Consider the following 72089-nt stretch of genomic DNA (forward strand, 5'->3'; position numbering starts at 1 on the left):
GGGGTCACTTTTTCTATAGAATAATGACCGGGGGTCATTATTCTATGGGGGTCGAAATACTTCATTACACCGGCATTAAGGTAGTGCATCTGTAATGACTATTGTTATTTTCCGTTCGATTAGATATTCCCTTCAGCGGTTGCAGTTAAAACCCTACTTTATGTTATTGGGTGAGGATGCTGATTCAGCATATTAAGAGTACGTTATCGCATTGAAATTTTACTCTTGCCTGAAATATATAATGGGACTGTCTACTTATTTTTAAGAAACTCTGTACATTTGGCGAGCACGATAACAGACCACCCTTGTGCTAAACTATAAAAACGCATTTCTATGATGGAACGAATCCATTTCAATAAAACTCCGTAGTTACTGTTGTGTCTGTTTTTAATCAGCAAAATACCGTTCAACTCGTTCAAAGTTTTTTGTTTGTTTTTTTTTTTTTTCGTTCAAAATGTTATCTACATTTGTTTGGCCATTACTGTCTTCATTGCACAATTTTATTATTCAGTTAATTTAATATATTGAAGAAATTAAGACAAAAGCAGTGTCCAAGTTAAAGACAATTACAACGCTATTAATTGGTCTTGAGAGAAAACTTATCTCTTAAAACTTTCAATAACACTGAATCCGAGACTGGTTCTTATACGAATAAGGTATTACTTTTTCTATAACTGTAGACTGCTTTTAATGGTAACCTGCAAAAATAATGAAATATTTATTAGGTAGGAGCACTTTTTAACATTACAGTGATTACTTTCAAATAGCACATGCCTTTTATTGTAAGAAACAGTACGCGATGAAACGGTGCATCAGGAGTTCAGATACTACTTATATTCTGTATGAAAAAGCTACTTTGTATAAGTGGATTGAAACAATACTAGTATGCATCTTTCCCGTGGAAAAATTGCAAATAGGGAAAACCGAACTAATTTTTAGCAAACTTGTGCATTTCGTCAAAAGTTTAAATATAAATTACAATTCATTGCAGTGTTTTGGATAGATTTGTTCTGCGAGAGAAACACTCAAAATATATCAATGAAAATAGATTTGTATCTACTGTATGTCTTCACCTTCCTGACAGCTGAAATGATATTTCACCTTTTGGGTAAATTGTATAATTTGTTTTACATGTTGTGCCTTTGGTGAAAATTGCTGATGCGGATAATGTTAATTTACAATGTACTTTGAAACATATTTTGGGGATAAAAGAGTGAGTATATGCGCGCAATTACCTAGTTAAGCCCCAACTTGTATTTCTACCACCGACCGTTCCAAATCGTCCTTAATGTGTTTGTTATCTCGTTTTCTGTTCGTTTACTGCGTGCGTGCGTGCGTGCGTGCGTGCGTGTATGAAATTCCGTAGTATGTGCATGCATTCATACGCAGCACGTGACCTTTCCTTTTCGATCTTTGGTCGTGTTTTGTATAATTCTGCCCGCCTGAAAATAGTTTATATGAACTTACTGAATTCGGACCGAAAGCAGAATCAATTTCTTGCTTGCTTCTTCTTCTTCATTTCTCTTACACTACAAATACACTATATAAAAGAGGGTCAAAGAAGTTAGACATATTGCTTTTTTGGCCAGAATATGATTTCTTGAGAATGTTCAGTCATTGGTTTGACATGTTATTATTTGTCTAGATAGAAAATTAAGCATGCCATTCAAAGGTGACTTCATATAACTCTTGTAGCTTGTCTCGATGTATAATATTTGCCAAAATAACATAGACGACTCCTGCCAACTGTAATTTGTGCTAAACTAAATGAAATCCAACAAAAATAATACATAGTCTTACAGTGTTTAGTGACGGGTAATATTATTAAATAACAGAACCCGTCCGCTTAGCTCAATAGGGAGAGCGCATATCTACGGATCACGGGGCCGCGAGTTCGATCCTCGGACGGGCCGTATGTTCTTCGTGACGATTTGATAAAAAGCATTTTGTCTGAAATCATTCGTCTTCCACCTCTGATTCATGCGGGGAAGTTGGCACCTCTGATTCATGTGGGGAAAGTTGGCAGTTACTTGCGGAGAACAGGTTTTTACTGGTACAGAATGCAGGAACACTGGTTAGGTTAACTGCCCGCCGTTATATAACTGAAATACTGTTGAAAAACGGCGTTAAACCCAAAATAAACAAAGATACGTTGTTGTCACTTTATCACTATTCCTGTAACACGTTCGCTGTGTCATTTATTTTCTGCCATTATTTCTCTAGAAGCCACAAGGTCATATGGAATTGTTCTTATGCTATACAAATTGAAAGGGTGTATATGCAAGACCCAAGCTGCTTGAACTGTCAAAGAGCAAACGCCTTTATTCTGAGGGGTAATTTATTTAGAAATGCTTAAGCTTCCAAGTATTCCAATTTTATTCCCCCCTTTATAACTGATAAGTCAAACTTCCATATGTATACATTCGGTCCAGTTTGCAGGTTTTAATGGACATTAGCATTCACAGATGATAGTCAGACATGCCCCAAAGTTCGATTTCAAAACTCGTGTCTCAAAATAGCAGATTCTCCTGTATTTATCATTACAAGCATTGCTGTAAGGAACGAATCCATGGAAACAAAACATATCTTAATTAGAACGAGTCTCCTATTAAACAGCGAGGCGTTGATTTGTATCCTGTCATTATCTCTGTAAAAACTATCTAATACGCAAGAAACAGATACAACTAAAACGGATTTATTTTTTCAAGGCGAAAAAAAGACAATAGTTTAAGTGATGTAGGCCAAATCATGGTTTCTATAGGATCACACCACCACTTATATTTATTATTCTATGACTATTCTCCTTCAATCCGCGGTTTACATTTTTACAACGTGATCATCCATTATATTTCAGTATTTGGATGCAGTAAATTCCTGCTCCTTGACTTTTACACCTGGAACACTAATGAACTTGGAATTTGAGCGTGTTTTGTATATTATACAGTTCTCCACCACGCAACAATGTTCCAGTACATATACTAATTGCCAGGACGAATTTCAGTGACAATAATGTACAGTGACAATAATGAACAAGTAAGTTTTTGTGATGGTGAAAAAAGTAAAAACGGTCATACTGAAGGATGAATAATATCAAAATATCAAAATATGATTTTATACACCCGTTTCGAAACGGGATGTATTGTGTGATCACCTAAGATGGGCGGCGTCCACTAACGTTGACCGCTCCCGAACTTGAGCAGTTCTTATCCAACGTTCAACAAACTTTGTTACAATGGTTCTTGTTATCATATATCGGCAAAATTTGGTAGTCAGCTGTATTGTCCCAGTGGCTCTGAAGTTACGGCCTATGAATTACTAAAACTTGCAAAAACTGAGTGTCAACTGTTACTTAGGTACTTCTTATCCAGTGTACACCAACCTTGTCACAATGTTTATGAGTATCTCAGACAAGTTCTATAACCAGGTAGCTGATTCAAGTTACTCTTGAGTTAGGGCCCTTTAATAACAAAATCGCAAAATTGGCAGTGTCCATCGTTAAAAACTGAAGCAAACCATATCCAATGTTCACCAAACTTAGGCATAATGTTTATGGGCATGTTATATTGGCCAAGTCCAATAACCACCAGCGGTATAGTCCTTGTCGCTCTAGAGTTACGGCCCAATAAGAATAGTATTTTAAAGTGTTGTGACGGGCGTGTATTGCGACAGTGTGGCTCTCACGCTTTACCAGTAATGAGAAAATAAAATTGATTAACCAGGATTGTTTGACAGTTTAAGTTTAATGAAAAAATGTACATAGTAATTTTTTCTACTTTATATCACATTTAAGTTCTAGCGCTATAAGTTTTTTTTATATCTGATATACGAGCGGCGTCACTGTAAACATGCTTTTTCTAACAAGAAAGCATTTTCCCTAACTTTCGAAAAAATGAAATAAAAAGAGGCGTGTAACTTTAACCAGCATTTCTGGCTTCTGTATCGGTTCTTACTGTTCTCAGCTGAATTAGAATAGCCTGAATGCATTTTCTAACTTTCGAAAAAATGAAATAAAGCTAGAGGCATGTAACTTTAATCAATGTTTCTGGGTTTTGTATAGAGGAATCACTTTGACAAAACACGTTTTCATCATAAGACAAGTTCATGAACCAGGTCCCATTTACTCTAATTATTCCTCCACTTGTTTCCATCTGATTGAAATAAAACTTACATCATCAGAATGAAGTGAGCATGTGCATATCATAAATACCTCCATGTCCAGTTATTTGTTCTGGAGTAATGGCCCTTTTAGGGACTTTGCAATATTGGCATGACTTTCATGTATATTCTTACATCCAGCAGTATGTCTATCAATATGAAGGAGACTGAATCATCTTATCCGTTTAGTTGTCTTTTTTTTTTTTTCAGTATGAAAACATGTTGGTTTTGTCAAACTTGATGTTGCCCATTTTACGTTAAAGGTTTATGTTTTCAGTTTGTGTTTTATATGATAAATATATATCTGTCTATCTATATTTAAAACTGTTTAACTTAACTCCCTTTTTGGATGCTTTCTTCTTCAAAGCAGACGGCCACAGAATTGGAGGCTACCCAAATAAAAAGATGTTGAGGAATACAAGAAACAACACACAAAACAACTAAGAAGAAAGAAGTAAAACAATGAAATTATCATATTTAATCTTCATAATAAAGAGACATAATAAAAAAATTATAAAAGACAATGAAACACACATTTCTGTCGCGATCTAACTCCAAGTGATGGATCTTTTTATCTCGGACAATGTATATGATACGCGATAAAGGTCCTGTAATGATGCTTAAATGAGCATGCATATCGTTTTCCATATATTTATATGTTCTATCCATTTTTAACGAGAATTTAAATCTGTTTCTTTTTATTTGTTTACTATCTGTTTGTGTTGACAGAGTGACACTTATGAAAATAAAGATGACTGCAACTTCCTGGTATTTCTTTCCATCTTTTGTTACATGCTAAAATCTAGAATCAGGCAGTACTAAGTAACCGAAAACAAACTTTGCATCTTTTTCTTTACCTCATGAATAAATGAATTACAAGAAAAAGACAATTTTGAACTCCAAATTTCTTTGATCTTAAATGTGTACTTAAATTTTCCAGATACAAAAGTTGGAAACATCATCAAGTGAATGAAGCTTTGTGCAATAATGCATTCCCGATGTCTTTTATGTTATTTTAGTATTGACACACAGACTTGCAAATGTGTTGTTTGTCGCTTCCAAAACTAGTCCGCCGAGGTACGCAGCTACAGTTAGTTGACATTCTGTCAATTTTTATTACCTCCAACGTCAGGCAATGCTAACCATAAGAACGATAACTCTTAAATAGTTTTAGAAGTTTCATATTTTTGTTGTTTTGTCCGGACGATTATGATTTACAACAAATGAGGAAGTACTGAACACGGAAACCAGAACTCTTCTTGAATACATGTTTTGTAATGTCTGAATTGTCTCCAATTTTGTACTTATTTTACGTTTAATAATTGCTACATCTGAAGGGAATTTCAGGAAAGTAAGTGAGGAAGTACATAGCGTAAGGACTAATCTCTAATAAGTTTTGAATTATCTCCCTGATTGTACTTGAGTTTGGACTTTCTAGTCATTTTTCAATTACTGAAGGAAATGTGAAATATTTTGTTGTAATGAAATTCAGAGCACCCTGCGCTGAAACCATAAGTAACACTCTTGAACTAGAGCTGCTTTTGAGAAAAGCGCATGTCTCCCGCAGTCTTTATATACTGTTTACTCACTACAAATGTATCTTTGAAGAGGAAAACGGCTGATTTTGGGTAATTCAAGGGCCATAATTCTGCAGTGCCTGGGCCGATTCGGCTAGTAATCGAACTTGACCAAGGACTTATTGGCAAACACATTTTGTTTAAATTTGGTGAAGATCGGACGAGAAATGTTTCACTTAGAGCGCTGACAAGAGTAAAAAGGCCGATTTTCGGTAATTCAAGTGCCATAATTCCGAAGTGCCTGGGCCGATTTGGCTAGTTATCGAACTTGGCCGAGGACTTATAATCAAACACATTTTGTTCAAGTTTGGTGAAGATCGGATGAGAAATGTTCCACTTAGAGGGCGGACAAGAGTAAAAAGGCCGATTTTCGGTATTTCAAGGGCAAAAATTTTGAAGTGCCTAAGCCGATTTGGCTAGTAATCATACTTGGCCGAGGACTTATGGTCAAACACATTTTGTTCAAGTTTGGTGAAAATCGGATGAGAAATGTTCGACATGCGGACAAGATTTGTGAAAGACGGACACACAGACGGGCGGACTGACAGACAGACAGGTGTAAATCAATATGTCTCCCAGCACACAGAGGTGTGGGAGACAAAATTACACAACGACTCTGCACTTTTTCATAATTTTGCATCTATTGAATAAATAATAACAAGACTCCTTGCACAATAATGAATAGTAAAAAGAAGAATTACAGAGTTCAAGAACTGCAACCCTAGCTTGAATAGTTTTCAAATTATTACTTACCACCTCCTAACACCCACCCGCCTCCCGTGAAATCACTTAAACTTTATTTTGATGCCATATGGCAACTTTTTTTTAGCGATGGGAAAATATCGCACTGCAGGTGCTCCGCCAGGCAATATCTCTGGCACGGGCGGTCGCTTACCATCCGTAAGTAATCTGCATGGCTACCTCATATGACGATCCGAGCGGGTCTATAGCCACATATTCCCTCTCTTAATTCCAGTTTGTTTGGTTCTGTCCATTGTTTTCTCGTTTAGGGCATACCCATTATTTTATCTGGGGTCCATACGCCGCTTTTCATGGAATTGCAGGAATTGACCCGGAGCTAGAGGGAGTGGATCGGTAGCTTGCATTTCCACTACCGTCCATGAACAGGCTCAATCAAACCGAGCCTGCAACATTTTCGTTTATGTCGTGTTGGGCGACCTGTGGCTTTCTTTGTTTTTTCTTCTTCTTTTTTTGTTGAACTCACAGCAGCAAGATGCAAGTAATTCGGAGACACAAGCATTCCCATTATACGAGTAATTTTCAGTCCGCTAAATTCCATATATAGCCCATTAATCATCTAGACCAATTAATTTTGAAAATCAGCAAATCGAAGCAACACACTATACTTGTACAATTTAATGATGGTTTCCCTTTTTAATATTAATCATATACACACTAAGTTAATGGTTACGTATACCTTATAAAGTGATCTAATAACAAAAGCTTTGCTGTTTTTAGGTGCGATAAAAACTCACAAACCTGTTTCATCATTATGTTTATTTTCCGTACAATTGAATGAAACAAATACAAACTTGTTCGTCAAGTCCACGAAAATCATATTTTAAAACTGAAAAAAAAATGTATTGCAGACAGCTGGGTTTGAACTCGCGATTAAAAGATTTTGAAACGAACGTTCCTTCCACTGTTCCACTGTAATGAGTTATTTATTGATGCTGCAATACAGATATATAATATAACTAACAATTTAAAGGGAGGCGTTCAATGGACAGCAAATAATAGCTTTTAGTGATGAACGGTATATCATAAGTGTTATGCAATAAAATAACTTGTATCAAATGAATAGATCTAACCAATTCAAAAACATGGTTTCATTCTGTAAAAGACAACATTATTCTTCCCTTTTTGTTTTGCATACTGACATGCTATATGAACTGGAACCTAATACAAGAGTATACTTAAACTGTAATGGCCTATTTTATACTCTTATATACAATTAACCATATAAATCATTCTGAAAAATTGGTTTTAAAAATAATAGTCAAAATGTAGGAACTGTACGGCAAAGGTTCATTACAAGGCATATGCGTGTGGAAGGGGATAACCGTCAGTACATGCGCCTATGGCAAGCCAATTGTCCAATAATTATGTGAACCCCGGTCCACGGTTGAAATACTAGGATTAACGATCGATAAACAAGGTTTTTCGAACGTAAAACTAGGTTTATCAAATACTAACCTATATTTTCGAGCGAAAACATAAGATACCGGGAGTAAACCATAGTTTACCCTCGTGAACCAGGATTACGTTCGATAAACTAGGTTTCTCGGTTGAACTATGAATTTCGGTTGTTATCCTAAGTTTATGAGCGTGAACCTATATTTACGAGCGTAAACTTGGGTTTATGATCGTGAACATGGGTTTACGACCGTAAATATAGGTTCACGCTCGTGAACATAGGATAACGACCGAAATTCATATTTCAATCGAAAAACCTAGTTTATCGAACATAAACCTGGGTTCACGTTCGTAAACTATGGTTCACGCTCGTAAACCCAAGTTCACGGTCGTAAACATAGGTTCTCGCTCGTAAACATAGGTTCACGTCCGTAAACTATGGTTCACAGCAAGCCAATTATCCAATAATTACGTTCTTGGTCGAAAAACTAGGACTATCAAATATTAACCTATATTTACGAGCGAAAACACAGGATAACGGTCCTAAACCATAGTTTACGTTCTTGAACCCATATTTACGTCCGATTAACTAGGTTTCTCGATTGAACAATGAATTTCGATCGTTCACGAGCGTGAATCTAGGTTTACGGGCGTGAACATGGGTTCATGAGCGTGAACCATAGTTTACGAACGTGAACCTAGGTTTACGACCAAAAATCATAGTTTTGTTCAAAAATCTAGTTTCACGCTCATAAACATAGGTTCACGCCCGTAAACCTAGTTCACGCACGTAAATATAGGTTCATGTCCGTAAACTATGGTTTACGGTCACGGCCATAAACCTCGGTTCACGCTCGTAAACCTATGTTCACGCTCGTATTATTGCGTATTCTTGCTCAAACTCGTTTAATGGTGATTTTCTGTCTTTATAAATATAAGTTTTTTTTACAATTGACTAACTTACTTTTTTACTTCTTTTAAATTTGACCCATCTAACAGAAAAGGTATAGACGTATTCAAAAATGTTTTTATACGATAAGTATGCGGGAATGCTGGTCACGATATGCTAGTTGCCAGTTGCTATTTGCCAGTCCAATAAGGAAAAAGTGCTTATAAAATATTTATTCAGGTAAATAACTGCAAATAAAATATTTTATACTTTAAATTTTATGATTTGACTTTGCCTGTCGCTTTAGATCAAGTTCCGCGCATATGGAATCGGGCGAAATCAACACCCCTATGTACGACAGGAATAAAAATCGCTATTTTAAGTGAAATAAGTAAATTTACAACATTATTTATGCATGTTCTTACATATACTTGATGCCTCTTACATACTTCCGTAATCCTGGTCTATCCTCATAGGATTGTCTAGGAATCATGTGACGAAACTTCCGTAATCCTAGAATCAGAGGCTAGGATTACGGTACCGTAATCGTAGCCACTGCCTTTTTTTCATCTCCGGATGGCGAAATGTTTAGGTAACGTAAACACTGGAATTTGGGCAGAGAGTTAGAAGAAAGTATTGAAAATATGTGGCAGACGCTTTGTGATGAGGAAAGCTCTTGTTTTCCTGTCTTCGACGCTTTTATCTTTAATATCAAACTCCGTCAAGTAATAAAAATAAATAAAAATGCTAGGCCTACCTGAATCGATACTTTAAAATGTTATCTTGATAAAGCGAAGTTTTCTGAAAAGATTAATTCAAGCAGTGCAAAGTTTCCTGGAAATATAACCTAACCTAATTAACCTCAATATCTCGACAAGGTAGCAGGATACTTACCTTGCGTTAATAGTTAATTCATGTATTAATTACCTCCCCTTTTTACGTCTCCGCCATTTGCACACATTTTGTGACAAAAAAGTCAACTTCTTTTAGTTTATTTTTGACAGTAGGTATATCATGCAATTTTACGATTTTATTAAGGAGTTTCTAAGGAATGTTGGCGCCGGAATGTTTAAAAAACTGGTATATTTTAATGTTTTTGTATGCATTTTTCTTTTTTGAAGCCGAAAATTAGTCTCAGTAGGTAGACGCTCATGAAACTAGCCTGAGGACGCTCTATGAGTACAGGCAATAGTATATACTAATAAAGGAAATTGTTCTTTGTTTCATATGAAATTCAAGATCAATTTTGATACAGTTTATACATTTTCACGCCGTCATAGACCAGTTTTCCACAAGATATCCATACATTTGCTTTAAGAAAACGAAAATAAAAAAGGGGTGCTGAATAGTACATGTATGCAGCGAAATGCAGGTCAACTGAAGCAAAGAACTAAAAATACACAGAGTGGCAACTGGGGATAATCCCGTGTCATCTCGTGTTAGAGCGTTATCTTATTTAAAGCGTTTGCCGACTTGATCAATCGTGATCAAATCAACAGACGCTTACTGAAGTATAAAATTGGCGGTACGCCCGGCGCGTAATAAACCGAATCGAGTCCTTTTTTCAAATGAAAACTGTTGATTTCTTAGACTTCCAATCATAAATTCATTCCTTCCCCATGTAGAAAATACTAATAACATTAAAAAAGCACCATTATCATTATAAACAATCGATCCGAAAGTAACCTTATTTAAAAGCGTTTGCCGACTTGATCAATCGTGATCAACAGACGCTTACAAAGAGATCTCATTCAGTTGTCACGGGATGTTGACAAGATCTGCTCTAAATGCCTTTCAAGTTGCCGATCTATTTATTTTTATAGCTCTTTGACTGAAGTTAGGAACCGTCATAAAGTGGTCCATAGAATAAACACCCTACTTTAGTTTTCAAGTAAACATGCAAATATGAGGGCATGAAAACTGTCTTATTTTATGTAAAATTCATTCCACCAGTGAAATGAATACTGTTAGGCCCATGCAGTTTGTGCATAAATGCGCTAGAGTAACTTCGAGTATATTCGACACCTTAAGCATAAAAAGGGTGAAGCAATTTACGATTCAGAATGACGAGTGCGAACATTTCATGAAAACGAAAGTAGACCTTTTCTGCCTCTTCAGTATAAAACGCAGCCCAGTGTTTTGCATCTACATTGTCAATATGATGGATTTTATTCTGATTGTTGACATCGTGTAAGTTCGACATTTTTCGGGCCAATTCAGCCCCCTGATGGAATTTTAAAAATATTCAAGTTGAACATTTATCATTTTTTGTATAACTACATTAAAAACAGCTAATGTCGCAACAGGCATAACATATGGTTTTATGATGACGAGTAGGATTCAGCAGATTATACAAACGCCATCTCATTGTTTGGCTAATTGTTTCGAGAAACAATATAATATAGTCTCATTAATGATGTTTATTTATTTATTCACTGCTGCCTTTTTTGACATGGTACCATTTTCTACCATCTGAACAGCGGGGGCAAGTTTTGACGGAGAGTAGCTGCAACACTTCACATGAATTTGTCTTGACATTTTAACCTGAAAGAAGGCGTTTTTGTTACAGAAACATGTGGAGTACTCGGCTATGATATGTTCTTATTGTATGCTATTCAATATATTTTACTTTGCATGAAATTTTATCATCTATTGATAATGAATTGTCATACATTCATATTGGTCCCAGGTGTAAATATGTGCACGCTAATTAAATGCACATGTGCTTTTTAATGCACAAATCAGTGATGTAATTAGCGACGTCAGCTCAGGTTAACATACTTTAAGTTTAAGAATCTTTGTGGACAAAATTAGGAAAGCTTGGATATGGTAAAAAAACGCTTAAACCACTTGTATGCCATAAATATCCTTTAAAGAAGATATAATTGAATAATTCTGAACAGTATGTCGAATTTGCATGACAATGTTATATCTTGTCTTGCAAATTTCACCCCTAGCCAAGGTCAGGCTTGGAAATGGGGGAATATTATTTGTTTCTAAATATCAACATCAAGTATAGTTCTGTTTTTATTTCAATTAAATAAAGTCAAAATGCAATTGTAAGAATAGTTTTACATACCTTAGCTTTGCTGACCATTGTTATAGAAAACTGTAACTGCAGTTTTCGTTCAAAATGAATTTGACTGTCGAAGTTACCTGATGAGCGTATCGGAAAAGGAAAGAGTGCCTGTGTGATCAAGATGTTCTCATGATGTCATATATAAATAAGACTTCATATAAATTACTTAAGAAAAAATATTCAAGGACATTATGGGTTTCTCCATGCGGATATTAATTCAAGATGTCGAATATACACAACTATCGAATTTACCCGAAGTTACTCTAATATTGGAAAAATAAGGATCTGTTTATTAAGGATTTTTTTCAACTACACCATTCAGGGCTCTCGTTTGGCAGAATTTCGAGTATCGGCCCCATTCACCCTCCAAATATTGTGTTTTTTTCCCCCTATTTCAAAAAATCACGCCCCCCGCAAAAAAAAAGAGGGATATCATCAACTGTTATGGCACTTTATACTTACCGCAGTCCGATCCAGACAGAGTTTAGCGCAAGTTGTTCCTTAAAAATATCAGGTAGGTTTACGCTGTCGATCAGCTACAGCCATTTTGCTACAAAAAATAAATATTGCTCCGAAAATTTCTAGTTGGCAAGACCGGCCTGAAGAAGTTTAAAAGAATGTTTGTATTTGTTTGCATTTCTTTTTGCGTTTGAAATTCCCCCTCCAAAGAATTTTTTTTTAAATCATGAGAAATTCCCCCCTTGCATGGACCCTGTCCCCAGTCCCAAAAAGCAAACGAGAGCCCTGCCATTAAAGCATATTTTTGACCGAATAACTGCTATATGACCTTAACAGAGTTGTGCCCTATTTCGATTTTGTGATTTTTGTTTAAGTTTTTTGTATATAAGCTGGTATGTCAGTAGTTGAATAGTTTAGTGTTGCTGTCCTCTGACAGCTCATTTACACAAATGTTCACTTAAACATTAATTTCAAAAACAAGCTATGGTTTTAAATTTCTGTTCAAGTATGAACTACATCAGTAACCAGTCAGACTTATTATTCATATCATATATTTAGTTTTGGCTTTAAACTATGGACTTCATAAATGAAGAGATGCATGTCTTTATGGTACATAGTATGTGAGGAAACCATAGTGGATTTTTGGGTAGAAAACATTTATTAAGTAAACAGATCATTTATATCTAGAATCGTACTACTAATCAAGCTGCATACAAGTTACAGATTTTACAATCAAAGGGAGGTAACTCAATTAAAAAAAAAAAGACCAACCAAATGCATTAATGATAATTGGTAATAAGTATTAGTAAATGTAAAGTTTTCTTATGGAAAAGTTCTTTTAAACATCTAATTTCTGATTCAAATCACAGTTCTATAGCCTTTTGAATACTTTTTTAGCATGACTATCAGGCCCGTGTGCAGGATTTGTTTGCTGGGGGGGCCCAACCTGGGGTGGGTTCGGGAGGGGTATTGCGAATTTTTTTTAATATGGCACATGAATAGATGCATTTTCCTGCTACCTGAAACACCTTTAAGGATGCATGAATGTATCATATATTTAAGGAAAAGTCTACTTTTTAATCATTTCATCAAGCCTTTTTCAATATATGTATGATTGTACAGTCACAGTGTATGGACTTATTTTTCTGTATGATACCCAGTTGAAAAAAATGTTGAAGTTTTAAGATGATTATTAAGAAGACTAGCTCCTAGACTATGATAATTTTTTTTCCACATTTCTATGATTTCATGTAGTGAACTGAGCCAGTCTATATACTATGTCCAACATCAGTCCTCTTAGAAAATCTCTAGAATAGACTGGCTTTTGTCTCTATGATTATTTAAGATGATTATTAAGAAGACTAGCTCCTAGACTATGATAATTTTTTTTCCACATTTTTATGATTTCATGTAGTGAACTGAGCCAGTCTATATACTATGTCCAACATCAGTCCTCTTAGAAAATCTCTAGAATAGACTGGCTTTTGTCTCTATGAACATAAAAAAGAGAAAGAAATCATAGAAACTAGTGGCTAGTCTAATTATTAAGGGTATCCTATTTGCAAAATGGCCAAATGTTTTTAGATTTCCAACAAAACAAACGAAGTATTATGACAATTACTATTTACATCATAGATTTCAAATGACAATGAACTCTTAACTGTACCAAAGATCTATAAAAATAAATAGATGTGTATTTTATACTTCTTTGACTGTACAAACTATAACATCACAGCACATATTAAATGATATTTTTATGTATAAACCCCCTCATAAGTAACGAGTTTTAGATGCGTTTTGTAAGATTTACTGAGAAACTACTTTTAAAACTATGAGAGTTTTTAAGTAAGGTTATTAGACCCAAAAGAGTAAAATTGATACAGTAGTTTCAAATTCATAATTGTTGTAAAATAAAAAGATAGGATAAATATCTATCAATTTAATAAATTTGGGGAATGTGCCTTAATGTAGAAACAAAATTCAACCATCATAATGTTTCAATTTTCAGATTCATTTTAAGATTTACTTAACAAAACCAACAATGTTCTGATCATTTTATAACACTTCCAAAAGAGTAAAAAACATAATAGTTTCTCCACTACCCAATCAAGTACATGTACCGATCAAGCAATCAATGAAGCATGCACAGATAAACTTTTACCTGTGACATGCCTGGGGCTAATTTCCACTACCGGACATGGTTTTATGGCTCTTTAGCCTGTGTATTGCTGTCAAATCAAGCCAGTTGCGCTGGTGTATAAATTTGTTAATTGAGGGGCCCATAGTAATAAAAATCGTAACTAGGCAGCCAGCTGGGGGGGCCCCGGGCCCCCTGGCCCCCCACCTGGACACGTGCCTGACTATAAAGAATTTGGAGAGCTGTCCTACACTCACTGGCTTCTTTCGTTTTGTTAATTGTCATTTTTTATATATTTAACAATTTGTTCTAGAACAGCTATAACTGTTATTAGTGTTGTTTGTGATTAGCACATAATAATTTTTTCTAAGTTGTAGTGCTGTTTTACATTCCTGGCTGTTTTGAATTCAAGAGCTAACCAACTTAAGATTAAATGCATACCTGACTGGTGTTTTGTGCTGGAATAATTCCATCTTACACTGGTGTCACACCTTAGTTTTCGCACACTAACTTGAGTTAGGAATGACTGAATATGATGAAATTTAGCATAAATATAGCTTGAGTACAGACAAAGTTTGTGATCACAATGTCGAGGCAAGAAATTATTTAGCAAGTGAAATTTAATAGAACACAACTTTTGTCACTTCTATTACTGTAACAGATGTTGTAATCTCTGTTTTAGCTGTTTGACTGCAGCTGTCTAGGAAACTGGCTAATTTGCAATATTGTTTTTTTGTTTGTTTAGAAATGGTTAAAACAGAACCAGCATCAAGTACTCCTAAGCGGAAAGTAGACACTGGCAATGGTCCATACGTCTGCAAGTTCACATTTCATGAACAGATTGAGGTATTTGCTCCTGCACTGTTTGACAGTGTTTGAAACTTTAAGAAAAAACACGGAACTCTTCTTATATATATTCAGTATTTATTTGTGTTTTCAAAACATTTTGAAAAATGTCTATTTTTGTAGTGTGAAGTAAAGTAAAACAGAATGTCTTCAGGCCATACTACAGACCATAAAGTGCTGCAAGACTGGGGAAAACAGTGTTTTTTTACCATTAATCATGTTGCAGTTACAGCTAAAGCAAACTAAACATAAGGTTTTTATTTTTTGTCCTTTTTTTTTTTTTAAGTCAATATGTATAAACAGATATAACATTTGAACATTTGAAGGGAGATAACTCACTTTTAAAAAAGAACTCTAAAATCCCCCTGCTTTCAAACGTTATTAAAATTTTAATTTCTGAATCAAGTCTGAGTTCTAAAGTTTCTGTTTGAGTATAAACTACATCGACTTATTTATAATTGGTGGAGGTTGCACACCCCATTTTTCATCACCCGCCGAAGGCGGAGGGATATAGTTTTGGCATTGTCCATCCTTCTGTTTGTCCATTCATCCAGAGTCATATCTAGGAAGTGGTTTGGCCCTAAGTAGTTTCTCGTGTTAAGTATAATAGGGTACTAGAAATATAACAATTTCTGCTTCATAACTTGTGACATATTTGACCTAGAACTATGAAACGTAACATGATTTCAGATCACCATAATGTGGTAGTGCACACAGAGTTTTGTCAGGATCTCTTTAGTAACTTAGTAACTTAAAGAGTTGTTCAAAAATCCACATATCTCTACATACCAAACTAACCAATTGGTAGAATTTCATTAAACTTTTTTTATTTTTACCCCCATGAACATATATTATCCCACACCCAGTCACCCCCACACCTACCTGGTCACACCCCCTTCTCTTCCCCCACCCCCCATTTTGAAGAAAATGTTTTTACACCTTAAACTGTCCATGAATATCTATCAACATGCAAAGTTGTACCCTTCCCCCACCTTGCTCCTCCACCAAGTCACCCCACCACCCTAATCATGCACCCCTACCCACCCAACAAATTTTTTTTTTTTTTTTTTCATTTTCAACAAGTGATGTTTTATAAGTATTACATTTGTTAAACTTTATATAGAGTATTAGTGTGTCTTCATTTTGCAATAAAAATGATTTACCAGTCACCATTAGTAATCATACAATGATAAAGATCAATCTATGTTATATCTGATCATTAGTTTGTTTAAATTTTTATGTTTTCTGAGAAAGTGCTGACAAGGATAAAATTGCCAAGGCATGTTTTTCGCCTTCACTGAATCTGTTTCAAAATTCCTTTCACTGAAAAATATTCCCCTTCAGTTTCACCAGTGGTGTATATATAATGCAAACTATCTCAGACTATAGACTTGGTGTATTCTCAAGATCCAGTTAACTTTCAGAGAGACAAAATATAGCTTCTCTGGTCCCAGTCATTAAAAACAACTAAAATGTCACTTCTTATTTGTGAGACATGAAAAACAGAGATTTGAGTATATATATTCAGATGTTGAACCAGTAAGAATGTGTAGTACAATTCAGGTGTGTATATAAAGCATCGAAAATAATTTTATTGGGTTAGTGGACTTGCTGTGAAATATGCACGTTCGTATGTACTGCTGGGTGCTTTGTTGTAATTGGTCTGGTATATTGTGGTGATGTTAAAGTCTCTCTCTCTATATATATATACCATGATCCCCTTCATGAAAATGGCAAGGCTATAATAATCATCTTCATAAAATCAACACAGCTATCAAAATCCCAATTATTGAAATCTACTGCATTGAAAACAAGATAGGATTTTTCAAAATTATGAACAGGGCTGACTTTGAAATTCATACTTGAAGATTTGTATGCTTCCTTATTTCATCATCTGACAATCAGTTGACTCACTTTTAAATTAAATATTAGTAAGAAGTGTTTATAATAAAGATGGTAGTTAAAACATGTAAGAAGACAAAACAGAAGGAAATCTGGAAAAAAAATTAGTCATGTTATAAATGAATTATATGAAAACATTTCTGTTTTAAGGAATTTTCTTCTGTAAATTTTCTAGGAGTGTTAAGTCCAGAAGTGGTCCATCATTTTACCAGATTCTGTTGTGTTTAGAAATTAGCTCACCAAAATTGCAGAACTTGATCAGGAAGACATTATAAAATTCCAGGTAAGTTGTTACTTGAAACATGATAAAAGCTAGTATTAATTGCTGTATTTGTTATTCTAAGTCTTGGCAGCAAAAATTCTGTATGCAGACACAAGGAACATAATTAAGTATGCCAAATATCTTCTAGGTTTTTTTTTTCTGTGTATTTTTAGCTCACCTGAACCAAAGGTTTAAGGTGAGCTATTAATAAGTAAACCAGGGTAAACAATTTTACATGAAGATCTTCTCCTAAAAATACCAGTTTGAATTGCACTAAACTTTGTCTGTAGCATCATGGCATTAGATCTCTGCCAGATTTGTTCATACAATTCCACATGACCCCTTTATGAGGTCACTAAACAAGGGTAAAGATAATCAGTACAATTTGGAAACTAAAGAGCATGGTGAATCAAAAGACCATAATGATCACTAAAAACACAGTTCACGGTATTGTTTAAAATGGAATCACATATTCGGAGAAGGACGGATTTTCTGACATTTTTGATGACTTCTTTGTAAATGTTGCTGCAAAAATAAAAGACCCAATTTCTTCTTCCAGTTTTGACTACGTGCAACGAAGTTAATCAGAAAGTCCCTTTGGATACAAATACCAGACATCACTGTTCAGTCTGTTTAAAATTACTTAACACTTATCATGCTGGACATGATTGGTTTTGCCTTTGCGACCAGTCTGTACAGTATGATCATGATCTGCTTTGTTCTCCATTCAGTCATTATCTTTTTGGTATTTAGTGCCCCTTTTAACAGTTAATGGTACTGTCAAAATTGAAAGATGAACAAGTTCATAATAGAATTTTAGCAGGGTAAGGTAAAAAAATATATATGTCACAAAAGCAACAGGACTTGAGAGGTGTTGCACATTTCATTACCTCTCATGAACAGATTCAATCAAAGCGAGTCTGCTGTTATTCATCTTGTTTGCATTCTCTGCTTCCTAAGGATCTTTTTACAAGGTAAAGCATAGAAATTTGGGCCATATGTATAACTTTGATACAGATTTAAATACTCAGCTTTGATGTATCTTTACCATGACCTACTCACCTAGTCCTTTTGTTTTTGAAGCTTTAACAAAGAATTTTGTTCTAGCATGCAACTAAATTCTGATGAGTGATATAGGGCCATCTTGGCCCCTTTCTTTTGAAAATCTAGTTTTAAATGAAGGGGAAAAATGAGACATATTTCAAAGCTGGCCTATCACCTTTATGTGGTATTTTTATTATGTAAGTAATATGAAAATGACACACTTAATTTCCTCCATTAACAAATTCTATCAAATTATGTGAACTATTGAAATCATGTTCTCCCTTTTGCACAGTTTTTAAAGTCAGACTCCTGAAATTCAGTCTGTATACTTCGGAGTTAGAATTTCCATTGAATTTAATGTACATTCCATAAACAAATGAACTGGACTTTCTTTGCCACCTAAATGGTTAGTGTACAGCAGGATTATGATGAAGTGAGTGACCACCTTGTTTGTATCACTTTTGAGTCCAGTTTTGGTGTCATATGCAGATTCTGTGGTTACCTGAGCTGGGCTCAGTCAGGCTACATCAGAGACAAGCAACATCATAGTTAAAGTCCATTAAACATTATGAAAATCATGTTAAATTTGGTTTATATGAATGCAACCCAACAGACATGCTTTCATTCATTTAGATTAGTAACAAATTACTGAAGCTTATTTGTATGTTAAAACAAAACAAAAAACAGTCTGTATCTATAAGGAGTAAATGGTTTTGAACTTGCTGACCTAGTAGATGCATTAAACAAATTTAATAGAATGTTATGCCTCCACAAAATCTATTTGACAGATAGCAATGTCTGTTAAAATATCAGTAAAAGAATTTTCTACATTTGTAATTTGTGGAATCTCAACTTCTGTGAAATCATTAAATATCGTGGATATAAAATTTTGTGGTTTCGTCCAAAAAGAGACTGTGGCAAGATTTTGATTTCAAATTATAAAAAACAGTATTTTAGATATTTGTTGGCTTACGAAATGACACAGCCATGAAATCTTCAAAAATTAGTCCCCTACAGATGATAATGATTTCATAGAATTTTACAGTTGGCTCGTCATTACAGAGACCAGTATATAGATTCATTGTCGTAATCAGAGGCAAATGCTATACTCATGATTATAATAATGGAAGGAATGTAAGTCATAATGAACAGTGTGCAAAATGAAATTTTGTCAATCGCCTCGCTTACATCTTGCCATGTTAAACTGTCACTGTCATCTGCTTCAGTGTCAGTAAAAGCTTGCTTTATTTCACTATTTGGATCCTGGTTATTCTGAACTGAATGTGGTGGTTGGTCATTTACACTGTGTGAGTCTTTGCTGTCGTAAGGATTTTCATCTATCTTGTTTCTACGGCAACGGGAAAACTTTACAAGGAATTTGAACATTGGAGATCTAGGAACATCCTTCTTTCTGTTGTAAATTTTCAAGTTAAGGATGACCATTACTGCTGCCAACATGCTGACCACTACTGCAAAGAGTACATAAACACACATTATTGGAACTGGATCAGATCTCTTTGGTAGTTCATCTGTGACTACAGTTAGATACACTGCTAATGATAACATGATTGTTACGGAGTAACCAATGCGACTGTCACGTGGTAACAGAAAAACAAAACAGTTTAAAGCTCCGATTCCATTGAGTGGAAGAATGATTGTCAGAAGGTAAAACGTAGGCTGTCTTTCAAATATTAATCTATAAGTGATTGAGGGAACAAGTGTAGTCCCGATTCTGTATTCAATAGAATCTGTATTCAGATACCATTCACCATTTTGGACATAATATTGAGTGTTAATTTGGATATTACTGGCAACAATCTGTAATCTGTCTGCTGTATAATCAAAAGAATAGAAAGTTATGTAACAAGCATGTTTGTCAAAAGGCCAGTATTTCATGTTGAATGTACAAAAAGTCTCATATACATCGCCAGGGGTAAACAGTGCCGATCCATTGGAGTTGTATTTTATACGAATCCATGAGCCCTGTAGTGGTTGAAATGTCATTGACTGAGCAATAGAGATTGTTGGTGTCCAAACATCACTGCTTTTAATGAGTATATTTTCAATTCCGGAATGCTGCGATGGTGTCCATGTAATAAGTTCATCAGTCCATTCAGCATTCAGAACCAGTGCAGTGGAGATGGAGCCTCGTACAGGATCCACATCTGGTTGACTGTATAAAGTGAATGATACAGTAACATTGAATATATCACTCTGATTGTTGAGCGGTAGTACATCAGTACTGTAGGATGAGAGCAAGGAAGATACCAGATCTGTAGCATTCTGATATGACTGGCTGTCCACACCCCTTCCTCCAATAACAATACACACCATCAAAGAGATTACTGGCTGGTTGATATTCCACATTTTTGCAATATTTATTCCTTCTTTTTTTTTTATAAAGATCCTTTTGATATTAATTGACAGAATTCTCCTGACTGCAGTTCAGATACCTGACATACATATGCAGCCAGTTAATGAAAATTGTCCATGTCCTGTTGTTTTTTCTCTCCAAGTTTCTTTGACTTCTTGTTGGCCTCTTCATAAACAGGTAACTTAGACATTCAGGCCTGTTCACACATTGTCAAGTATATATTTTCAATATGTCTGATCTAAAGGTGGTCAGTCACATTTGAGCAACATTTTATAACATTTTTCAGTTTTCATATATTCTGTAAGAGATGTATTTAAGCAACCAAAAGACCCATTACATAGAGTTATATCCCAATTGGAAATATATATTTTATTACTTTTTATAAAATTTTCTAATTACTTCCCTTTTATATAAAAGTATTTAAAAAGTTATTTCAGTTTAATTTCTAGTTTTACATTAATTATTTTGTATTTGTTAATTAAGGATATTTCAAAAACCTGAAACCAAAGGTAAGTTTTAAAACAGTGCGAAGCTTTGGAATTCATCCAATTTCAATCTATCTTGGCTGCTCAACCGAGATAGACAAAGGGAGGTAATAATTATTTGATAAACTTACAATTCTAATTTATTTTGGCAAAATATGTACTGTTCAATGCAAATATTAAACAGGTCTAATACAATTGTGCTTCTATTCAAATTATTCCTTAGGTAAGATATGTTTATTTAATTTTTACTTATGCTAAATTAAGCTATCTTGGTTTGGCAACCAGGATAGGAACATCGAATTTTAAAAATAATTCTTGTGAACATGTGATGCATATTAAGAACTTTGTGAATATAAATAAGTGTAAATGATCACCTGATTAAGTCTTGAACAAATCTATTAGTTGACCAAAATCTGGCTAACCACCTTTAATAGAAAATTAAATATTTTATAATAAAATGAACTCAAAAAATGTATTCTCAAAAGGGCCATCAGCTAAACTTGTAAAACAATATTTTGTTAAAAGCTTCTAGACTGAACTCAATTCTTTCTGTTGTAGAAATGTTACCTGTATGCTTAAGTGGTCAATAGGATTACATGTACTTTAATTTTAGTTGTAATAATCTTTTAGGAAATGTCCAATGGGTCATCTTTCTAATTGTTAATAGTGTATTCTGTTGAAGGCTACTAGATTCAACTCTATGTTTATCATACATTCCCAGTGGATTACAAAGGCTTATATCTTAGTTGTTTTCTTTTAAACTTATTTTGACAAAAGATAAAGATTAGTTATTAATGTAGGTGGATGATTAAGCAGCCAGTTCATCCACTCAGAGCTTTTTAGTAAAACTAAACCAAAGGTTCAGAGCAAGCTATTAGTATAATAGCCCCCCCCCCCCACCCACACACACACCACCACAAAAAAAGAAGAAAAAATTCACTGATATTTGCACAGCTCTTATTTGCCTGGACTTCAGGAAACTTTCTTGTCCATCTTTCATACTAAGCACAATTTTGTTTATACAGTGTGTTATGACATATATTCAAGCATCAAATGGTCATAGTCAGATGAGTGACTAAGGGCCATCATAGCCCTCTTGTTAAGATTTTGCGGTCTCCATAACATATGCTGCAAAGCGTGGAGGAACGTCCCAAAGCTGCACTGACAAAAAGCAAATAACTTTGTTCAGAGCTTATTTTTCACAAGTAATTAAAAAATAGAAATCTTTTAGTCATTTAATCTCCTCATTATGACATGTACAAAATAATATTAGAGTGGGTTCGGGTATTTGTGAACTGTTGGTAATAAGTGAACACAACAGGTCTCATCTAAATGCTAATGTTTAAAGGGAATTCCTATAGTTTTTTTATGCGCATCTTTCTGCGCAGCCTGCACTATCTATGGGAAATTGAAGTGAAGTCAGCATTTGTTGAAACATGTGACAGACAATCTTAAATATGAGGAATCTTGAATAAAATAACATTTTAATAAGTTTTATCAGTAATCAAATGTTGATACTGGTTAATGTTGTATTGACATGAATCATGCCTGACATGTATCTTGCCATTTTTGTGGCTGTGTTTTGACAGCGCATTTTAGTACAAGTACAGTGTTGTTCATATAATCATAATGTTAGACAATTAACTTTGTATTGATAAAACAAGATCTCCTTTCAGATTATTTAGTATTCAGTTATAGAAAGAATAAAGAATTTTTTAACTTTTTTTAACTTCTAGCAGATTACATCTAATCAATTTGGTCAGGTTCGCGCCATTTTTCGTCCGAACAGGTGTTGTATTCAAGCGGTCTTAACATAAAATTTAGCCAGATGACCCACACATTTTTAGCCATTTTTAGCTCGACTATTCGAAGAATAGTCTAGCTATTCTACTCACCCTGGCATCGGCATCGGCGTCACACCTTGGTTAAGTTTTTGCATGCAAGTACATACAGCCATCAATTAAAGGCATATAGCTTTGAAACTTATTTTTTCTTTTTCTAGGTCAATTACCAACCTCTCTGGGTCAAGTCCCATAACTCTGGACTTAGAAAATTTTGGTTAAGTTTTACATGCAAGTTACTATCTCCAAAACTAATGCAGATATTGATTTGAAACTTCACATGTGTCTTCGGGGTTATAAAACTAGTTGATAGCAGCAAGTCCCATAACTCTGACCTTCATTTTGGCCAAATTATGCCCCCTTTTGGACTTAGAAAATTCTGGTTAAAGTTTTGCGTGCAAGTACATACAGCTATTTCTAAAAGGCATATAGATTTGAAACTTATTTTTTCTTTTTCTAGATCAATTACCAACCTCACTGGGTCAAGTCCCATAACTCTGACATGTATTTTGAGCAAATTATGCCCCCTTTTAGACTTAGGAAATTTTGGTTAAAGATTTACATGCAAGTTACTATCTCCAAAACTAATGCAGATATTGATTTGAAACTTCACATGTGTCTTCGGGGTTATAAAACTAGTTGATTGCATCAAGTCCCATAACTCTGACTTTCATTTTTGCCAAATTATGCCCCCTTTTGGACATAGCAAATTCTGGTTAAAGTTTTGCGTGCAAGTACATATAGCTATTACTAAAAGGCATATAGATTTAAAACTTATTTTTTCTTTTTCTAGATCAATTACTAACCTCACTGGATCAAGTCCCATAACTCTTACATGTATTTTGAGCAAATTATTCCCCTTTTTGGACTTAGAAAATCCTGGTTAAAGTTTTGCGTGCAAGTACATACAGCAATTACTAAAAGGCATATGGATTTGAAACTTATTTTTTCTTTTTCTAGATCAATTACCAACCTCACTGGGTCAAGTCCCATAACTCTGGCATGTATTTTGGGCAAATTATGCCCCCTTTTGGACTTTGAAAATTCTGGTTGAAGTTTTACATGCGAGTTTCTATCTCCAAAACTAATGCAGATATTGAACTGAAGCTTCACATGTGCCTTCGGGGTTATAAAACTAGTTGATAGCAGCAAGTCCCATAACTGATATGCATTTTGGTCAAATTTTGTCCCCTTTTGAACTTAAAACTCTTTTGATATTTTACCTTTTTGGGTAATATTTTCCTGCTTCTGGGACAATATTTCGAATAGTCGAGCTTGGCTGTCTTACGGACAGCTCTTGTTATGTTCACAATAAAATTAATTATACACAAGAAAAACAGGCAAAAAGTCTATGAAACAGTTTTTTTCAAAATTTAAAAATTCTTCACTATATATATGGGTATTTTTCATTGAAAAGGTTCACAAAAGTGAATATGAAACAAGACTTTTTTTTTCATTTGTACCCATTATTGTAATGATATAGTATTACAAATATGACTATAATATCAAATACGTATATAATAAAACGTGTAAAAAGAATAAACCATATTGTGCTGTCTTAATGCATATTTTGGTCGGTATTTATAAAAAAGCAGAAAATTATGGAAATGTTGAAAAATCGCTGGCAGTTTCAGCAAACGTGGGTGTGTTCAAAACAATTTTTCACCAAAACAAGCCTGGTGACCCATTGTTTTTATTTGTTCATTGTTTTCAGCATAAATTTTCCAGTCATATAATTATGTGAATTTGAAAAAATCTATGAAAGGAAAAAAATTATAGGAATTCTCTTTAATTCCAACTTTTTCCTGCACTAAAAAATAGTCAAACAGCCTTTTCACATTTAACAGTCAAAATAGAACATCTGCTGTGAACAAGTTTAGTGTAGAATTTTTACAAAAAAAAATTTTTTTTAAATTAAGGTTTAGCAGTATATCACAAAACAACAGATTTTTTTAACGAATGAACAGCATCTTGACACACAACTTATCTGTCCAATACATGTTTTACTGTTCTGTCCCACAGAGTTGGATACTTAAAATATTCTTAATGAGTTGTCCCCCTTTAAATAAGAATGCCATTTGTAAAGAAAAAAAGGTAAACAATTGTCAAAAACGATGTTTTACCGGCTAGTTATGTAAAGTTTAAACACTCGCACGATGTTGCAAATGCATCAAAACGAAGACGTGAAACAGCTTTTAAAAAATGGTGAGTTTTTAAAGGCGCTGAACTGTCCAGAAGTGTGGCCCCTTCATGCAGTCCCTTTCCGGAATTCAATACATATATCAGTAAATTGACAATGGTTTTGTAGAATAATATAAATGTTTTATAAGCTGTTAAATTTTCAAGTAAAACAATGCTTTCTGTCTATGATTTGATGACGTTTGAACTTTTTTCTCTGAAACATGGACCTATACCTTAAAATAAGTGCTACAGCTAAGAAATCATGAGCGGTGGTGTAAAATTTGTCATTGTCAATATTCTCCTAAAATCGAGGATTACCACAAAAGTTAGACACAAATATCCGTTTGTTTTTAACAACTTTACGAGGAAGTTGTAGCTGTGTTAGATTTTTAACTGTAAATGGTTCAGTAATACCTGACAACATTTTTGATGTGTCGGGGTATTATTGACCATACTGCCCTAATTATAACAAGAAAAGAAATGCTTTTAAGGGGAAAAATATACATTTGAACATGGAGCATGCATGTGTAATCTATTCATACTTTAGTATTTTTATGAACCATGATTTACAGAAACTGATTAAAATGAAATATATTAAACCAATTGTACAGCTTTAAATAGAAAACTTGTTCTCTGAGGCTGTGGAAATTCACTCAGAAGTATTCACTTAGAACTCGGAAGTATTTTTAGTTTAAAACTGTTCATTGCTTTATATGTAACTAGAGCTACTTCTTTTAAAACCATCAGCATGTAAACACTACATTGCAACTTGCTATTGATATAGTGGTTCCATGTCTCTGTGGCAGGCATCATTGTTGTTTCAAATACCAAAAAGTTTATTGTCAACAAGGTGAATAATGACAGAGGTGCGATCTTCTGTACTTAAAAATTTTTATGGTCTTTTGACAAGTTGCTGTCTGTGAAAACTACTACTCATCGTATGATAATATTGCCCAAAATGTTCCCCTAAAGGACTTGTAAGCAGTTGGTTCCTCATATAACAGTCATGGTTATGGAAAGTAACATTGCTTAGAAGAATAATTATGTTGCTCTTTTAATTTTGTAGTTTTAACATTTTACAGTTAATTTTTTTGCATGAAGGCACTTTACTTGCGAACCACTGCACCCAGGACCTTCAAACTTCACATGCTGATAGTACTTATTGAGTACACGACCCCTACTGACTTTGGGGTCACCAAATCAAAGGTCAAGGTCACCAGGTCAAAGGTCAAGGCGCTGCAGGGGCATTTGTCACCATTAGTGACAGCTCTTTTTTTTTGTTTCTATTGAGTATGACTTGTAGCTATACAGTAAATGTACAATTTGACTCTGGCTGTTAGGTTTTGAGTACATGTAGTATTCTTGAGTTACAAGATATGTTTGATATTCACTATTATTTCAAAGAGAAAGGGTATAACTCAGGTACTAATTTAAAAACATCAGGAAATGGCTGCATTTCCAGAGAAATATATTTATTTCATTTACTTTTATTGACCGAAACCAGTAAATTTAAATAAATAACCCAAGCCAAACTTATACCCGGTGTTGACGTTTTGTTCCTTTTTTTCTTTATTCTGTCCAGTTTGTAATAAATGCATAGGTAAAACACAGCATGAATATGTTATGCCACTAAAAATATAGTTTGTTTGTTACTTTATAATATCTATTTATTTATTATCCCCCGACGAAAGTCGGAGGGATATAGTTTTGGCGTCGTCCTTCCGTCCGTCTTTCCGTCCTTCCGTCTTTCCGTCTGTCCGTCCATCCGGAGCCATATCTAGGAAATGGTTGGGAATATTTATTTAAAACTTCATATACATGTTCACCACAATGAGTTCTTGCGGCCCATCAAGTTTCAGTCAGATTGCCCACGTAACACCAGAGTTATGGCCCTTAGAAGTTTCTAGTGTTAACTATATAGAATACTATAAATATGGCAATTTCTGCATCATAACTTTTGATATATTTAACCTAGAACTATGAAACTTAAACAGAATTTAGATCACCATAATGTGGTTGTGTACACACAATTTCATTTGGATTTATTTGTAAATTAAGAGTTATTGCCCTTTAATTGTATAAAAATCCACATATTTGTACATAACAAACTTACCATTTGGTACAATTTCATTAAATTTCTTTCATTCTTTTCCATAAACATTTATTGTAAACATGTGAAGTTGTGTACCCACACCTGGTCACCCCCTTACCTTGATCACACACCTCCCCGCTTATCCCCCCCCCCCCCCCCCCCCCCCGCCCACCAAAAAAAAAAAAAAAATCATTCCTTATTTCCTTATTTTAGATTTTTTTCAAACAAACTTCATATACATGTTCACCACTATGAGGTTATGGGGCCCATCAAGTTTCACACAGATTGCCCAAGTAACACCAGAGTTATGGCCCTTAGAAGTTTCTAGTGTTAACTATATAGGGTACTATAGATATGCCAATTTCTGCATCATAACTTTTGACATATTTGACCTAGAACTATGAAACTTTAACAGAATTTAGAGCACTATAATGTGGTTGTGCACAGACAATTTTGTAAGGATTTCTTTTTGTAACTTCAGAGTTATTGCCGTTTAATTGTCTAAAAATCCACATATTTGTACATTACAAACTTACCATTTGGCAGAATTTCATTAAATTTCTTTCATTCTTTTCTGTGAACATTTATTATAAACATTTGAAGTTGAGCACCCACACCTGGTCACCCACTTGCCTTGATCACACACCTCCCCGCTTATCCCCTGACCCCCCCCCCCCCCCCCCCCCCCCCCCCCACCAAAAAAAAAAAAAATCATTCCTTATTTTAGATTTTTTTCAAACAAACTTCATATACATGTTCAACACTATGAGGTTATGGGGCCCATCAAGTTTCACACAGATTGCCCAAGTAACTCCAGAGTTATGGCCCTTAGAAGTTTCTAGTGTTAACTATATAGGGTACTATAGATATGCCAATTTCTGCATCATAACTTTTGACATATTTCACCTAGAACTATGAAACTTTAACAGAATTTAGAGCACTATAATGTGGTTGTGCACAGACAATTTTGTAAGGATTTCTTTTTGTAACTTCAGAGTTATTGCCCTTTAATTGTCTAAAAATCCACATATTTGTACATTACAAACTTACCATTTGGCAGAATTTCATTAAATTTCTTTCATTCTTTTCTGTGAACATTTATTATAAACATTTGAAGTTGTGCACCCACACCTGGTCACCCACTTGCCTTGGTCACACCCCCTCACCCTCCCAACCCCCCTCCCCCCCCACAACTCCCCAAAAACAATTTTTTTTTTTCATTTCTTATTTTAGATTTTTTTCAAACCTTCCAAGTTGTACCATTCCCCCACCTCACTTCCCCATCCAGTCATGCCCACCACTGATCATGCATCCTCTGGCACCCCCACCCCCTAAAAAAATAAATATATACATATAATTATATATAGATATATATATTTCCATTCCTTCTTTTTTTTTAAATGTTCAAACCTTCAACATGTTAAGTTGTGACTGCACAAACCTTGCCCTCAGCCGTTTCAAGATATCTTACCTGTGTTCTCTTAAGGACATCTGATCTTTTAAGTTCAAATGTACATGTAAAACAGCAACACCTGGTGCCAAACCACTCAAAGACAATATTTCATTCCAGTTAAAATTCAAGCTCACATTTCAATTAACTGCATTTCATTTTAAAAGCTAAGCTTATTACAGTAAGCATATCCCATTCAAAATAAATTCTTAAGTCAGGATCAAAGTATCATACATTTATTATGTACTCTTTAATTAAACATTTGTTTTCTGTTAAATTGATTTTGACTAATGAAATTATTTGCTTCTTATTAACATCCTTAACTTTTTGCCGGATATATCTTTTTGCCATTCCTCACCACAAACCCTTTCGGCGGGGGATACCAATTCATCGAATTTGCTTGTTTCCTTTGTATTTTGTGTCTAGAACACAACTTCATAGTAGTATAATTATGCCAGCTATTTTCATAATTTGATATAATACCTTAAAATTTTGTAATATTCATCTATTATTGATAAAGTTTATACAGAAAAAGGTTTTTAAATGGTAAGTTCCTCTATCAGTATGAATTGTAGATGTAAAGATGTGAATATTTTATTTTTTAGTTTCTTATTGAGAAATGTGTCTCTCCTAAAAGAATTGAATGATAAGTCTTTAAGAGTAAACAGATACATGTACATATTTCAGTACAATTATGTCAGCAGTAAAAGATGGTTTTATACAAAAGAAATGTTCTCAACAACTTCTAGAAATCCATTGATTACCAGTGTAACATCAACAATAGACTGTTTTGCGGTTCTTCTAGATCGTTGCTTTTCACAGGCACAGTGACAGTGGTTCAACAAGTTACAACTCTTGATACATTTGTAGAAACTGTGGGTTCAAAACTGCATTTGGGCCTCTTGTATGTTTTTAAAATTAAATGAGTTATATTGTATTGGCTATTTTGGCTTTTGCAGCCATATAGAGACTTCATTTATGGTTTTATTTGATACAAACTTCCAAAATATCTTCAACAACAATAAATCTTGGATTCCATGACAAATCAGATCCAATCGTAGGTTCCAGAGTTATTTTATATCTGATTACCTCCACTGATTGTAATCAAAATGGATTTATATCAGTAAGTACTAATAGGACTTATTTGAAATTTCATTATTGTTATTAGTTGGACTGAGACAATCAGGGTAGATAACTATGGACTGATTTTATGTCAAATTACCTCCCTTTATTTCAAATTAAATGGGTATATCTCCATAACTAATGAAGATACTGATCTGAAATTTCATTTATGTCAACAGATTTATTTGACAGATCCTTCTTTTGTTCACTTACAATATATTTTTTTTTTAATTACTTCCCTTTTACGTTACTATAAATAGCTTATTTTTAGTAACCGAGACACTTTTCTGTGGTACAACATGGATGGTACCTCCAATTTTTAGTTGTTTTTTGACATATCTATACCTTGTAAGATTTTATTTCTCTTTTTGGTTAAATTTCTTCCCTTTGTTGTTCCTGCCCTTTGGACTTAGATATTTTTTCTGAGGACCTTCTTGTCCTCAAGTGCAATGATAACAGGTGAGCGATATAGGGCCATCATGACCCTCTTGTTAGCAATTGAGGACAGTGTTTCTTTGGCTGGAGAAGACATTAAGTTTGTTTCTATGAACTGAGGTGAAGCCATTCAGCAGGGGTGTTTTTGAAGGTCACAAACCAGTAAATAGTTTTCCCTATATATTCTATATAAAACTGACATTTTTTAAAGAGCTACCAAACATAGCTAGACCCATTTCAGAGAACAAATCCTTACCTCGTTTTAAAGAGTTATGATAAAACTGATATAAAATGAAGAGAAAGGTTGGGGCAGGGCTCCGGAAATTTTGATAACTCAATCGGTCCAAAACGAAAATCCTGACATCGGCGCTACCCCACCCACCGCATTCCCAATATTACATATTTTGTAAAACGTGATAGAGTAAAGAAATAAGCATGTAATGCAAACTGAGTTACTGGTCACTGCGAGTTACCATACAATGAAGACAGTTATTCAGTGTTATGTGTGATCGTTACTTTGTTTAAATTTCGATGTTTTTCCGAGAAAATACTTGCAAAGATAAAATTGCCGAGGCATTGACACCGCGTACGTAACTAGTCTAAAAGCCAATGCATGTGACTTCAGTACCGTATATACGGCAGATACTTGTGATGTTTCCTCATTCTTTGACGGAATTCTATAAAATACAATGCGTCAAAGTGAATTACACAACACATATTCTCTGCTAAACAGCCTCAGTATTTTAAGAATACTCTGCCGCGGACCGAATGTGTACGTTATGTGAACGCTGAGATCGAATTTCTCGCATGTATAGTACCAAAATGTCACGCGGGTTGGCTACTGATATTTCATTTCACTTACGTTGTACTTCAATAAGCAACTACATTTTATAAAGGTATATGTTCTCTTCTTCATTTTGAAACGTTTTTTAAAAGACCGATTTGATAAACAGCGCCACTCCGGTTTTCTCTATCATTCATGTTTGCCAGTCCATTTTTTTCTTTTTCTTTTTTGTACAGACGGGTTGCAAAGACGATTTTCTGCACTTGTTTCAACTGGAGCCCGAACAAATGAATCATGTAATTTTTTCAAATCAAGTAATTATAAAAATTATTTTTATCGGTTTTCCGTGTGATGTCTCATTAAATCAAAGACCTATAATGCACAATTATAGCTCTTTGATTAAATGCAGTGACCATTTGTTTTTTACCTTGATCAAACATAGCCTTTTGAAATAAACCATCCGTCGGATTCTAAATAAAAGAAGTGGATCCCCGTCGAAATGATTTGGATCCAGTCAGAAACCAGTGAAAAATGTTTAATACATTGCAGTCAGCTGTCTGCAAACATTAAAGGATGTGCCGCGCGAGCACTGATTGCGTCACGTGCTAGTTACGGACCGATTATCAAAGTGACCATCAGACCGTTTGACATGTTTATTGATTATCTGAGGGTGCGACCAACAATTTCCTACTTGGCAGGTGATCGTGTATTGAGATATCAGACCGAAATTTATACTTTTCTCCATTTTTACGGGACCGATTTTTTCGTTTTTTCACTTCACGAATCGGTCTGAAAAGTCAAAAATCGGTCCAAAACCGACAAACCGGCAAATTTCCGAAGCCCTGGGTAGGGGTCATGTATCTTCTAAGAGATTTCTCTGGTCACATTTGTATACTGTAAAATCACAACAAAATCACACTGCTGTAACCTGGAAGTACTTGAGCTTCACTTCACCAAATACAACCTGCACCCCATTTTTCCTACCAAAATGTCAAAAATACATCCACAATGAAATTTAACTAGAAACTAGCTTTAGTTTAGACCTCTGTTGCCATGCCAAGTGAAAAATTTAAAAGATGTTCAAATACCTGGCAGCCATTCTGCGACTAGACCAGATGGCTCTCATGCTGGTTCCTTTACTTTAGTTAGGCCTGAACAGTGAATAGTGTAGTGGTCATAGTTAACAGTACATGTATCAGTAAGTTATATTTGCTTGAACATTTAAGTCACTCCTGCAGAATTGTCTTGAAAATTACAATTTTCCTTGGTTTTCAGAAACTTTACAATAAAATTCTGCCAGAGTGAATTCAGTGTAAAAATATGTGGAGTGCTATTGTAATAGCTTTAGAGAAATTTGACTGCACAGTTAGTAATTCTCTAGTGTAGGAATTTATAATCTCTGAATTTAACCTTTTAAAGACACATCTGACAGTTTTCTATATGTATGTAGGCAAAAATTTTCCTAGTACAGACAAAATTTCTTTAAACTTTGTGTGAGAATCAAGTTTAAAATGGAAATATGTATTTTAAAAAACATAGGTACTGGTGCTTGATCTTGAAATATCTGCCCTTGAAAATAGATTATTTTCCAACTTCCAAGGGCAGACAATTCATGACCAAGGTCGGGTACATATGATTTGCTTTATTTTATATTTCTGTTTTTGATTTGATTCTCTGTCAGTAAACACAGTTTAAAGAAGAAATTCTGTCCGTAAGAAAATTTTGCCCCATGTCAGTATAGTCACTGTGGCAAATGTCCTTGACTATGAACACGACAAAATGATCCCTCAAAGTCTTGGTCTTTCCCATGGACCAGATTTCTTTAAACTTATATACTGAATGCAAATGGTGACTAAAACAGAAATATAAATTAAAATTCACAGTTTTATACATAATTATAGAAAACTGTCAGATGTGTCTTTTACAAAAATACTGTTATTTCAAACCAAAATAAAACATCAAAAAATTATTAAGCTAACATATTGGCAGGCAATAAAATACATTCCAGTCTTAATTAGTAAGATAAGTTATAAGCATATGTAAGACAAACACCCTCTTGTAATAAATATAGTGGTATAGTGTTCTATGATCCTACCAGTGGTTGGTGGAGTGTCTTAGTTCTAGTATTTTGTTGATTGGGCAGTATGAACATTGACTTCATACACTCAGGCCTGCCCACTTAGCTCAGTAGGGAAAGTGTTGGTCTACTGATCACGGGGTCGCGAGTTTGATCCCCGGGCGGGGCATATGTTCTCCGTAAGGATTTGATAAAAAACATTTTGTCTGAAATCATTCGTCCTCTACCTCTGATAATTCATGTGGGGAAGTTGGCAGTTACTTGTGGAGAACAGGTTTGTACTGGTACAGAATCCAGGAACACTGGTTAGGTTAACTGCCCACCGTTACATGACTGAAAAACTGTTGAAAAACGACGTTAAACCCAAAACAAACAAATCATACACTCGGGCTATATAGTACATGATATTCCATTTATAGAAATAAGAAATACCATTTGTTATGAGTACTGATACCTGTGTATCAGTCAATGTTATTATATTCGGGAAGCTAACAGCATTTTTTTGGCAGGAAAGCAAGTGCTAAACAGTCAGGAAAAGTAAAGACACAGTGTATACAGATTGCATCATACAGATTACAGCATACATGTACAGATTACAGCACACATGTACAAATTGCATCATACAGATTACAGCATACATGTACAGATTACAGCATACATGTACAGATTACCGCACACATGTACAGATTGCATCATACAGATTACAGCATACATGTACAGATTACAGCACACATGTACAGATTACAGCATACATGTACAAATTACAGCACACATGTACAGATTGCATCATACAGATTACAGCATACATGTACAGATTACAGCACACATGTACAGATTGCATCATACAGATTACAGCATACATGTACAGATTACAGCATACATGTACAGATTACAGCATACATGTACAAATTACAGCACACATGTACAGATTGCATCATACAGATTACAGCATACATGTACAGATTACAGCACACATGTACAGATTACAACATACATGTACAGATTGCATCATACAGATTACAGCATACATGTACAGATTACAGCACACATGTACAGATTGCATCATACAGATTACAGCACACATGTACAGATTACAGCATGCATGTACAGATTGCATCATAGAGATTACAGCATACATGTACAGATTACAGCACACATGTACAGATTGCATCATACAGATTACAGCATACATGTACAGATTACAGCATACATGTACAGATTACAGCATACATGTACAGATTGCATCATACAGATTACAACATACATGTACAGATTACAGATAACTAATACAGTCAAGTCACAGGTATTTTTCAGAAAACTGAATTACCAGCAGCTGTGCAAACATTATTCAGAGAATTTATATATCAAAAATATTTATGAGGGTAATTGAAATCTAGATTCCATTCATCACTGTTAGAAATATTGCAATTTTGTCCATGATTGTGATCATTTTTTGTCCATCAGGATGTTTGAAATAAAATGAAATATATAAAATACAATAAAATATAAGATAAAGGACGATGGACCATGGAGTGATTTGAATAGCCCACCATCTGATGATGGTGGGCTAATAAGGAAGCATCAAGCTTCATTGATAAAAAGCCACAAGTTTTATATGCTTCCAAGGGATCTTTTTACTGATTTTATTATACATCTGTATTGTACATACTGGTATGTTTAAGAGCCTCAAGCTTGTCAACATATATGAAAGTGAATATGTGAAGCTTTAATTGTAAAAATGAAATAGCAGTCGAGAAGAATATTTAAGGTACATAGACAGCAAAGATAAAAATTGAAACAGCTAAGGTTGACATACACCAGAAACAAAACAAATGAATAATAAAGGTTTCTAGACATCGAAAATGATGAGTGACAGAATTCTTAAGGTACAAGGACAGGTGTAAGATAAATCTGAATTCTTGAGGTGTATGAACACCCAAGATAGACACATGAAGTGAAAATGTAGCTAAGACTTGAAAAGTCTGAAGTAAAATTGGTACATTTTTATTACCTTAATATCAGGCATCATGCTTATTATCAACCTTTTACATACTTTTTCTGTGACCATATGTCTGCCAGTCTGTCAAGCTGAAAAAGGTGATTTTCATTTTATTTGTGCAATAATTTCTTATTCTGCATCTAACACTTCTCTGGCTTTATAAAATGCAATGAAAAATGTCTCTTTTTTTTGTAGTGAAATATGCAAAGAAAGCAGACTGGCTGCAGACCCTGAAATTCAGAAGTAAAGAATGCTGTTCTTTTTCTACAGTCATGGTGTCTGTAAGGGAAACATAGTTTAAGAGAGTCTTGGAAGACATTTAATAAGTAAGTAGATCATACAGTTTTGTATTTAGAATCATTTTAATTAATCAAACTGCACTAAGAGAAGAAGAAGGTTTTTCTAAAAAAAAAAAAATATACAAAATGTATATATATATATATATATAGAAAACAGATTTTACAGTTAAGGGAGGTAACTCTGTTTTAAAAAAGGACACAAAAATCCCCATTCTTTATTTTGGTAATCTAGTTTTTAACTTGACTATCCGAAGTTGCACCCGCCTATTCACCAGTGTCCATGTCGGCATCTGTTTCTTTGTGTATGTTAGCTGGTGTCACTTGTTAGAATGGATAAAAGTTCATTCAGTTGTTTGAGATAATCTGATGCAGTACTCAGGTTAGATAACTCATTTTGGGCTTTTACAAAGTTGTGCCCTTGTTTTTGGTGAAGCTTTTGATGTAAGCTGGTAAAATTGTCATTAGTTGAAAAGTTGAGTGTTGCTTTCCACTGACAGCTCTTTTATAGAAATGTTGACTTAAACATAAATTTCAGAAACAAATTATGGTTTTAAGTTTCTGTTTGAGTATGAACTACATCAGTTAACAGCCAGACTAATTATGGTGCAATATTTATACAGTTTTTGTTTTCTCTTTTTATGTCCCCGAAGGGAGGCATATAGTTTTTGAACCGTCTGTCCGTCTGTCGGTCTGTCAGTCTGTCGGTCTGTCAGTCTGTCAGTCTGTCAGTCTGTCCGCAATTTTTGTGTCCGGTCCATATCTTTGTCATCGATGGATGGATTTTCAAATAACTTGGCATGAATGTGTACCACAGTAAGATGACGTGTCGCGCGCAAGATCCAGGTCCGTAGCTCAAAGGTCAAGGTCACACTTAGACGTTAAAGGTCATTTTTCATGATAGTTGGGCGTGTCCGGTCCATATCTTTGTCATCCATGGATGGATTTTCAAATAACTTTGCATGAATGTGTACCACAGTAAGACGACATGTCGCGCGCAAGACCCAGGTCCGTAGCTCAAAGGTCAAGGTCACATTTAGACGTTAAAGGTCATTTGTCATGATAGTTGGGCGTGTCCGGTCCATATCTTTGTCATTTATTCATGGATTATTGCGCGCAAGACCCAGGTCCGTAGCTCAAAGGTCAAGGTCACACTTAGACGTTAAAGGTCATACTTCATGATAGTGCATTGATGGGCGTGTCCGGTCCATATCTTTGTCATTCATGCATGGATTTTAAAATAACTACGCATGAATGTGTGGCACAGTAAGACGACGTGTCGCGCGCAAGACCCAGGTCCGTAGGTCAAAGGTCCTAAACTCTAACATCGGCCATAACTATTCATTCAAAGTGCCATCGGGGGCATGTGTCATCCTATGGAGACAGCTCTTGTTACATAATAATTCTCCTGTATGCTTGTGTCTGACAATCTGTCCATAAGCTTTTCACTGTTTTCTTTTGGTGAACAAATCTATAATACACAATCATGTGGAATTTCAGATTACTGGAATATTTTAAGTTGCAGTCAGTCTAGTGACATTTGAAGGTCAGTGTCACCTCTGGATTTTTTCTGTATGGCTGGAATCTAAATTTTTCTTCAGAATAAGGAAACTTTCCGACACTTTTTTTTAAGATACAGGTCAAAGATTTTAAGTGATTATCATGACATTGTTTAGTAACTTCTTGTATGTGTATGTAGTATATTAATGTATTTTCTGAACAGTTATGAAATGTCTCTTTTGAAGTGTGAAGTAACAGCTGCAGACCGCAGACTTCAGAAATGCAGGTCTTTATTCTACATGTTCATGATGTGGAGGGAAACATAGTGGATTTTTGAATTTCACAGCAGTCATAGAAAACAGTTATTAAGTAAATAGATTATTTGTATTACAATCATTTTCCACTTATTGAGCTACATACACTTAAAAATTTTATAATTGAAGGGAGGTAACTCAATTAAAAAAAAGCCACCAAAATGCTCTGGGTTATTTGTATTTTGGTATGTGCTCAGTTTTCTGATAGAAAAGTTCATTTAAACATTTTACTTCTGAATCAGATCACAGTTCTATAGTATTTTTCTAATTTTTTTAGGTTGACTGCAAAATTATGAAGAATTTTAAGAGCTGTCCTACTCACACTGGCTTACACATCTGCACCTTGGTTGAAATGCTCTTTTACTTTATCTCTGTTATTATTGGTGGATTTGCTTTGAACTAAAATTAGTTATTCCTATAGTCGTCACCCACATCATATGGCACAAGGTCTGTAACACTGGCACTAATATTTTATGAATTATGTCCCCAGTGTGCTTATAATTCAGGGTTAATTTTAATGCACTTTCATTATATCTTTGTTGTTAATTAATTTAATTCAAACTATAAATGGTTCTTCCACATCACCACCCACATCATAAATTATGACTTATTTGCATAACTCTGGCGGTTTATATTTGAGCTGTGCCATGGGAAAACCAACATAGTGGGTGTGCGACCAGCATGGATCCAGACCAGCCTGCGCATCCGCGCAGTCTGGTCAGGATCCATGCTGTTCGCTAACAGTTTCTCCAATTCCAATAGGCTTTAAAAGCGAACAGCATGGAGCCTGACCAGACTGCGCGGATGCGCAGGCTGGTCTGGATCCATGCTGGTCGCACACCCACTATGTTGGTTTTCCCATGGCACGGCTCATTTCATGAATTATGTGCTATTTTTACTTAGAATTTCAGGTTAATTTTGACCTTTATCCTGCTAAATTTCTATAATGAACTTGTCAGTCTTTCAGTTTGGACAGTACCATTAACTGTTAAGGGGTGCATACCAAAAAGATACTGACTAAATGGTGAACAGTGCAGGTCATGATCAGACTGCATAGATGTGCAGGCTGATCATGATCTGCCCTGGTCACAAAGGCAGAATCAATCTTATCCAGCGTGATGAGGGTTGATGTGTTTTCACTATTTTAGGAGTGTGGACTTTCTATGTCGATTTGTCCAACTCGGGACTTTTTGCCAGCGGACAAGTGTATTTTTTCATTCCGTTTGTCTGCGGACAACCATACATTTTCTGATATAAATGCAAAGAGCAAGAAAAATTAAGTAACTATGTTGCTTGAAGTTTATGGAGATAAAAAAAAAAAATCTCAGAAATCATGTTTTACCCACCGAGGGCCTCTTGATGCTGCAGTGTTAGAATAACCATACACTTGCGTCTAAATTTAGAAATAGAATCTTTTTCCACATTCTGATTGGCTCTTGGTCCCGGTCTCGCGTGATTTTGCACATGGTTACTCTACAAATAGAAACCAGAAACATAAACAGCTCTCGCAAAAACCTTTGAACAATTTTTCACGGACAAAAACGGGAGTTAATGGTCGAGTAAAAACAAAAATCAAAAGCACAGAGAGATTGCGGGTACGATTCTAAACGAGTCGTCATGTCAAGAGTCTTGATTATCTAAATTCAGCTGGCTTCGCAAGGGCAATGTTTCAGCATGGCATTTTTGTTATAATGAATGTGACTTCAACCTTGTATATAGGTAAAAGTGTTGATAGCGTTTTTGTCTCAGTTACAGTAATACACTGTATAATGTTTGCTTTAGTTCCTACCTGTAGTTGATAAAAACACTTGCCCAAAATAAAGAATAATTGGCAGAGGCTTTGTTGAAAATTTGGACAAGTAAATTTTGACTGCGGGCAGGAGAAGTGAAAAATATTGGGATTTCCACACCCCTGGACTATTTCTTTGTTTTAGCTCGACTATTAGAAGAATAGTCTAGCTATTCTACTCACCCTGGCATCAGTGTGGACGTTGGCGTCACACCTCGGTTAAAGTTTTGCATGCAAGTACATATAGCTATCATTTAAAGGCATATAGCTTTGAAACTTTTTTTTCCTTTTTCTGGGTCAATTTCCAACCTCACTGAGTCAAGTCCCATAATTCTGACATGCATTTGGCCAAACTGCGCCCCGGGCCTGGCCGGGCCCTTTTGGACTTAGAAAGTCCTGGTTAAAATTTTACTTGCAAGTTACTATCTCAAAAGCTAATGCAGATATTGAACATAAGCTTTACATGTGTCTTCGGGGCTATGAAACTAGGTGATAGCATCATGTCTCATAACTGGCTTGCATTTTGGCCAAATTATGCCCCCTTTTGGACTTAGAAAATCCTGGTTAAAGTTTTGTGTGCAAGTACATATAGCTATTACTTAAAGGTATATATATTTGAAACTTATTTTTTCTTTTTCTAGGTCAATTACCAACCTCACTGGATCAAGTCCCATAACTCTGACATGCATTTTGGGCAAATTATGTCCCCTTTTGGACTTAGAAAAGCCTGGTTAAAGTTTTGTGTGCAAGTTACTATCTGCAAAGCAAATGCAGATATTAAATTGAAACTTCACATGTGTCTTTGGGGTTATAAAACTAGTTGATTGCATCAAGTCCCATAACTCTGACATGCATTTTGGCCAAATCATGTCCCCTTTTGAACTTAAAACTTCTGGTTAAAGTTTTGTATGCAAGTTACTATCTCCAAATCTAATGCAGATACTGGATTAAAACACTGTAGATATTTTAACTTTAGGGTAATATTTCTTCTTTATCAACATCAACATCACATAACCGAAGATTCACAACTCTGGGACAAATATTTCATGAACTGTGCCCCTTTTTCTTTGAATTTCATGTTAAACTTTTTATGCACATTCACCCTATTTTAGTTATTGCTAAATGGATTTGATTCAAACTTAAAAATTGTTGTTCCACATTTTCAGCCACATCATATGGCACAAGGTGCTTTACTCTTGCACAAACAGCCCATGAATCATGTTCCTTTTAAACTTAGTTAATCTTGACACACATTCATGAATTATGTCCAATATGAACTCACTTAATCTTGATACACATTCACTCTATTCCTTTTACTAGGTCATCTGATTTTTGAAAAGAAAATCTACAAGGAATTGTCATCACTTGATTGTTGGCCTTGGCATTGGTTAACTTTTTTGTTTAGGTCCACCTTTTCTCAAACACTGAAAGAGCTGAGCTTTGAAACTTTGCACACTTGTTTACCATCATTAGGGGACTGTGTAGGCAAAGAACCATAACTCTGATATGCATTTTGTTAGAGTTATGGCCCTTTTTAGCCCACCATCATCAGATGGTGGGCTATTAAAATCACTCTGCGTCCGTGGTCCGTCCGTCCGTCATTCCGTCCGTCCGTCCGTCTGTTAACAATTTCTCGTTATCGCATCTCCTCAGAAACTACTGGGGGGATTTTGACCAAACTTTGTCAGAATGATGTATTGGTACCCTAGTTGTGTCCCCCTGAAAATCAGACTGGTTCAACAATTTATGAGTGAGTTATGGCCCTTTGTTTATTTCTATATTTTACAAAGATTTATATAGGGAAAAACTTTGAAAACCTTCTTATCCAAAACCACAGAGCCTAGGGCTTTGATATTTCGTTTGAAGCATCATCTAGTTGTCCTCTACCAAGATGATTCAAATTATTTCTCTGGGGTCAAATATGGCCCCGCCCTGGGGGTCACATAGTTTATAATGACTTATATAGGGAAAAACTTTGAATAACCCCTTGTCCAAAACCACAGGGCCTAGGGCTTGGATATTTTGTATGTGACATCATCTAGTGGTCTTCAACTAAGATTGTTCATATTATACCCCTAGGGTCAAATATGGCCCCGCCCTGGGGGTCATATGGTTTACATAGACTTACATAAGGAAAAACTTTGAAAATCTTCTTGTCCAAACCACAAAGCCTAAGGCTTTGATACTTGTAATGTAGCATCATCTAGTGGTTCTCTACCAAGTTTGTTCAAATTATCGCCCTAGGGTCAAAAATGGCCCTGCCCCGGGGGTCACATGGTTCATATAGACTTATATAGGGAAAAGCTTTTAAAATGTTCTTGTCAATAACTACAACATCCAAATTTGGACTGCACGTATATTTTTGAGTGGCAAGATGAACCTTGACATGAGTTGACCTTGATTTTGACCTAGTGACCTACTTTCACATTTCTGTAGCTACAGCCTTCAAATTTGGACCACATGTATATTTTTGAGTGGCAAGATGAACCTTGACATGAGTTGACCTTGATTTTGACCTAGTGACCTACTTTCACATTTCTGTAGCTACAGCCTTCAAATTTGGACCACATGCATAGTTTTGTGCACTGGAAAAAACTTTGACCTTGATTTTGACCTAGTGACCTACTTTCACATTTTTGAAGGTACAGGCGTCAAATTTGGACCATATGTTTAGTTTCGTGTTTCAAAATGAAATTTGACATTGATTTTGACCTAGTGACCTACTTTCACATTTCTCAAGCTACAGCTTTCAAATTTGGACCACATGCATAGTTTTGTGTACCGAAAAAAACTTTGACCTTCACATTGACCTAGTGACCTACTTTCACATTTTTAAGGTAAGGCTTCAAATTTGGACCACATGCATAGTTTTGTATTCCGAAATAAAATTTGACCATGATTTTGACCTAGTGACCTACTTTTACATTTCTCAAGCTACAGCCTTCAAATTTGGACCACTTGCATAGTTTTGTGTACCGAAATGACCTTTGACCTTTCCATTGACCTAGTGACCTACTTTCACATTTTTAAGGTACAGGCTTCAAATTTGGACCACATGCATAGTTTTGTATTCCGAAATAAAATTTGACCTTAATTTTGACCTAGTGACCTACTTTTACATATTTTCAAGCTATAGCCTTCAAATTTGGACCACATGCATAGTTTTGTATACCGAAATGAATTTTGACCTTTACATTGGCCTAGTGACCTACTTTCACATTTTTGAAGGTACAGGCTTCAAATTTGGACCATATGCATAATTTTGTATTCCGAAATAGAATTTGACCTTGATTTTGACCTAGTGACCTACTTTTACATTTCTCAAGCTACAGCCTTCAAATTTGGACCACTTGCATAGTTTTTTGTACCGAAATGAACTTTGACCTTAAGATTGACCTAGTGAGCTACTTTCACATTTCTGTAGCTACAGGCTTCAAATTTAGACCACATGCATAGGATTGTGTACGGAAACAAACTTTGACCTTGACATTGACCTAGTGACCTACTTTCACATTTCTCAAGCTACAGCTTTCGAATTTGGACCACATGCACAGTGTTGTGTATGGAAATGAAATTTGACCTTGAGGTAGTCAGTAAGTCTTGAAATTTGGAACACTCAAAAATGGCACATTGGTGGGCGCCAAGATCACTCTGTGATCTCTTGTTTGTACTTAGAGTTTATTGGTTAATATTTTTATTTAGGTCACCTTTTCTAAAAAACTGTAAGAGCTACAGCTTCGAAACTTGGCACACTTGTTTATCATCATTAGGGGACAATTTAGGCCAAGAACCATAAGCCCGAGGGCAGGGAAACTTTCATATATATATAGAAATGGAAACTAGTGTAAGCTGCTAGACAAATTTTAAAATAATTTTACACAAATGTTTTTTGTGTGATCCTCTACCAAGATTGTTCAAATTAATCCAATTCGTAAAAAAACATGACTGCCAGGGGCATGGTCACCTTTCCATATATGTATATAGTAGAACCTTAGAAAATCTTCTTGTATAAAACTGTTAGCCCGATTTTAAAGTATTTTCACACAAATTGTCCTTGAGTGACCTTCTACAAATAGTATTCAAATTTTTCTGAATCGTCAATAAACATGACCGCCAGAGGATGTGGTCACTTTTCATCAACAATTTCATTAAACAACATCTCCTCCAAACCACTGAATTTTGATAAAACTTTACATAAATTACCTCTGGGCAGCCCTCTTTCAAAATTTTTCAAATGGTTCCAGTTCATTGAACATACGGGTTTTTTTGGTTAAAAATAGGTTTTCAGCTATCAGACTTCAAAAATCTTTTCCTCTAGAGCTTTGATATTTGGCATGCGGTATAAGGGTTTGACTCTCTACCATACCTGTCCAAATTATTGCCCTAAGGTCAAAAAATGGCTATGCCCCTGTGTGTGACATGTACTTACTATAGGCTTACATATAAGAAACTTTGAAAATCTTCAGTAGTAGATAACAATGAGTTGGGGAGAGTTGGGGCATTGGGGCATTGGTGCATTGGGGCATTGGTGCATTGGGGCAGCGTGGCATTTTAATCCGACATAATCCCTAATCCGGCTTAATCCCCTCGTAATCGGGGCAATGGGGCAGCGGGGCAGCGAGATTTATGTTATTAGGACATCAGGAATTGCGATTTGGCTCTTATCCTACTTGCGTTTTGGCTCTAATCCTACATAATCCCTAAGCCGGCAGCCCTATCACGGTCTGTATTTATTAGCAAACCGCATTGACAGCGAAGACCATTCTACAAATCGTTTCCAAGACGAAAAGACAAACCTTTTTCCTTTTAGTTTATATCGTGATTTATTGAGGACTTAAATGGATATTTCCAGAAAATCAAAATTAGATTTTAGCAAGCATACGAACGCGTTTTACGAAGACAGATTGAGAACTTTTGAACTGTGGTCTAAGCAAATACGACCGGATAAGTATTCTTTATCAAAGGCTGGATTCTATTATTCTGGACATTCCGACAAAGTGATTTGTTTTAGCTGCGGCGTAAATGTGGGAAGTTGGGAGTCTAACGACGACCCTTGGATAGAGCACGAGAAGTGGTCTCCGGACTGTACATACTTGAAAATCATAGGCTACGAAACTCCCAAATCGACAGCTGCAATACAAGGGAGCGGTTTCGTTAATTGTCAGACAACGAATCAAAACAATACTGTATTCGGGTCCAGCTCACAGAACCCCGGATTCAAGTGGCAAATTAGACAACCAAACGTTTTCGCCTGAAATTGGGAATTCAAAAACACACATAAACAGCAAATATGTGTACGATAGCTATATTCCTTCTCCACGAGTTTATACTAAGAACATTCTTACCTAACTACAATCTACGTTACGAAGCCATGGAAGCGGCCAACAGACTCGTGGAGAGTTTCTATAGTGCGGAAGACCGCCTCGGTAGCCTAGTGGTAGAGCGTCCGCTTCGAGTGCGGGAGGTCGTGGGTTCGATCCCCGGCCGCGTCATACCAAAGACGTAAAAAATGGTACTAGTAGCTTCCTCGCTTGGCGCTCAGCATTAAGAGGGTAGTGCTAGGACTGGTCAGCCCGGTGTCAGTATAATGTGACTGGGTGGGGTATCATGTCACGTGTCTACGGCGTGATATTCCAGTGTGGCAGCACTATAAAGTTGGGCATTGTGCTCACTGCTACAAGTAGACACCGTCGTTTATATGACTGAAAAATTGTTGAAAAAGACGTTAAACCCGAACACACACACACATAGTGCGGAAGAAGATGTGACCACTTCCGGTCGAGTGATAAGAACATCATCAGCGATTTTCAATGTGTTGTGACATGGGGCATTGGGGCAATGGTGCAATGGAGCAGCGGGGCATTTTAATCCGACTTAATCCCTAAGCCGATATAATCCCTAATCCGGCTTAATCCCCTCCTATTCTGGGCATTGGGGCAGCAGTGACGTACGACCTAGCTATTGTCTTGACCAATCGGAGAGTATTCAGCCTACATTACGTCATCGACAACCAATCGAAATGCGACGGATTAAACCGTACTGGACGTTAGCTTCCTTTAAGCGTCATTTTAGAAGGAGGTCGAGCTAGTGTATACATCTTGTCATACAACGATACATTATTTAAATTTGATATTATAGTGTAAATTAAGATAAACGGGAAATTGGACGTAGAAAAGTGATATTTTTGTGAAAAATTTACACAAACATATACAGTGAAGAGACAGTACATTGGAATATAATAATAATAATGGCTACTAGAATGGAATCGAAGAAATCCATAGCAGAAAGCAGGATCCAACCTCGCTACATCCAGCATTTGGGTAAAAACATTTACCTATTTGACAGCAGTTTTCACGGAAGCGTCTACGTGAATATACGGAAATTAATTAACGAACAGATTCCGACAAAAGACGGTATCTCTCTCACGCTTCAAAGGTGTAACGAATTGTTTAAAAGCTTACCGGAAGTGGACGGTGCAGTTAATCTAATGGAGTTGAACCAGGACACGTTCTTCAGACGTCACCTTGGTGGAAACTGGTACGTCACAGTGCAGAGTGGATTCAAAAGCGTGGACATTAGAAAGTTCTGGCTTCCGGACGAGACCAAGGACATTCAAGCTACGAGAAAAGGCGTGTCTTTAACACTGGATCAGTTCAGGGAGCTGAGGAACGGAATAAGGTGTCTAGATAGTTTTGTACCCGATTGCGCGACGTCCTTGCCGTGCTACAGCCAACCTAAACACAACAATGCCGGATGTCCAGAATGCACGCCTAAATGAGTGTACTCAGTGACTATACATGACTTTGCATATTTTGACACTATTCTATTCAAGAGACTTTATGTAAAAATAACTTATTTATGTTAAATTGATTATGTATGTATTATTGATGATTTTGTACTAAACAAAACATTAAAACGATTGACTTATACATCGATTGCTTTGTGTCTATATTTAGCTCTTAGGGGTTTCCCCACAATTCAGACCGTTTAAAAAGCCCACTTTGCAAACTGTTAAGGTCATTTTTACACCAGCTATCTAAGAATGAGGGTCACAAACGTCGTGTGCAGCGCCAGCTTAAACACCTCTATTGATTTGAGTCAATTAGCCGGTACGTTATGCAACGCTAAATACCACCCGTACTCCTTTTCCGGTCTAATTTGGCAACATAGACGAATAGGCGGTAACTGTTTAGTGTTTCGCAATGGTAATATAAACTGTAGTGGTAAAGCAGAGTATAAAAGACGGATTGACCAGACTGAGACGATACGCCCGGTGTCTGCAAAAGTTGGGCTGTTGTTCGAATTTAACTCAGATCCGTGTTTTGACCATTTCCGCCTGTCACGAAATGAGCGGTTTTTTAGACTTGGAGCGTCTAGCTCGAGACACAGGGTGTGGCTACGATCCGGAAATATTCCCAGCAGCCGTGCTGAGAAGAGAGTCCGTAGCAATGAGTTGTTTTCACACGGGCAAAGTAATAATCACCGGAATAAAGTCAACCGAGACGATAGAAGACATCGTGTATCCTACTCTGTTAGAGTTAGAATACTTTACGACGTAAGAAGCAGCACAGAACGGGAATATGGAGCGCTCAAGAATATATATCAGGATTCACTTTCTACAAGAGTTGGGAAAATCGAATGCTCGGGATCGACAAATAATGCTCAGGGCTATGATTCCTGGTCAAATGGAATGCATACAGTTGATAGCCAAGAACATCGTAGAAGGACGGGTACCTATACTGGACAGAGATTCGGATTATTTTAGCAGATACAGATTACTGCTGAGGTCAGTGGCGAGCGATCGAGTATCATTTAACCGTAAGAAACGACTCCTACTAGACAGGCACAACATCTTACCTAGATTACTAAGGAGACACTATCTACGTTTCGTCATTTCTAACGAGCTACGTTCCAGGGAGGACTGAATTTCGTCAGGAAGAAGAACCTACTCTGGCATCATCATGAAATGAACATTGACATGAAGTACCAACGCTATTTAGAAAAGATATACTACGATCCTGCTCACCCGGCTTCGTATTCCGGCTTAGACAAACTCTACAGAAGCGTTAAAAAGGATGGAAAATTTGTTCTGGACAGAGCCAAAATTAGGAAATGGTTGATGAAACAGGAGACATATACTCTTCATAAAGGCGTGATTCGAAAATTCAAACGTCAGAAGATCGTAGTTCCGTATATAGACTATATGTGGGAGGCTGACACCGGATATAATGAACACCTATGTCAATGATAACGACGGCATTAGCTATTTTCTACTCATCATCGACGGATTTCTAAGTTTGTATGGACAATTCCCGTACGCAGAGTACGCGGCGAGAGGTGTTGAAGGCCTTTAAGATGATCCAAAACCGCCGTTGCGAGAAACTTAGAACGGACTCCGGATCCGAGTTTAAGATTAAACTCTTCCAAAAGTGGTTAAAGTCCCAGGGCATCCAGCACTTTTACTCCCTCAACGAGAGCAAATGCGCCTTTGCCGAACGGCGTTGAAGTCCATCAAGTCCAGGATCGCTCGTTACATGACCAGTATCAGACTCATCGTTGATCGATATTTTATCTAAAGTAACAGACAGTTACAACAACACGTACCACAGGAGTATAAAGAGGAGTCCGGCGAGTGTGACCAAGAGCAACGAAGCAGAACTTTGGAATACTAGCTATAAATCAACTAAGGAAAGGGAAAAGGGACGTCCGTGTAGTCAGCAGCTCCGCATATCGGTTCAAAACGGGGATACTGTACGCTTGTCCCATTTAAAAAGGCCATTTCAGCGAGAATACACAAAAGATGGACATGAGTATTTCATCGTTGCTGAGAGAGGCAAAAAGGCCGGAATTCCGTTTTACAAATTGAAAGACCTGCAGGCGATGAGATAAAAGGCAGTTTCTACTCTAACGAGTTGACAAAAATTATAGTGGACGAAACGACGACATTCAATTAGAGAAGGTTTGAAGAGATCTGGCAATAGAGTGCTGGTGAAGTGGATGGGATGGAGCGATAAGTACAACAGCTGGATACATAAAAGTAAAGTGACGAGCTACAAAAGCGTAAGAACGGACGTGTGAGTCAGCATATCCAAACATGAATCAGTCTTGCTACGTGTACTTGACCTCTCCGTGAAAGAGCGTAAGAGGGAGTTCAGTGTTACTCTAACCGCATATCATTCTAACGACAAGCTGTGGGAGTGCGCCATTTCAGAATTGGATATAGTTTTTAAAAAGAAACCCGACAGTCGCATGGTGTTTTTTGTGTTGCGACCTGCTTGAAGAGTCCTACGTAGAACGAACAACGCAACAGTGTTGACTAGCGTTGATACTAGAAAAACGACGTCCATCGAGTATCATCAATTGAATACGTTTTCTATTAGACCGGGCAGACCAGAAAAGTTCAGACTCTACTTTATAGGATCTGATTGTAACACCATAGAGCTTGGACTTGAGCGACCTTACGTGGTTTTACACTTTAGGAGAAGATGGGTTCCGTAGAAGTGTTTGATTGGAAGGAGAAGAGATGGATACCGTACGTAGCCGATTTCGATACGTGGTACAGACACTTGAAAGATGTTGCCGATGGTTACGCTAGGCCAAACAAGAACGGTCGGTATGTTGTGGGTAGCGGTGCCATCCATAGAAAACTCTCAGAGCAGGAAAAATCCGATGATCGACCCTTGGTGAAGATGGGCACGCCTCTCGCGCAGGCCGTAGACATGGCAAAATCGGAACTCAAGGCGGAAGCCAATAAAAACTCTCCAAAGCCGACATGGCGTAAGAAGCCCGATAACAAAAAACGTAAGAAGGCGACCAAGACGAGCAAACCAAAGAGATCCAGGTTTCATTTTAACGAATCTCAACTGGACGGATAGAACCATGGAGGATCATACTCACGCCGAGGAAATATCAATTTTCAACACATTTCCAACTGACACTTCGCTGCAAAGTAGAGAATGGATAGAATATTTGCCAGCCAACTCGGTTAACTCGGGGAGTCTCGAGTTCAACATTCCTGCTCAGACCACTATGTATATGGACTTGAAAAGAAGCTTACTCCACTTGAAGATACGACTCCTCGACTCGTCGGGCGTGCCTATTAAAGAGGACGTGAACGCCAGTACAATTAATATGCCATTTCACACCATGTTCCGACAGATTGATGTCAGTTTTCAACAGACGCCATTAACGAAACCGGAAGAATACTACGCCTACAAGAGCTACATAGATACCATTCTTCGAGGTAACGTGAAAGACCGCACCATTCTCAGTAACAGTCAAATGTTCTTCAAAGAGACCGGAAATATGGACGAAACGGACGCAAATGGTGATAATCTCGGACTCTTCCTACGTCATCAACGTCTTAAAGGCGGGAAGATAGTCGACATGGAAGGACCGCTGCTATTAGACATTTTTCAACAACAGAGACTTATCGTCAACGGTGTGGCACTCACGTTAAAACTATGGCCAAATTACGACGCCTTCCGCATCATGTCCGAGGACGCGTCAGTGAAACTACAGATAGTGAACGCCAGCTTCAAACTCTGCGTTCAACACTTAAATCCGGCCATAATCGTGGCTCACGAAAAGCTTTTTTCGGACAGACACGCCCTATACCTGTATCAACGTAGCGTCATCAAAACATTATCCGTACCGCAGGGAAATTATAACGTAACGGCCGATGACGTTTTCCAGGGCCTCGTTCCTAATCGACTCGTTCTCGGTTTGGTGAAAAGTAGCGCCTTTTCCGGAGATCATAAGAAGAATCCTTTGAATTTTCTCCCGTTCAATTGCAACTTCGTTGCCCTTTACGTTGACGGTCAGTCGATACCTAGCAAACGGCTGCAGCCCAATTACGACCAAAAGAACTACGTGAGCTGTTACAGGACGCTTGGAACATTTGGCGAAGACTTGGACATAGATCTAAACGATTATACCAAAGGATATTGTTTGTACGTTATAGACGTCAACCCCTACGTCACTTTTGACGTCAAAAGAAGAGGACACTGCCGTTTGGACTTGAAATTTGCCAAAGCCGTGCCAGAGAGTTTGAATCTCATTATATACGCCAGCTTTCCAGAGGTTATGTACATAGACAAGACCAGAAGCATAAATCTTCAATGAATAATCTTCAATTATCAACCATATTAAGGGAACTACCAGCGACCGTATGTTCGGCGGACACCGTGGGAAATCAGCAAAATTGGTTTTACGTTGCAAACACGGACGTTACCGGAGCACCGGGAAAACACTGGGTAACATTCTACTTTCCAAGAAGAGGCCCGAACGAATTTTTTGATTCAATGGGACATACGCCGGCTTACTACGGATTTCCGAGAAGTTTGACATCGAAGTCGTACATAATGCTCCGAGATCAAATTCAACACTCTGAATCTGACTTGTGCGGAATGTATTGCATTTATTATGTCGTGTATAGACACTCGGGAGAGACTATGGACAATATTGTGCGGCCATTTGACGCGATTGACCGGGAAATAAACGACAGACTTTTAAGCTATATATTCAAGATAAATAAATGTTCATTTTAGTAAAATTTATTCAACAAGCGTACAGTGAATGTAATTGAATATTTTGTATGAAGTTAATAAAATTTTGTATTTCAAAAGAAATATTTTTGTTGTAAGTATAATGTCCATAGAAATCTGGCTAAAAGGTCAGCCACTTCAATTCTAACGTCTGTTCAGTGTCACATGTTTTCTTTCTACCACCACCACCTTTTTGAAGGCGTTGTCCCGGGGGTTGTGGATACGATTTCTTCTTTCGCTTTATCCCTTTTTTACTTCGGGTAACATTATCGGTCTCACGCTTTTGAGTTTCACCTTAGTCCGCCCGTTCGATAGTTTGATGCTCGGATTTTGCCGGAGTCTTCTCTCCATCACTTTCGCCGCCGCTACCGCCATTTTGTTTCATGGCTTCCAACATACGTCGATATTTATCGTACGGTAGAAGAATGGATTTCTCCATCTAATTTAGCGTCTGTTTAAAGTAGCTCAGAGCCAAAGACACGAGGGTCAGCACCAGTTTAGGTTTATTACGAATTATCTCCCTTTTCTTGTCGTAGCTAACTCGTTAAGTCCCCAGTAAATGCACAATTCTCTTGTCCCTTTTAAGCCTCCTCTTTTCGTCTTCCTGGATACGAATGGTTGACTTAATTACGTTGTAGGCTATTTGACTGAGCGCCTTGATTTGCTGGTCACTGATAGTGTTTAGTAAAGCCTTCCTCTGCGCCGGTGACGTTCGCAAATAAAGATGTAGAAAATATCGCTGCCTCTTCATTAGATCCATGACTCTTCACTCGCTCTTACAACTCTCTGTCTGTCTGTCTCTCTTAAGTTAGTTTATAAACAACGGGGTCCTCTCCGGGAAATACACAGGTTCTCAAACGATATTTGTCGTCCGAATGAGGGCTCATATCCACGACTAGTAACCGAATCTTTGGATAATGTGTCCTGATAGGCTTTGTTGAAACCCTGAGATTTACCGGGGTACAGCTGTCTCGCTAAAACGTTGACTTGGGAAACGTCTCTTAGATTTTTCATCAGGACGAGTACCACGTATTTAAGGCTATTGTTCGCGCATGTTTACCCCTTGGTAGAGGTTTTGTGAAAGCAGTATCACGCTATGCGTCTATGATGCGTTCCCTGGCTGAGGAGCAGCTCCATCTCTTTATGCTGCACGACCTCGTGTATCAAACATCTATGATGATGAGCTTGTGTTTGCGATCCCTGGTAAAGTCGTCCAATTCCTCGTCGTAGGTAGTCCAAATTTACATGTTAAGTTAGGTATTGTCCGTTCCATCTCATCGTATAGAGGTTGATATATACCGTAGCAATACAGCACGTGTTCCGGAGGCTCTCTGGAATACATGTTGTGCACGTGCGTCAAGAATCTGTACACCCATCTGCTCTTTCCAGCACCCATCTGCGCGCATATGCATATGGAAGAACATGGTTCAAAAGGTAGTATGGACATTACTTCTTCCTTAGTTTCGGTGAAGGAAGTGCGAGTCCAATACAACTGCTGAGAAGACTAATCCACAGCTCCGTTGATCCGTTTTGTATTGACAAGTTGATGATAGACGTAAGTATGATGGCGTACACTATAATCATTTGAGAAAAAAAGACGATTTCCGCTTGTGGTACTTTAGTACCTAATAAGTTCCATTTGTCTCCGTTTGAGCGAATATCAGAATCAAACTATCCCTTTCAGCGACATTTCTTTCCATGTCAGTCATTATGATGAATTTCAAGTGGGTCAGAGTGCCTTCTTACGCATTTATATCAAGCACATATAGTGTAAGAACGCTGTATTTAAACTACAAAAACCCGAATGCAACAAAATATGCCATTACCTTTAACAAAAACTTCCTGAGAGTTTTCAAAAATTGATTCGATTAATACAAAAAATCGATCGACACTGACAAAAACTTACCCGAATGCAACAAAAACTCGATTTTTAACACTATATAATTTAACGGGGTTTAACATTTCTTGTGGGTGTTCGCGCAAAAATATCATTAGTCTTTACCAAAACCTACTTAGGTTATACAAAAAGTTGATTAACGTTTACAAAAACTTACCCGAATGCAACAAAATATGCCATTACCTTTAACAAAAACTTCCTGAGAGTTTACAAAAACTGACTCGATTAATACGAAAAATCGATCGACATTGACAAAAACTTACCCGAACTAAACAAAAACTCGATTTTTAACACTATATAATTTAACGGGATTTAACATTTTTTTGAAGCTGTTCGCGCAAAAACATCATTAGTCTTTACAAAAACTTACTTAGGTTATACAAAAAGTTGATTAGCGTTTACAAAAACTTACCCGAACGCCACAGAAAATGCTTATTACCTTAACAAAACAAAAAAAACAAAAAAAAAAAAAAACAACATACATTTGGCTCTTAGATATAATTATATGGATACTAAGTTGATGATACGCCTGACTTTTTTTCAGCACGGTTTGAAACTTTTTTATATTTTGGATCTTTTAGAAATTACCTTAAATCCGTTTCTTATATAGAACTGATATATTGCAATAATAATAATAATAATAATAATAATAAAAATAATAATAATAATAATAAGACGAGAATTCAGATAAAGGTATTCATGTTTATTATACGCGTCAAATAAATAAAGTTTCCAAATTAATACAAAACATTTCATATATATTTACAAAACATTTCAAGCGATAAAACATTTACAATCTTTAAAATAATTAACAAATTATTTCAAATATACAAATTAAAAAATATAAAAAAGAAATACAAAATCAAAAATGATACAAAGCACAAAGTTCAAAATAAACATTTTTTTCAAAACTGTGGTTCGAACCAGATAATTGTCAAATTTACAAAGTCATATAAATATAAATTTTCAAAATGAATTCAAAACCTTTCCAAAATAAGTTTTAAACTTTATATCAACATTTTGAATGAAATACACATATCCAAACTGAAATACAAATTTCACTAACATTTTATGATAACAAGTCCCCTAAATCCTGTTCCGAAAGTTCGTCTATCAAATCCTCTACCTCCATGGTTCTGGACCGTTAGACGTTTTCTCTTTTCTAGGGCACAGAACTATGTCTAAAGGTACTGTGTGAATACCATCGTCCAGGACTCTCCGCTTACAATAAAAGTACGAGAATCCGCACCTGGTCTGTTGATAAGAATACACCCTGTTATTTCTTACGCGGAACCCCTTGTTTTTACCGGATGCGGGCTTTGCGGTACGCAGCACCTCTTTAAAGATATTTAGAGGTTCTTCAACCAGGCGCTTAGACATACCCTTAGAACTGAATTTATAATCCTGTTCTGTGCTTTTTACGATGTAGGTCTTAGAGCAGAGACCTATCATCTCCTCACCTTCATATATCCGTTTGAAGAGTCCGGGCACTCTTTTGTCATATTTGGCGTGCTTGTCGCAGCATTTCGCGGGGAAACCAGCGGTCTCCAACGGGATTGTACCTATCGTCGCACAGTCCCGTGAGTCCATGCCGGTATTCCGCCAGCTTTTCGGACTTTACGACCTCCTGGAGACTCGACGCTGATATAGCCATGTACGCAGAGTCCTGAAATGAGAAAATAATTATCCGTGAAACGAATAGAAACAATAACATTTTGCGTTCATATACCTATCGAATCGTATCGATTGAATTTTTTTTATAATTTAAAACAAAACATTAACTCACCGTGTCCATCTCCATATATTCAAAGTCGGAGCGGTCCACGTATTTGTCCAAAAGGTCGTAATAAACACTGCAGCATTCCTTAGTTTGGCGTACTGCAGAATAAAGAAACCCAATTGCACAGGAAGGTCGAGTTTGATTCTTTGTTTAGCCGCCTCCACTTCGTAATATTGATCGTCGTCGTCCAGACACATGGTTTGTCTGAACTGCGGTTTGTTGACCTCAAAGCACGCCCTGTTCTCCCCTTCCACGTAAAACACATTGCGGTGTTTGGTTTTATCCATTATCATTGAACCATAACTGAAAACATTAAATAAATGATTAGAAATAATATGTAAATAAAGTTTTAAATAAATAATAATAATAAAAAATCATTAAAATTATATAGATAAAAATACAAATAAATTACCTTCAAAAGTAACTAGCAAACAAAATAAAGGAATAAATAGATACACTTACCCGCTATTGCCTATGAGCTTCATGGTGTCGGCGATGATGGCCATGTCTTTACAAGCATCCCCGGCACGTCTGGCGTCGCTGACTTCCTTCGCGAAACTCTCGAATCAAGCTTTCTTTCTGTACTCAACCACCTGATAGATTTTAGTCACTTGAAGTCCATGATCCAAGTACCATTTAAGGAGAGGTGTTGCGAGCAGGATTTGGCGAGCTTTAGTACCACCCACAAGAAGTCGTCTTTGGTTTGTCACTCAACTGGTATCCCAGACGTGGGCTCTCATATGCTCCACGATATCGTCAAACCCAACTTCCCGTAATTGCAGAAAATGGGGCACATTTCCTCGTAAATATTGCTGGGGAGATAAAGATATGTGAGACTTTTCGCAACCCCATTCTTCCGGGACCTCGATGTCGCACTCTACAATGCCAAAAAGCTCACCAGTTCGAACCCCGTTTAAAATTTGGTTTTCGGTCACTTTGCCGCGGTGTTTTTGACAAAATATAGGGCGACACTGATCCCGAATCCAGTAGATTTTGGACTGGGTTTTACAATAGTCCCGGAACTCGCACTCCAACATCTCCACGACGTTGAAGCCCATACGGCGCAGCTTAGCCACCTTTTCTTCCGTCCTCTCCATCAGGGCGTCTTTGATTTTATGCCACCTTTCGTTGGTGACGTTTTTGGTGACGACGCATTGGTGTCCGTGGTGATAACACCCCTAAGGGGAGATAATAAGAGGGGAGATAATTATGATAATGAAAAGTGTTATTACTATGCGTGGTAATATAAATAATTATTATAATAGAGATAATAATAATAAAGGGTATTTACCTGAAATTCGTAGATGGTCTTGGTCTCGGAGTCATAACCATCTACGGGGTATTTTCCGAAGCGGATCTCCTTACCGTGATTCCTTTGGTGGAGGATATGGGTCCCTTCGTACTTGTTTAAATAATTCAACCAGTTAAACGCCTCCATATACTGATCCCTATGTTCCGGTTTGAAAGCGTTTTCGACTCTACGACGCACGAACGCGCCTTCTGGCATAGCCTGTCCAATTGCCCACAGGTACAAGGCATTAGCGTCGTACCCCACCACCTTTTCACAAGTCTTACCTCCCCTGATTTTCGTCTTTCCTGACTGGTGGTGACGGGTGAAAATGATGGAAGGACCTGGAATGATATAATAAATATATTATTAAACAAGAAAGAATACCAACAACAATAATAGAAAATAAATAAATAAATAAATAAACCTACCTCCGACGATGTTATCTTCGAATACCAGTCGTTTCACCCCCTGGATGTTTCACCCCTAGTTGTTTCACCTCCCAAAACCCTAGTTGTTTCACCCCCCTCCCCCCCCCCCCCCCCCCCCCCCCCCCCCATTTGAATATGAAAAGTATGATTGATTTAAGCTGAAGTTTTCAGTTTTAAATTATCTAAAAAGAGGTTTAATCCTAAAAAGTATGGCTATAAACATGCAATTTAAATTATGATATATAATAATGTTAGTTGATCAGTTGATGTATGGTGAATAAGCCTTTGAGATAATACAGCAACTTTTTTGTTGTTGTTTTTAATGCGTCAATAAATTATAAATTGAGATATTTAGTGTTTCAAACCACTAATAATTAAAATCAGCAACACAAATATATTAAATGACATAGTTTAATCATAAAAAGATATTTGATTGATGTAACAAATATTTATGTGATTTTTTTAAGTATAAAAGTTTTTTTTCAAATGTGCTTACATAATTTTATGTCATTGATGATTACATAAGACTAAGTTAACTTTGATTATATGTGTATAAATGAAAGTGGTGACTATTGTTAAGATATTTATGTGGTTTTTTTTTTCAAAATTAATGCTTATTTTTTATTATTTGAAGGAAAATAGTTTAATAATGTATAATATAATAAAATATATGAAAGTAACAAGTGTTTTCCTTGTTTAATTCAATAATGAATGAAGAATGACTCTTTCTTTAGTTATACTTTGTCTGGAATGTAGAATGTGTATCAAGTGTCAGTTGCCAATCAGTGACACATTAATTTCACAGGAATTTCAAAAATGAATTGACATAGAATTTCACAGGAATTTTCATAGAATTCACACCTCCCTGAGTAGCCATCTCCCCAACCCAAACCAGCAAAACCTTGCCATTTTATCTTTAACATCCATTAAAATTAGGTATTTTTGGCTGTTTCTTTTAAATTCTATATTCTGAAATAAATATCAAGGAGTAAATGCGAGAGTTCTAAGTGCAATTAAGTAAAGAAACACTTAGAACTTTTTGGCATTTACCTCTCGATAATTATTATGCAGTTTTTACATTCATTGAAATAAGTCTTGTTGTGTAATGATGTTTTTTTTCTTTTTTTAAGAAATTAGTATGTAGTCATTTTGTACTGATAATACTAATTATTTTTTCACTGATTTTTTTTTCCATTTGACTCAAAGTTATCTACACATTTTGCCTAAAATAAACATTCAAACAAATTAATTTATTGAATAATTACAAATTTAACTATAATCTGCAACAATTTTTTTTTAAATACTACAGAATTATTATTATAAACTTAATAAAGATTATTCTGTAATTCAAGAGTATGATAAGTTTTCTAAGTTTCTAAATTATGTAGTCTTTTATTGAAATAAATAAACAATTTTTTACTGATTCTTTTTTCAGTTTGACTCAAAGATATCTATACATTTTGCCTAAAATAAACTTTCAAGCAATTTTATTGAATAAACAATTTTACAAGAAGGATTATCATAATTTTACCTTTTTTATATATCTTTTTTAGAGTTTTTCTAAAAAATACTTAAATTATTTTGATTTATTCAGAAATAAAAAATGTAATGTACAAAAATTAACATATTTAATTCAATAGACCTGTTAACTGCAATTTTTTTATAAGACTGCAGAATTATTCTTAAAAACTTAATCAACATCATTTTTTATTTCCAAATAAAGTTGATTAAGTATGTGCTAAAGTTCTGCTGTTATGCTTCTTTGATCTGAGACTGCTCAACACCTACCATTAATCAAAGATCAGTCAAGTTTAACAAAAGATCATTTAACACCTATTTAATCACTATAAATAATCAGGGGGTGAAACATCTAGGGGTGAAACAACCAGGAGGTGAAAAGTCTAGGGGAGAAACGTCTAGGAGGTGAAACGTCTTGATACCTTATCTTTGATGGTGGCATGGAGGTCGGCGTTCTTCCGATCGATCAATGAAAATTCGGCTCCCTTTTCTGTCGCCGATTTAAAAAGCAGCTGTCGGGCTATACCTGGCACACTCATGGCCGTCTTGAGCACGTCGATGCCTTTATCGAAATAAAACTTTTGTAGACGTTCCACTGCCGTGACGAAGGGACCAACATCCAGGTTATTATACCAGACAAGAAAATCTTTAAATGTGGACATGTTTAGTTCCGTCCACACTTTCTGGCAAAAGGTATATGCCTCCTCTGAGATATTCTCATTTTTAAGGGCGCTGTAAAAGGCCTCGTGAGGAGGTAACTTCGTATGCTCTAGCTTGGCCGGGTCATCGAGCCATTCGTAGGGGAAGAAACCTTTAGTTTCCTCGACCCTATAGGCTTTCAGGAACCCGGCATAAGATGTCCCAGGAGCTAAAAAGTGGCTTATATCCAGGAACCGGAAGCGGTCTGTCGTCAGACACGCGTATGAATTGGCTTTTTTGACTACGAACCCGTACTCTTGCTCGTGTATGCGCAGATGTTTGGCCAGCTTTTGTTTTACTAAATTCAGGTCGTATTTGGCGCTGAAAATAATCAAATAAATAATAATAGTTCTAAATGTTACTATTAGTAATTATATATATATATATATATATATATATATATATATATATATATATATATATATATATATATACTAATAATATATTACTAATGCTTTCGGTGCTTTGGTTTTTAAATAAAGACCTACGTGTAATAAGTACTTTTGGTACTTTGATTTTTAGAAGTAAAGTCCTATGTGTTATAAGTACCTCCGGTACTTTGATTTTATAGTAAAATTTATGCAATTTTCGGCGCCTAGCGGCTTTTACGATTTAATTTGAAAAGTGTTTTCAGTACTTTGATTAAGCTAAATGAATAGTTACCTGTTAAAGCCGAGTACGGGCAACGTAGACATGTATGCTTTCAATTTGCCGTAAAGATGTTTCGTCTTTTCTACTTCTTTCGCGCCTTCCTCGCCTTCTTCATTTAGAGACTCCAAATATTTTTTCAGTTTTTCTAAATACTTGCCCCATTTTTCGCCGGCGTACGTGGCGGCCGCTGTTTGTATTTTGGTTAAGGCGTCCACCATTTCATTGAGTAATTCGTCTTGCTCCGCGTGGACGATACACAGGGGTTCCTTGTGAAAGGGGATGTTGGAGCAAACGCTGACGCTGATGGGAGCGTGCTGGTGGGTCCATTCCAGTTTCTCCGTGGCGTCACCTTTTAGTTTAAGTAGCATTGATTCGAAATCGAATACGGCGAACCACGGATACGTACGATTGTCTTGGGGTACGTTGATACCGATCTCCGTCAGTTCATCGAACACGGTGCGCTGCTCCTTGTAAAATCCACCCGGGTATTCGAACTCTGTCCTTTTGTCGCAGATTTTGATGTGCTGCTTAAAGTTACCGTGGTGATCAAACATGCGGTCGCATAATTCGCACTTAAATGTCTTGGCCTAGTTGGCGAATTGCGTAACGTATGAGCAGTGGTTTTCGTGCTGGTTCACATACATCGTGTCCGCGTATCTGTCCGTAGACTTGAACACGGGCACCACGACCCCATCTTCGTGCAGACAGTACATGTGTACGTCCAACTCGAAACGCTGTTCGAACTCAGGGAGGTCTTGCAGCTGAAGGCCTTTAAATTGTGAGGCCGGAGTTATCTGGACCGAAGTACGATCGCCTAGAAAATCTTCGTATTCACGTTGATTATGCGACTTTTCCCACTGGTTATAAAGTTCTAACACTTTGGCTTTGTCCACTGACCCGTAGCGGTGTAAACACAGACACCGAAAGAGGCATAAGTTGTCGCTATACTTCCGTTTTGTGACGGGGTCCTTGTCTAGAGAAACGATAGCTTTACATCGTGTAATGTAAACCGGAAGCGCAGCATTTTCAACGACGCCCAGTGGAAAGTTGGTGTTGAAGACTTTGACCCTAATATTGGTCAGGAGTACGAGCCTCCATTTGGTATCGGATCTATTTTTCGACATCTCCGCCACAATATCTAACGCTTTTAATTTCTTCAATATTTTGGCAATATCTGACCGGCGTGAAGTCAAAATCGGGGCGTCGAACACGTTGACGTTGTCGTATGGCCGGAAGTACCTGTGACGTCCCGTCTCAACGTGCCTCATAATGAATCCGAAGGACAGGTTGACTTTAAAGGAGTGCCGTTGACGGTCGTAGATACCCTGCAGGGCCTCGCCGATGTCGCTCATGGACATCCCTGGAAACATGGGTATATTGTAGATGGAGTCAACTGGACCTTCCTTGTACCGCTCCAAGATAAGTGCTCTATTGGTACGGTAGCAGTCCCGAAGTCCTTCGTCGATACTCCCGTCCTCGTGTATCCAGGGTTCCCGACCTTGGGCAAACGGTTCCGGGTGCAAGCCGGCGCCAACTTGGTAATGTCGTTCCATCGTATGAGCGTGCAATGCCCGGCGATCCGGAAACTGGGCGGGACATCGACGGCATTTATAGGTACTGGGTCCGGCTTTGGGATTCGAGCCACCAGCTGATAGGCCACCGCCGTGCTGCCTGGCGTTATGCGCTTGTAATTGTTTCTGGTGCAGGAATTTGGAGTCGCAGTGCCGACAGCTGTATGTAGAAGGTCCGTGCTGTGTGTTTCCCGTTGTTGTTGTTTTTCGAGCGGTCGGCTTGACTTTATGTTTAAGTTTTTGGTGAAACTCTAGTTGCCTGGCCGTTTTCAATACTTCGGGACACTTATCGCAAGGGAAGGCCACAGACCCGCAACATTTCGACTCGTGCTCTAGGCGCTTGGTGTTTCTGGTATAGGTTTTTCCGCATTTGCGGCACGAAATTAACGCATTTTCGTGTACGCCTTTCATGTGCTGATTTAAATTGTGTTGTAGACTAAACGATCTACCGCACTGGACGCAAATAAAAGGCGTTTGTTTACCCGCCCCAATCTGACCTCCCGAAGTTCCAGACAGAATATTGGTGTCTATCTCCCTCCTGAAATAGATAAATGATGTTATAAACTTGTGGCAAAAAAATCAGATTTATGCTTAGAAAATAAAATGAATGAATGAATGAATGAATGAACTTACAAAGAGCGTCTATTATGATTATCAGAAGATTTTTCCGAGGATTTTGATAATTCCAATAAATTATCGGCATCGTCAGTAGTCCATTGTCTAGGAGATCCGGGTAATACTTCGGGACACTTGTCGTTAGGGAAGGCCACAGACCCTCGACATTTCGACTCGTGCTCCAGGCGCTTAGCGTTTCTGGTATAGGTTTTACCGCATTTGCGGCACGAAAGTAACGTTTTTTCGTGCACGCCTTTCATGTGCTGATTTAAATTGTGTTGTAGACTAAACTGTTTTCCGCACTGGACGCAAATAAAAGGCGTTTGTTTACCCGCCCCAATCTCACCTCCCGAAGTTCCAGACAGAATATTGGAGTCTATCTCCCTCCTGAAATAGATAAATGATGTTATAAACTTGTGGCAAAAAAAAAAATCAGATTTATGCTTAGAAAAAAAAAATGAATGAATGAATGAATGAACTTACAAAGAGCGTCTATTTTGACGATCAGAAGATTTTCCCGAGGATTTTGATAATTCCAATAAATTATCGGCATCGTCAGTAGTCCATTGTCTAGGAGATCCGGGTAATACTTCGGGACACTTGTCGTTAGGGAAGGCCACAGACCCTCGACATTTCGACTCGTGCTCCAGGCGCTTAGCGTTTCTGGTATAGGTTTTACCGCATTTGCGGCACGAAAGTAACGTTTTTTCGTGCACGCCTTTCATGTGCTGATTTAAATTGTGTTGTAGACTAAACTGTTTTCCGCACTGGACGCAAATAAAAGGCGTTTGTTTACCCGCCCCAGTCTGACCTCCCGAAGTTCCAGACAGAACATTGGAGTCTATCTCCCTCCTGAAATAGATAAATGATGTTATAAACTTGTGGCAAAAAAAAAATCAGATTTGTGCTTAGAAAAAAAAAAAAATGAATGAATGTGAATGAATGAATGAACGAATGAATGAATGAATGAACTTACAAAGCGCGTTTATTTTGATGATCAGAAGATTTTTCCGAGGATTTTGATAATTCCAATAAATTATCGGCATCGTCAGTAGTCCATTGTCTAGGAGATCCGGGATTTAAGGTTACTTGTTCAATCAACAACTGATGGAGTATCTCCTGAATAAAGGGGTCTTCTTGGATTCCGTTCTCGGTGACGAAACTGTAAAATTCATCTACGCTTACACCCTCCCGTAGCAGAGCGTGAATTACGGAGTCCATGTTTTTAAAACCAGTCAGTAGTTTAGCCAATTCTACCGGTATTCGGGATTGTAATTAGGGCAACGAAGGGCACCGAGCTGGTTAAAATGATCTTCCTTTAATAACGAGGAAAGTCTTCCCCGACTGAAATAATAAAAGTACTTTCAGCGCTTTGATTACAACCAGTCAACGTTTTAGTTTTACAATTGTAAGAACTTTAATTTTAACGTACCTTTAAATTACTTCAGTACGTTTAGCGCTTTGATATTTTTTTAATGTATAACATGTTCAGTTAATTCAGTATCCTTAGCGCTTTTATTGTTTAAACGTATATTGTATTGTTTTGTTTTAGTATAATGCTTATACATAAGTTCGGGGGGGGGGGGGGGGGGGGGGTTCGTTCTACTATTATAACTTTGTAAAGCTTTTACTTGTATTTACACTTCGCACCCCTCTATAGCCAATTCTGTCGGTATTCGGGATTGCAATTAGGGCAACGAAGGGCATCGAGCTGGTTAAAATGATCTTCCCTTTAATAACGAGGAAAGTCTTCTCCGACTGAAATAATAAAAGTACTTTCAGCGCTTTCATAACAACCAGTCAACGTTTTAGTTTTACAATTTTAAGAACATTAATTTTAACGTACCTTTAAATTACTTCAGTACGTTTAGCGCTTTGATTTTTTAACGTATTACATTTTCATTTAATTTAGTACTCTTCAACGTTTCTATTATTAAAATTTTTCGTTTTGCTTTATTATAATGCTAATACATACACAGTAATAACTTTGTAAAGTTTTTTACTTATATTTACACTTTGCTCCCCTCTATGAGACGAAAAAGTCAAAATATATCTTCCTTTACTAGATTAAATGCAAGATTATCCTATCCACCATTCGTATTTTATGTTGCAGTTACACTATATTATATATTAACGTTGGCGTTATTCTTTACGATTAACGTTATAATAGTGGTAGTGTATCATCCTATATATATATATATAGAACGACACATATTGTTTTTCTACAATAGAGATTAGTTTTACGTTACTCCGGTGGCACTTTTTACTTTAATCCCGTTTGTCAACGATTGCGCGTTGAAGGGGATTAAGTGTCTTAGAATAAAAGCAAATAAAACAAAAATCTGTGTATTAGTAAAATTGACTATAAAAACAAAACATTAATTCTTTGTCTCTCTGGTGGTCTCCGTATTATTGTATGGATCTGAGATTGGGTGTCTATAAGTATAAAAAATTTGTTAAACTACATCTAAGATTTCATTTAGGTAATGGTATTTAACGGAATGGAACAGAACCAACCTTTTTACTTTTCTGATGAAGCTGCCAAAGATTTGAATGTTGTTTACATAGTGGAAAATAATAGTGAATTTATTGCTTGTGATTACCTCATTTATCGCTATAACTAAAACGTTCATGCGTGATACTGAAGGTAGAGATTTTCTGTTCGTGTAATTATGTATTTCATCTAAACAGACATTTGCTTTTTCTGATTTTTTAACATTTAACTTTCAAAATATATTTTTGAATATGCTCCGGTTGATGGGATATTGTTGAAGAATAAGCGCGTATGTTAGTGCTCTGTATCATAGTCGTAAAATGAAAAGAAAAAGATATAAACATCATCTTGCATTTGTAAAACCGGCTGAAGGTGTTATGTTTTAGGTAACCTTTCTAAAATATCGTACATAATTACCTTGAATAACGCGATATATAAATGTTATTATTTCATTACATAAATTTATGAGGAATAAATAAGATAATGATAAACTTGTAAATAATAATAAAGTAAAATGCGCTTACCGCTATATCTCGTTTTTATCATACAGAATATTCCGTTTTGTATTTTTTCAAGACCGCGTTGTCTTCACTGTTTAAGTCCTCAATAAATCACGATATAAACTAAAAGGAAAAAGGTTTGTCTTTTCGTCTTGGAAACGATTTGTAGAATGCTCTTCGCTGTCAATGCGGTTTGCTAATAAATACAGACCGTGATAGGGTTGCCGGCTTAGGGATTATGTAGGATTAGAGCCAAAACGCAAGTAGGATAAGAGCCAAAACGCAATTCCTGATGTCCTAATAACATAAATCTCGCTGCCCCGCTGCCCCATTGCCCCGATTACGAGGGGATTAAGCCGGATTAGGGATTATGTCGGATTAAAATGCCCCGCTGCCCCAATGCACCAATGCCCCAATGCACCAATGCCCCAATGCCCCAACTCTCCCCAACTCATTGTTATCTACTACTATCTTCTCTGAATCAGTAATAGCAAGAACTTGATATCAGAATTGTACTGTCTACTGTAATTGTTCAAATTTTTGGCCTAGGTTCAAAATGTGTGTGACATGTATATAATATAGGCTAACATAGAAGAAACCTAACTTTGTACTTATTCAATAACATTATACTAACACACTTAAAGCCTTGTACTCAAGTGAGTGCTTTAGGGTAAATGACCCTCTTGCTTTTGTTTTTAAAGCTTTAGCAAAGGTTCAAGCAAGCAGCTTAACTTAAGTGACCGATAAAGGGCCATGATGGCCCTCTTGTTTAAACAGAACCTGTTGGTGTGATGCAAAGTTTGTAAGCCTGATTGTCTTGGAATTTCAATGTTTCTTGTTAATAATAGATTGGAATAAGATATTTCTGTTTTCCTCCAGTCTTTGAGATGGTGAGCAATGATCTCCAAAGTCACTACAGGTGGTTGTACGGAGGCAGTGTTACATGGACCGGGGAAGCAATTGTGAAGTTATGATGTAGATGCCTTAATTACAGAGCCTTATGCTGACTATGACCGTGGTTTTAATAGGTAAACACCATAGCTCAAAATTTATAAAATATAAGTTTGGGCACAGATTTCAAAACTCCAGAAGCCTGCCCATTAGTTCAGTAAGTAAAACATGAAAATTCCAGTTGGAATGTCTTGGGTTTCACAGGTAGTGTGTGTTTTTCATGATGATTGACTGAAGACCTCATCTAAGATCATTTGGCATCCACCTTGTGTTTAAGTGGGAAAGTTGTTTTTGCAAAGTGTGGCTGATTTTAATGAAATCATTTCTGTCAGATTCTCTCAGTGTATTTTCCAGCTAGGAAATGAAACAGGTTGAAAATAGAACTAAAATAGTTTTTCACAGAAACCACTGATTCTTCATGTTAAGTTGTGTTAACTCTGCAGTATGATTCAGTAACTGCCAGACACTAACTGTTTAAACTTGAAGATGATTTATTTTGTCACTTTAAAATAAATAATTACAGATACCCAGGAAGGATAACAGGATAGCACTAACAAGTGGAATGCCTTATATTATGGTAAGGGTTTACTTGACTCCTGCTTAAGATTACAAGAAGTTACATTTGATAACTTAAGCATGAAATTACTGCTGCATCTATGCCAAAAAATAGAGATTTTTGACTGTAGATATTTGTTGTGCTGCATAAATTACATGTCTTCTCTATATGCTAAAGAGCCAAACTGAAATTTGGTCTAGGGCCATTGCAGAACACTCACAGATAGATAAAACATGGAAGTGACATTTTACTTAAACCTTTGAATTATTTGTGGGCAATGTGGTTATTACTTGGACAATAAAAGTAAAGATAGACTAGAGTACCCAATGTGTTAATGTTTATGCCTAATATTTTATAAAAATCCAAATCTTTACTGGGCTAATAATCAAGAGGTTTGGGAGTTGTGGTCTAGTGATTAAAGTTTTGGCCGCTCAACCTGGAGGTCATATGTTTGAGCTCTGTGATGTCAGAACCACTTCATATGACACAATTATTTGTTTTCCCAGGAAGCAAACCTTGGAGTGATTCAAATAAGTTTCAGACTTCCATTACAGAGGAGCTAAAATAAGTTTATATAAAATAAAAGGTTCAAACATTACAGATAGTGGATGAGGTTGATTATGACATGTGTTACAACGTGATGTGTGATAAAGCTAGGGACCAGGTTGTCAAAGTTATCAACCATTTCAACATCAGAATACAACAAGAAAATATCTTTATCAGGTGCCAGGTAAATAAAATTTCTTAAGAGTGTTTTCAAAATTTTCTTGATACTTAGTAAAATGTCACCAACAGTTAAGTTTGACACCAGCTTTATAGCATTGGAAGACCATTTTTATAGTCCCTGAAAATTTTAAGGGGGCATATAGATGCTGCTTTGTCAGTCTGTCGCAACATTCATGCCTGGGATTTTACTTAGAAACACCTGGCCAGAATGCTGTAAAACTTCACAGGAAGCTTCACTACTAAGAAGTGATGTGCACATTGTCATTTATGGCCATTCAATGGAAATTTTTGAGTAACAATTGTCCTGACTACTTCTCCTAAACCATTGATGAATTCTAAATGAATGATTGATATGAAGCCTTGTGTTTAATTTAGGAGCTTTTTTATCCCCCCCACTACCCGCAACGGGGAAGCATTGTTACAGTACTAGTTGCTAGTTGTCCGTCTGATTACCTATGGTCAGCAAATGACCCTAATTGTTTTTCTGGTAAGTAGGTCAAAGGTCAGGGTGGCAGTGACCTGCAGACTGAAAACAGTCTATGATCAATAATCATGATAATTGAATAGTATTGGAACAATTTGTCAGGTTCGAAAATGTTTACTGTAGCTTAAAAATAAGAAAGAAGGTCAAGTGGTCAAAATGTACTTATAAAGTAATGAAGTCCAACATACATCATTAACAGACAATTTTAGGTAGTACCTGAATATTTTGGAGGCGTGTAGCATTTTGTGCAGTAAATCAACCAAGTCTAGTCATCATTTTTAACAGATTTTTTAGCTCACCTGTCACAAAGTGACAAGGTGAGCTTTTGTGATCGCACGGTGTCCGTCGTCCGTCCGTGCGTCCGTCCGTGCGTGCGTCCGTCCGTAAACTTTTGCTTGTGACCACTCTAGAGGTCACATTTTTCATGGGATTTTTATGAAAGTTGGTCAGAATGTTCATCTTGATGATATCTAGGTCAAGTTCGAAACTGGGTCACGTGCCTTCAAAAACTAGGTCAGTAGGTCTAAAAATAGAAAAACCTTGTGACCTCTCTAGAGGCCATATATTTCACAAGATCTCCATAAAAATTGGTCAGAATGTTCACCTTGATGATATCTAGGTCAAGTTTGAAACTGGGTCATGTGCGGTCAAAAACTAGGTCAGTAGGTCTAAAAATAGAAAAACCTTGTGACCTCTTTAGAGGCCATATAATTCACAAGATCTTCATGAAAATTGGTCAGAACGTTCACCTTGATGATATCTAGGTCAAGTTCGAAAGTGGGTCACGTGCCATCAAAATCTAGGTCAGTAGGTCAAAAAATAGAAAAACCTTGTGACGTCTTTAGAGGCCATATTTTTCATGGGATCTATATGAAAGTTGGTCTGAATGTTCATCTTGATGATTTCTAGGTCAAGTTTGAAACTGGGGCACGTGCGATCAAAAACTAGGTCAGTAGGTCTAAAAATAGATAAACCTTGTGACCTCTCTAGAGGCCATATATTTCACAAGATCTTCATGAAAATTGGTCAGAATGTTCACCTTGATGATATCTAGGTCAAGTTCGAAACTGGGTCACGTGCCATCCAAATCTAGGTCAGTAGGTCAAATAATAGAAAAACCTTGTGACCTCTCTAGAGGCCATATTTTTCATGGGATCTGTATGAAAGTTGGTCTGAATGTTCATCTTGATGATATCTAGGTCAAGTTCGAAAGTGGGTCACGTGCCATCAAAAACTAGGTCAGTAGGTCAAATAATAGAAAAACCTTGTGATCTCTCTAAAGGCCATATTTTTCATGGGATCTGTATGAAAGTTGGTCTGAATGTTCGTCTTGATGATATCTAGGTCAGGTTCGAAACAGGGTCATGTGCGGTCAAAAAATAGGTCAGTAGGTCTAAAAATAGAAAAACCTTGTGACCTCTCTAGAGGCCATAATTGTGAATGGATCTCCATAAAAATTGGTCAGAATGTTCACCTTGATGATATCTAGGTCAAGTTTGAAACTGGGTCACGTGCCATAAAAACTAGGTCAGTAGGGCAAATAATAAAAAAACCTTGTGACCTCTCTAGAGGCCATACTTTTCATGGGATCTGTATGAAAGTTGGTCTGAATGTTCATCTTGATGATATCAAGGTCAAGTTTGAAACTGGGTCAACTGCGGTCAAAAACTAGGTCAGTAGGTCTAAAGTTATTAAAATCTTTTGACCTCTCTAGATGCCATATTTTTCAATGGATCTTCATGAAAATTGATCTGAATGTTCACCTTGATGATATCTAGGTCAGTTTCGAAACTGGGTCACGTGTGTTCAAAAACTAGGCCAGTAGGTATAAAAATAGAAAAACCTTGTGAACTCTCTAGAGGCCATATTTTTCATGAGATCTTCATGAAAATTAGTGAGAATGTTCACCTTGATGATATCTAGGTAAAGTTCAAAACAGGGTCACGTACCTTCGAAAGCTAGGTCAAAAGGTCAGATAATAGAAAAACCTTGTGACCTCTCTAGAGACCATATTTTTCAATGGATCTTCATGAAAATTAGTCAGAATTTTTATCTTCATACTATCTAGGTCAAGTTCAAAACTGGGTCACATGAGCTCAAAAACTAGGTCACTATGTCAAATAATAGAAAAAACGACATCGTACTCAAAACTGGGTCATGTGGGAAGAGGTGAGCGATTCAGGACCATCATGGTCCTCTTGTTTTAATGACCCAGACTTTTAACTCATGACACCTTTTTTGCATGCTAATGCGTCAGCTGCATAGTTAACATATACATGCTGTCTATATTTACAAAGACTTATTTGACTTACTAATTTCAGACCTATCAGAGGATATTTTAAGTTTGAAGAATAAGTTGAATAATCTCGATAGAGGTGTAGCAGCTGCTGAGAATACATTGTATCACATCCTGAGATTTTTGGATTATCGTTACGAAATAAGGGACATATATGAAACAATAGAAAATAAAAAAGACCTTAGAATGCTATTAAAAAGGCAAATAAAAGAATTACACTCGTTCATATAGCTGCTCTGTACTGGAAAACGATATATAATGGAAGGCTTATCAACAGAACATGTAAAAAATCTTAAAAAGATAAGTCGCATTTGTGGTGAAAATATTAAAAATGTGAAGTCTACTTCCAAATACAAGAAAGAGATGTTTAAAGAAGAGCTTTGCAAACTTTATAGCATATATGTTGACAATGATTTAGACGAAGTTCATCCTAGATTTATTTGCAAAAATGATGCTCGTAAACTGTATCGTGTACGTAGCCATGCACTCAGAAGAGACAAGTGACACTACATGTTCAAAACAAGTGGCAAAACTGTTTTTACCTCATGATCAGAATTGTGAATTATGTTTTCCGGACAGGAATGGAAGACCATGGCTTTTAAAGTCAAAATCTGTTAAAAAGAAAACAGCCACAGTAACAGTTACAGTTAAAAAAAAAAAACAACAGTGCCCAAACCATCAGTGTCACTACAACCAGATCAGGAGTCGGACAATTCTTTGTAATACAGCACAGATAAAACTTTTCATGGAGAAACTTCTTCATGTGAAGGGTCTTCAGTTTCCTTTTTACTGACCCAAATTAAGACAGCAGTCTCTGTAATGAACAAACATGACACAGAATCATAATGTGGAAGGGTCTTGTGGATTCTTTGCCTCAAGATGAGTTACATACACTTTGCCATTACATTGGGAGTAGCCTAAGTGATGAAGTATGTAGAGATGCTCGATCATTTTCCCTAATGTATAGAGATGTGGAAACTCTTGCTAATGTTGATGTTGTACAGTGGTTGAAGTCAAGACAGAAGTCTGTACTTCCATTCGCGCTAGGTGTTGGGAAAATGAAGAATGACATAGATGCAGTAACAAAGGAAAAACGTTTATCTGTATCTCGTGCTATGGAGCAATTGTACATGCTGGCCTCACCAACACTGATTTCACCAATATCATTTCTCTTGAATGTTTCAAATTATATAGTTACAGGAAGCAAAACAGCAGTTGATATTTTAGGAATAGGATGTTCAGGGGGAGAATACAAATCTCTTACTGAGTGGCTTCGTGATCAGGGGTCAGAAGCACAAAAGTGTCCTGATATGGATAAACGTGTTCGATAATGAACAAGTTGTTAGCAGGTCATATGTCATTAAACCAGCTAATAAGGTTAAAATATCAATAATAACTAACAAACTGGTAGTACCTTTGTTAACTATTAACTTACAAATTGAACTTCTGCTTAAACCACCAGTTCAGGTTTTCACTTTGTCACATTTGTCTCAGTTGGACCTCAGCATATCCAAAAATGTTCAGTCATACGAGCAATTGCAACATATGCTGCAAATGAGATCTTTCAGCAGAAATCTGAAAGATTTTCAGAGATGGATAAGATGCATTATGAAATGTTACATCACTCTGTATTTGACATTGTTGTAGCTGACCAACAGTTAGTAGATGGAGAATATGTTGATTCTGTAGATAGCAAGTGTGGTAAACCTCAGTTTTGGCCGTGAAATATTCTGATTTTTGTAAATATCTAAATAAATAGTTTTAGTTACCATGTTCTTTTACCATACATTAAAGAATACATTATGACGGAGCTTTGCTGAAAATTTGAACCGTAACGAGTAAATATTGTTCGAGCTATTCCCAAAAATACCTAAAAAAACTCCCGACTTCGAGAAAGCTTATCAGCAGAAACCATTAAATGCTCTTAAAGTCATATTTTATATTTTCTGGTGCCATTTCTCATTATATATGTTGTAAATATATGCCTTTATATCTATGCAAAATTTAGGGACATGACATTTTGTAGTTTTAGAGCAGTTTTGGAAAATGCCCCTTTGTCTGCAATTTCTCTAGTCAATTCCTTAGGTGGTTTAATAGAGCTGGCCAATTAAAAATATTTATTGAAAATATTTAAAGACGTTTTTCATGAAGGAAATTTTAACTGCCATGTCAAGAATGATGTTATTTAGTTGTAGTAAATTTTATAGATTTTTTATAAGCTTTGTTCTCTGGTAATCCTTAAAAATGGCCCTTTGAAGTGAGTGTGGAATTTTGGTGGCCATATTGGATTTTGGGGACAAATTATGCAATTTCTTTGACACTTAATTTTATCATTTTAACAGAGTTATCTGTTATTTAAAAACATATTGTTATGATGTAGTTTTTTCTGTAGATTATGTTTATGTTATTTGTTTTTGATGACACTTATTCTAATTCTTGTATTATTTTGGGAAAATATTGAAATTCCTTTGAAAATTATTAGCCAATCAAAACACAGCAGTCAGGCTCCCTGTCTATATAAACAGAATGTAGGTCAGTTACTTTTCACTTTTGGATCTTAAAGCAGCAACATCTTTTTGGAAAACTTAAGGTAAAATTATTTCTGTGGATATTAATTAGAAATTTGGATTTAAAATTATTTAAATATTAATTAAATCAATTTGTGAATAGAAAAATGTGGCTGATAACTATTGCACTGTTTCAAAGAAGTATAAAATACTTTTATAGCTCTTTGACTGTTTCTTAACCTGTTTCTGAATTTGACAGTTTTAGGAGCCATTATTTTGGGTGCAATTCTGTATTTTGCTTTTTATTATTACCAAGAACAGTGGGTGGCAATT

At 36.4% G+C, this 72089-nt stretch overlaps 1 protein-coding gene and 2 long non-coding RNA genes across 3 annotated transcripts; all 3 read left to right on the forward strand.

Annotated features, from left to right (window-relative positions):
• Nucleotides 1–9727: 9727 nt before the first annotated feature.
• Nucleotides 9728–37512, forward strand: LOC123560257 (uncharacterized). The gene is made up of 4 exons (XR_006688153.2): nt 9728–9781; nt 15199–15299; nt 35543–35673; nt 37389–37512. It is a non-coding gene; the product is annotated as an uncharacterized LOC123560257 (long non-coding RNA).
• Nucleotides 37513–49125: 11613 nt separating this feature from the next.
• Nucleotides 49126–50370, forward strand: LOC123551364 (uncharacterized protein F54H12.2-like). The gene has a single exon (XM_045340648.2). It carries the CDS (start codon nt 49126–49128, stop codon nt 50368–50370), a length of 1245 nt encoding a protein of 414 aa, XP_045196583.2.
• Nucleotides 50371–65090: 14720 nt separating this feature from the next.
• On the forward strand, nt 65091–69893 carry LOC128559958 (uncharacterized). Its single transcript, XR_008372821.1, has 4 exons — nt 65091–65264; nt 65711–65764; nt 66345–66473; nt 69275–69893. It is a non-coding gene; the product is annotated as an uncharacterized LOC128559958 (long non-coding RNA).
• Nucleotides 69894–72089: the final 2196 nt, after the last annotated feature.

This window comes from Mercenaria mercenaria, chromosome 10 (genome assembly GCF_021730395.1).
Source record: "Mercenaria mercenaria strain notata chromosome 10, MADL_Memer_1, whole genome shotgun sequence".
NCBI lineage: Eukaryota > Metazoa > Mollusca > Bivalvia > Venerida > Veneridae > Mercenaria > Mercenaria mercenaria.

Bases quoted from the DNA above. Each gene is read 5' to 3' on its own strand.
- LOC123551364 (XM_045340648.2), top strand. From the start codon at position 49,126: ATGGAGGATCATACTCACGCCGAGGAAATATCAATTTTCAACACATTT.